This window comes from Heterodontus francisci, chromosome 35 (genome assembly GCF_036365525.1).
Source record: "Heterodontus francisci isolate sHetFra1 chromosome 35, sHetFra1.hap1, whole genome shotgun sequence".
Taxonomy (NCBI): Eukaryota; Metazoa; Chordata; class Chondrichthyes; order Heterodontiformes; family Heterodontidae; genus Heterodontus; species Heterodontus francisci.
Genome location: NC_090405.1, coordinates 32,665,433 through 32,725,752, shown reverse-complemented (window position 1 = coordinate 32,725,752; position 60,320 = coordinate 32,665,433). Strand labels below are relative to the sequence as shown.

The 60,320-nt window shown below is 45.3% G+C and overlaps 1 protein-coding gene across 1 annotated transcript; it reads right to left on the bottom strand.

Annotated features, from left to right (window-relative positions):
- Positions 1 to 8,058: 8,058 nt before the first annotated feature.
- si:dkeyp-73b11.8 (BPTI/Kunitz domain-containing protein) lies at positions 8,059 to 41,869 on the bottom strand. The gene is made up of 6 exons (XM_068015121.1): positions 41,673 to 41,869; positions 23,851 to 24,042; positions 18,537 to 18,710; positions 14,968 to 15,015; positions 10,364 to 10,451; positions 8,059 to 8,196 (listed from the first exon to the last, which is right to left on the bottom strand). Exons 1-6 carry the CDS (start codon positions 41,755 to 41,757, stop codon positions 8,133 to 8,135), a joined length of 651 nt encoding a protein of 216 aa, XP_067871222.1. The 5' UTR covers positions 41,758 to 41,869; the 3' UTR covers positions 8,059 to 8,132.
- Between the last annotated feature and the right edge of the window lie 18,451 nt (positions 41,870 to 60,320).

Genomic DNA, 60,320 nt, shown 5'->3' with positions numbered 1-60,320 from the left:
GGTTGAGAGTTTTGTGGATAGCACGTTTCTGGATGTGGTCATCCTGCAGTTTAAGGGTTTGCAGGCAGAGAGGGAATACATGACCCCTAGGCAGTCAAGGCGGATCAGGCAAGCAGTGCAGGAGTCCCATGAGTGCATCTCACTCTCCAATCAGTATTCAGTTCTGAATACCGGTGAGACTGATACTGGGGAGTGCAACTACAGCCAAGTGTACAAAAACATAGCTGGCTCAGCTGTACAGGAGCAGAGGCAGGAGGAAGATTGGGAAATCAATAATGACAGGGGATTCAATAGACAGGGAAACAGACAGATGCAGACTTGAATCTGGGATGGTGCCAGGGCAAAGGATGTCACTGAACGGCTGCAAAGCACTCTGAGGGGGGGGGGGGGGGGGGCGGGTGAGCAGCCAGCAGTCGTGGTCCATATCAGTACTAATGACATAGGTAGGAGGAGGGATGAGGTCCTGCAGGCAGAGCTCAGGAGCTAGGAAAGAAACTATCAAGCACATTCTCAAAGGTAGTAATCTCCATATTATTCCCAGTACCACACGCTAGTGAGTATAGAAATAGGAGGATAGAGCAGATGAATGCTTGGCTGGAGAGATTGTGCAGGAGGGAGGGCTTTAGATTCCTGGGACACTGGGACCAGGGCTGGGGTAGACAGGACTTGTACAGGCTGGACGGGTTGCAGAGCTGGGACCAATGTCCTCGCGAGGTGATTTGCTGGTGCTATTGGGGAGGGTTTAAACTAACATTTGGGCTGTGGGAACTAGGAGGTAACATTAGAGAGAAAAAACAAGCTGCATAGCAAATTGGGAGAGACAAATAGCACTAGAGTAGGAATTGGAAGACATTAGGTGTGGTGAGTGTAAGAGGGAACGAAATGAGGTCTAAATTAGGTATACTGTGCAAGAATGTGAATGCACGGAGTGTGGTAAATAAGGTTAATGAGCCACAGGCACAGATAGCAATGCAGGAATATGATGTCCTGGCGATAACAGAGACCTGGCTCAAATAAGGGCAGTACTCAACACAAAATATTTCTGGGTTCAAGGTGTTCAGGAAAGATAGGGAAGGAAAGAAAGGAGGAGGGGCAGCAGTACTGATTAAGGAAAATATTACAGTGCTGCAGAAAGAGGATGTCCTGGAGGGGTCAGGGACAGAATCTATTTGGTTAGAGCTAAGAAACAACATAGTTACCATTACACTACTGGGTGTATTCTACAGGCCAGCAACTAGTGGGAAGGATACAGATGAACAAATTTTCAAGGAAATTACAGAGAAGTGCAAGAACTATAGAATAGTTATAATGGGGGATTTTAATTATCCTAACATAAGCTGGGATAGTAATAGTGTAAAGGGCAGAGAGGGGGAAGAGTTTATGAAGTATGTTCAGGAGAATTTTCAACATCAGTATGTTTCCATTTCAATGAGGAAGGAGGCATTGCTGAATCTGGTTCAGGGGAATGAGGTGAGTCAAGTGGATCAAGTGTCAGTGCGGGAACATTTAGGGGACAGTGATCCTGGTATCATAATGTTTAGGTTGGCTATTGAAAAGGACAAGGAGCAATCCAGAGTAAAAATAATTAATTGGGGGACGGCCAACTTCAGTGGAGTGAGAATGGATCTGGCCCAGGAAAATTGGAATCAAAGATTGGCAAGTAAAACTGTAACAGAACAATGGGCTGCCTTTAAAAAGGAGGTAGTTCAGCTGTAGTCGAGGTTCATTCCCACGAAACAGGAAAGATAGGACAAACAAATCCAGAGCTCCCTGGATAATGACAGTGATAGAGAGTAAGATAAAGCAGAAAAAAAGTGCATCATGTAGATATCAGGTGGATAATACAATTGAGAACCAGGCTGAATATAGAAAGTTCAGAGGGAAAGTGAAAAAACAAATAAGAGAAGCAAAGAGACAGCATGAGAAGAGACTGGCAGCTAACAGAAAAGGGAATCCAAAAGTCTTCTATAAGCATATAAATAGTAAAAGGGTGGTAAAAGGAGGAGTGGGGCTGATTAGGGATTTACGTATGGAGGCAGAGGGCTTGGCTGAGGTATTAAATGAGTACTTTGCATCTATCTTTATTAAGGAAGAAGATGCTGCCCAAGTCATGGTGAAAGAGGAGGTAGTTGAAATACTGAATGGGTTAAGAATTGATAAAGAGGAGGTATTAGAAAGGATAGCTGTATTTAAAGTTGATAAGTCGCCGGGACAGGCTGAGATGCATCCGAGGATGCCAGGGGAAGTAAGGGAAGAAATTGCGAAGGTAGTGGCTTTTAATCTTCCAATCCTCCTTAGATACAGGGGTGGTGTCAGAGGACTGGAGAATTGCAAATGTTACACCCTTGTTCAAAAATGGGTGTAAAGATAAGCCCAGCAACTACAGACCAGTCAGTTTAACCTTGGTGGTGGGAAAGCTTTTAGAAACGATAATTCAAGACAAAATTAACAGTCACTTGGAGAAATGTGGATTAATTAAGGAAAGTCAGCACGGAATTGTTAAGGGCAAATCAATGTTTAACTAACTGGCTTGAGTTTTTTGATAAGGTAATAGAGAGGGTTGATGTGGTGTACTTGGACTTCAAAAAGGCATTTGATTAAGTACCACATAATAGGCTTGTCAGCAAAGTCAAAGCCCATGGAATAAAAGAGACAGTAGCAGCATGGATATGAAGTTGTCTGAGTGACAGGAAACTGAGAGTAGCGGTGAACGGTTATTTCTCGGACTGGAGGAAGATATATAGTGAGGTTCCTCAGGGGTCAGTGCTAGGACCCCTGCTTTTCTTGGTATATATTAATGACATAGACTTGGGTGTGCAGGGCACAATCTCAGAATCTGTGGATGACACAAAACTTGGAAGTGTTGTGTACTGTGAGGAGGATAGTGATAGACTTCAAGAAAACATAGACTGGTGGAATGGGCAGACAAGCGGCAGATGAAATTTAATGCAGAGAAGTGCGAAGTGATTAATTTTGCTTGGAAGAATGAGGAGAGGCAAGATGAAATAAAGGGTACAATTCTAAAGGGGGTGCAGGAGAGGAGGAACCTGGGTCTATATGTGTAAAAATTGTTGAAGGTGGCACGGTAGATTGAGAAAATGGTTAATAAAGCATCCTGGGCTTTATAAATAGGGGAATAGAGTACAAAAGCGAGGAAGTTATGATTAACCTTGATAAAACCCTGTTTCGGTCTCAGCTGGAGTATTGTGTCCAGTTCTGGGCACCACACTTGAGGAAGGATGTGAAGGCATTAGAGAGGGCGCAGAAAAGATTCACGAGAATGGTTTCAGGAATGAGGAACTTCAGTTATGTGGATAGATTGGAGAAACTGGGTCTGTTCTCCTTGGAGAAGATTAAGAGGAGATTTGATAGAGGTGTTCAAAATCATGAGGGGTCTGGACAGAGTAGATGGGGAGAAACTGTTCCTGTTGGCGGAAGGATCCAGAACCAGACGACACCGATTTAAGGCAATTGGCAAAAGAAGGAAAAGCGATATGAGGAAAAAAATGTTTACGCAGCGAGTGGTTAAGATCCGGATTACACTGCCTGAGTGTGTGGTGGAGGTTGATTCAATCAAGGCTTTCAAAAGAGAACTAGATAATTATCTGAAGCAAAAAATTTGCAGGGCTTAGGGGAAAAGGCGGGATAGTGGGACGAGATGAATTGTTTTTGCAGAGAGCCGACACAGACACAAGGGGCTGAATGGCCATCTTCTGTGCTGTAACCAGTCTACGATTCTATGATTCATCAAAACCTCACAATGTAAATTCTGAGGGGCTTTGATGAGGTAACAGTGGAAAAACTGTTTCAATTCATCAGTGAATTGGCAACTGGACATCATAACATTAAGGTTAACACCAAATGGGAAAGCAAGGGGCTGGGAGAATTTCTTTTACACAGGAGGTTGTTCAGACTTGGAATGCCTGACCAGAAACAGTGGGGGGGAATCAGAATCCTTAATCGCTCTGAAAGAGGAAGTGGAGAAATATTTGAAAAATAAACAACTTAAATGGAAAGGGGAAATCAAAATGATGGGCTGAATGGCCTCCTCCTGTGCTGTACAGTCTGTGATTCTGTTCTATAATCTGCAAAAGGTGCTGAGTGTTTTGGTAGAGTGGGATTTTCACCTTTGGTATAAATCCTCTAACGAGTGGGCCAAAGTCTAAGGAGTGAACATCTGCCCAGTTGTGCAACCCACAGGCTGCTGACCGCCTCCGCCAAACCTACAGCAGGGAGTCCGCCTCCGTGACACTGGTGGCCTCCCCATGCGGCAGGAGCCTGTCGAATCAACCCTATTTCCTGGCTCCCACCCCCCACCCCCCCACCCTCCCTCCACCTCCCAGCCCTCCCCCTTGGCCCTGGGAAAATCCTGCCCCAGGGCAGAGCAGGGGAGTTCTCCCCCTTAATCCTTAACCCCCAACCAACGTCACTAAACAGATTATCTGGTCATTATCCCATTGCTGCCTGTGGGAGTTTGCTGTGCGCAGATTAGCTGCCAGGGTTCCTACATTACAACAAGTTTCTACATTTCAAGCGTACTCCATTGGCTGTAAAACGACCCGGGATGGCCTGAGGTTTTGAAAGGCGCTATAGGAAATGCAAGTCTTTCTTTTATTGAGACTCCTTGAGATGTGGGGTGGGGGGAGCGGTGCAGGGGAATGTAATCGGTCTTGGGCTGCAGCATAAATGGGCTGCCTGATTTACACACCACCAGGTTTTCTGTTCCAGTGAAATGAAAAGTGGCATAAAATGGACTGTCTGTTGGCTATTGGCTGTTTCACGGCCGAAGACTGACCTCTCCCTCTGGGGTCTTTGAACTTGACCCCGAGCTGCGTCCCAGGATCATTCCTAGAGTACATGTGTCACAGTTCACTGTTCAGCCACTGGGTGACACTCTCTACCTTGGGCTGTGAGACTCCCAGTGAACAGAAGAGTGTGTGAAATAGTGAAAGGAAATGGATATAAAGCGCAGAATGAAGGAATCCCTTTTGTTTGTATCAGTTCCCCTCTGTTCTGAAGGTGTTGTCTTGATGGAGAGGGAGGCTCAGTTCCACGAGATTATGTGAATCGCGGCAGGAAGAGGCTATTCGGCCACATGGGGCATCATGGCAGTATCTGATCCCAGCCTTATCTGCGGCACGTTATTTGGTGCTGTGTAATTTCTCGGTATGTTGCTGATCTACATTGGCTCTCCGTCGAGCAATGCCTCAAATTTAAAATTCAGCAACTTATACCATAATAAAGCATCCCAAGGCGATTCACAGGAAAATTATAAAACAAAATATGACACTGAGCCACATTAGGAGATATTTGGTCAAGTGACCAAAAGCTTGGTCAAATAGGTATGTTTTAAGGACGTCTCTAAAAGGAGGAAAGTGAGGCGGAGAGATGTAAGGAGGGAATTCCAGAGCTTGGGACCGAGGCAACTGAAGGAATGGCCAACCATTGGTGGAGCGATTAAAATCAGGGATGCATAAGAGGAGTACAGATATCTTGGAAGGGTGTGGGGCTGGAGAATACAGAGATAGGGAGGGGTGAGACCATAGAGGGATTTGAAAACAAGGATGAGAATTTTAAAATCGATATTGCTTGACCGGGAGACAATGTAGGTCAGAGAGCACAGGGATGATAAGGGCACCAGACTTGGGCTGAGTTAAGACACGGGCAGCAGAGTTTTGGATGACCTCAAGTTTACAGAGAGTAGAATCTGGGAGACCAGCCAGGAGTGTGGTGGAATAGTCAAGTCTAGAGGTAACAAAGGATTAAATAAGGGTTTCAGCAGCAGATGAGCTAAGGCAGGGGTGAAGTCGGGCAATGTTACGGAGGTGGAAATAGGTGGTCTTAGTGATGGCACGAATATGAGGTCGGAAGCTCATCTCGCAGTCAAATGTGACACCAAAGTTGGGAACAGGCTGACAATCTCAGACTGTTGCCAGGGAGAGGGATGGCGTCGACAGCTAGAGAGTGGAGTTTGGAGCAGGAACCGAAAATAATGACTTCAGTCTTCCCAATATTTAATTGGATTTAGCAACTGTGGAGGATTTGAGAGAGGTGGTGGTGAGATAGAGCTGACTATCGTCAGCGTACATATGAAAATTAACACCGTGCTTTCTGATGATGTTGCTGAGGTGCAGCATGTAGATGAGAAATGGGAGAGGGGCCAAGGATAGATCCTTGGGGGACACCAGCGATATTAGTGCAGGAGTAGGAAGAGAAGCCATTGCAAGTGATTCTCTGGCTCCGATGAGATAGATAAGAATGGAACCAGGTGAGAGCAGTCCCACCCAGCTGGACGACAGTGGAGAGGTGTTGGAGGTGGATGGTGTGGTCAACCGTGTCAAAGGCTGCTGACAGGTCGAAAAGGACGAGGAGGGAAAGTTTACCTTTGTCACAGTCGCATAGGATGTCATTTGTGAATCTGATAAAGCCCATTTTGATACTGTGGCAGGGAAGGAAACCTGATCGCAGGGATTCAAACATGGAGTTGCGGGAAAGATGGACATTTGGAAGGTGACAACACGTTCTAGGACTTTGGAGAGGAAAGGGAGGTTGGAGATGGGGCAGTAGTTTACAAGGACGGTGGGGTCAAGAGTTTTTTTTTGAGGGGAGGTGATGACAGCAGATTTAAAGGAGAGAGGGACAGCACCTGAAGAACCATTAACATCGGCTAACATGGGGACCAGGATTTAGTAGGAATAGGGTCGAGGGTCGAGGGAATAGGAGGAGGGTCCTCATCCTCATTTTCACATCTCCGTGCTGCTCCAATTCTGGCCTCTTGAGCATCCCTGATTTTAAGCATTCCACCATTGGCGGCCATGCCTTAAGCTGCCTGAGTCCAAAGCTCTGGAATTCCCTCCCTAAACCTCTCTCCCTCTATCTCGCTTTCCTCCTTTAGGACATTTGTTAAAACCTACATCCTTAATCAAGTGTTTGGTCATCTGTCCTATTAACTCATATGACCTGGTGCCAAACATTGGATGATTACGCTCCTGTAAAGTGCCTTGGGACGTTTTACTATGTGTTAAAGGCGATAAATAAATGAACGTTTTTGTTGATGTTCAGTCATTTCAGACTCTCGGGAATGTCAATGACTGTGTGATTACCATTAGTTACAGCAGATAGATGGGAGAGCCTGAGCTGAAGGTGGTGAGTGACATTGGAACCAGTGCTCACTGGGCACTGCTTGTCCCAGTGATCCACCCGCTGAGCTGGTGCTGTGGCATGATGCCAGCTTATTAAACATTGGCGGTTCCCGCAGCGGCCATGTCACACAGTCAGGGGGCAGATTATCAAAGCTACTAACAGCTATCAAAGGGCTGCTGCTCCCCCTTGTAGTTATCACGCAACTGAGTCGGCGGGGTGGGGGGTGGGGAGGGGGGGGAGGGGAAATGAAGGAAAGACTTGCATTTCTATAGCACCGTTCGCAGCCTCCACCAATGGAGTCTTTACCACCAATGAAATGCCTCTGAAATGTAATCACTGTTGTAATGTTGGTGACACAATAAGATAAATGACCAGATCACCTTTTTTTTTAGGTGTTGACTGAGGGATAAATATTGTCCAGGACACCGTGGAGAGCTCCCCCGTTATGCCACAGCATCCCTTGCATCCACCTGAGGGCAGGCGGGGCCTCAGTTTGACATCTCATCTGAAAGCCAGCGCCTCTGACAGTGCAGCACTCCAGCACTGGAGTCTCTGCCTAGAGTAGGTGTCAAGTCTCTGGAGTGGGACTTGAACCCAGGACCCCTTCCCTCAGCGGGAGGTGACAGTGGCACCCACTGAGCCCCAAATGATAGACAAGGGCAGTAAGGAGGACACTGAGGGCTGCAGACATCTGCTCCCTGTGGCCAGGAGTTAAGAGTAACACAGGATTATTCTCTAATAACACAACTGAAAAAAGCCTGAGGACAGACTGAGTACTATCTGTACAATCTACAGGTACTCAGTGAAGGGAAAGAGACTACATACGAGAACCTCCATTTATAATTGTAACAATTATACACACAAAGTGTATGAATGGAGTGAAACGTTCAAAAAAAGCGACAACCATCCACGTAATTATATCAAAGTGTTCCAAGTAACAATCTTTATTAGTGAGCTCAGAGATAGTTTATTGATATATTTCTTCCATTTCATCTCATTTCGATCCCTTTAGTCAGTGGTTCCATATGAGACTTTGTTCCTGGTTTCTTGGCCCTGAATAAAACAGAGAGAGAAATGAAACTCAGTGAAAGCAATTCCAGGGGATTAAAATGCGAGGGCGTTCTACAAGCTCACGTTTGCATTGTGCAGCTTCCCTCAGGGGGGCAGTGGTAGAGCTCCCTGGTTAGTGGGAGCCTGTGGGCCTGAGACACGAAACAACACAGGAATCCCAGGGCTCAGCGCCGGACACAAACCCCCCCTCTCCACCCAGGACAAAACTGCATCGCCAACGTGAATCCTTAAAATATGCTTGATTGTATTTTTGTACATCACACAGAGACAGGCCATTCGGCCCAACTGGTCCGTGCCAGCATTTATGTTTCACATCAGCCCTCGTCCCACCCTACTTCATCTCACCCTATCAGCATAATCTTCTATTCCTTTCTCCCTCATGTGGTTATCTAGCTTCCCCTTAAATGCATCTCCACTGTTCTGCTCAACTCCTCAATGGGTAGCGAGTTCCACATTCTCACCACTCTCTGGGTGAAGAAGTTTCTCCTGAATTCCCTATTGGATTTATTAGTGACTGTCTTATATTTATGGCCACCAGTTCTGGTATCATCCTTGTAAATCTTCTCTGCACCCCTCTCCAGTGCTTCTATATCCTTTTAATAATATGGAGAACTGTTCACTGTGCTCCAAATGTGGTCCAATCCAAGGTTTGATAGAAATTTAACCTCTCTGCTTTCCAATTCTATCTCTCTAGAAATCAGCTCTGTTTGCTGTTTTTATGGCCTTATTAACCTGAATTGCTGATTTAGTGATTTATGTATCCACAGATCTCTCTGCTCCTCTAACCCATTTAGACACCTATTATCCCCAAGCAGTATGTGGCTCCTTATTCTTCCTACCAAAATGTACCACTTCACGATTATCTATTATCGAAATTCATTTGCCAATTAAACACCCATTTTGCAAGCTTATTAATTTTTCCCTGCATTTTGTCACAGCCCTCCTCTTTATTAACTACACTCCCCCTTTTAATGCCGGCCTCCCTTTTAGAAATTGTACTTCTGATTCCCGAGCCCAGATTGTTGACATAAGTTGTGAGGAACAGTTCTCCCAGTTCTATTCCTTGTGGAACATCACTTCCCACTATTTTATCAATCAAAATCTGAGACAGCACAATGGTATCTTCAAGCTTTAATTCCCTAAGACGATCGAGATCGATCACTAACACTTGGAAAACGATTAGCTTTCATGTCCAAGAAATTGGACCACAGCCATTTGAAGGACCACAGGGAGGGCCCGAGGCTTTTTGGATATTGAGCCTCATTGGAGTGTTGGTGCACTAAGAGCCTGGCAGTGAAGCAGTATCTAAAGTTGGTATCACTCAGGTAAGTGTTGTTCTCAATCAGAGCCTGTGGCATGGATCGGGATGGAGGCCTGGGTCAGGGATTGGTGCATGGGTTGGGAATTGAGGCCTGGGATTAGGGGTCAAAGAATCAGGCCTGGGTCAGGGGTCAGTGCCTGGGTCGGGGGTCAGTTCCTGGGTTGGGATCGGGAGAGGCGGCGATCTGCTCCTTTGATGTGAGATTTGGAGAAGTAGTCCCCTTCGTGCTGACTCCACACTCAGATATGTTACTTGCCTTCAACGTTGCAGGCGATCCCTAGGGCTGGTTTCTCCGAGTGCAGCCACGGTTGGTGCTGACGGCCTCAACACAAATCAATTTTACACGAGGACCTCAAACAGGAATTAGGCTCTTACTTGCATAGACCCACATTTCCAGTGTGGGTAAAGGATGCTTCTTGTTTGTCCTTACCTAATATGATGGGCGGTGAACTTCCTGCTGGAAATGTCTGCCCATTTCTGTCCACCATATTAGGGTCTTAGTAGGCCAAGTTGGTCCTGAAAAATGCGGATCAATTCTAGGCCATGATTCTCTAATAAGTTCGAAGTGATTGTCAGATCCTTCATTAATTACTTTAAAAACAAGTGTTAGATGCTGTAAACAGGGGCACAAATTGCCCCTTGTCCCTCCTTGACACATTGTGAGGGGGAACATTCCCACAGAGTGCCTACGAGCATGTTAGCTGCCCCCTAGATGTTAGTGTCATCCAACCAGGTTTCAGAAACGTGTCCCTGCTTCCTGTAACTTTCGTACAATCAAATAAAATCTTTAATCTTAATCCCGCATGAGGAGAAAAATAAAGTCCAAACCGTTTCTTCCTCTGTGTAAAAAACACAGTGAGTGCGACAGCGAGAGTGAGCAGCACGGCACATCCCATCCCCAGTCCCACCGCCAGGCCTGCAAGACAGAAACGCCAAGTTCTTGGTTATTTAATGAGCTACTAGCGCACCTCCCGTGCTGTTGCTCATAGTGAGACCCCCCCCCCTCCCCATCCTCCCAAAGCACCTCAACGTCTCAGCATGTGGGTGTGCTGGCAAGGGCAGCATTCGTTGCCCATCTCTATTCATGACTAAGCAGAGCAGCAACTCCCCCAATACCTGACCCTCCCCTGCCTCCCCAGCCCCCTTCCTCACTCCCACCCCTGCCATTACCCACTTGCTGAAACTCTTTCGTTTTGTCTCATGGAGATTGATTGTAAATTGAGTCAAGAATGGAGACCCTGTTTGTTTCTACATTTTCTTATCTCTCCACAGCTCTTGAAGAGAGGGAACCACACAGGTCCCCAGGGACCAGAGGCTCCCCCTGCATCCCAAGTGAGTGCCTGTTCTCTCCATGGACAGGGAGTGTTCGTGGGCTCTTTGACCATGGCGGTGGGAGGGGGGAACCTGCCTTCCTTCAGCTGTTCCCTGCATGGGTGTAATTCTACAGAGCTCCCTGGACCAGCAATCAGGAACCAATCTTTTCCCCTCTTTCAGTGTAGGCCTCTCCTGGTCAGTGTTGCTCAATGCCAGGCCCGTGGGGTCCATGAGCCATCGGGGGTGTGGGCAGCGCCTGATCCTGTCTCTGCCACACAGTTCTACTAATTGTATTCAACCTCCCGTCACTTACATCAGAACAGGAGGAGGCCATTCAGCCCCTCGTGCCTGTTCCACCACTCAGTGAGATCATGGCTGATCTGTATCTTAACTCCATCCACACATCTTGGCTCCATATCCCTTAATACCCTTGGCTGGCAAAACTCTATCAGGGTCAGATTTTAAATGATTAATTGAGCTATCATCTACTGCTTTTTGTGGGAGAAAGGCCCACACTTCTACCACCCTTTGTGTGAAGTATTGTTTCCTAACTTGCCTCCTGAATGGCCTGTTTAAGGAGTACCTTAAGGTTAGGTCCACTTGTCCTAGACTCACCCACCAGCATGATAAAGCTTTTCTCTCTCTCTTGACTTCTCTACACGATCAATTCCCTACAACCTTTCGGAACTGTTAGATGGGGAGGGGGCAGGTGGTCACCTCTGTAATATTACTTGCTCTTTTGATATGTGAACTCACAGGACTACAAGTAATATACAAAAAATGTATTATACTTTAACTAGAACATATATATATATATATATATATATATATATAGACAGTTACTGCACGAGCCACATCTACACACATCTCACTCTGTTGGGCCACACCCACAACTCCCTGGTCACGTGTATCGCGACATCACTTTTTCCAGTGATCTTCACTTACAGCACTTATGGTGATCCACTCTTAAGTTCGTCCTACAATATCCCTCTTTTCTCTAAAGATAAAAATATATGTACTATATACAATGATGTTGCAGTTCAGACTAACTATAAGTGATTAAAACAAATGTTATTTACAAGTAAGTAAATTTAACACTCTCTAAAACGTAGAGGAGGTTTGCTTATTTGTCTCGATCTTGTTATTGTAAACCTCTTCCCAGAGCTGAGCTTGTCTAGATGACTCCTCTGAGACTCTGGTGACTCGGAACTCTGGTTAGCATGTTCATCCTCTGTGCTCGTAGCCTCTGTACGTTCATCTTTAGACTTTATCTTTGAATGTATCCGCGATGCCACAGGGTGTCACATGTTGTACAGCTGTCTGAGTTGACTTTGGGTCTGTCTAAGAATCACACCATTGGGTGTCTGGACCTCTTACGATCTGGGCTAGTCGCATATCCCAGCAACCTCTGCAGGATACCAAGTTCCCGATGTACAGTTGAGGACTCTGACCTTCTGCCCTACTCTCAGTCAAGCTAATTCTGGTCCTGCTTGCCTGTCATATGATGCCTTCATCTTCCCTTGTATCGAAAGCTTAGAAAGATGGTGATTGGTGACATCACCAATCACCGACAATCCCTCTGTCCTCCGGGTACTTGCTGCAACAAACTGAAGCCCAATGAGACACTTTCTGTCATATCGTTGCATCATGTCATGACTCCCAGCCTTTGTGTCGTCCTTTACATTGACCAACCCAATACACTCAACTGGATATTTTCTACCATCTTCAGTGTGTTACTGACTTCCTGTATTGTGACAATTCAAAAACCTCGGCATACTGGAAGTCCTCCGACGGCTGGTCCAGTTGTGTCTACAATATAAAACATTTGGAACTCCCAGAGCTGCCCTGCAAGGTTATCGTTCCAATGCACTTGATTGGAGAACCATTGTAGGCAGTCAGCCTAGCCGTGGTGGGTCATACCGTAGATTCCCATTTCTTTAAGACCTTCAGTATATGTATGGGGTAGAATATTTGCACTTGCTCTGGTGTTGATTTTTACTCTGAACTTATGCTGGCCACTCTTCTGTGGACATACAATCCTGATCATGGCGAATGCCTCAGATTGCATAATAGAATTGGCATGATGATCCAAGTTAATTATGTGAATTGCTTGCTCCCTGTTCGTACGAGTGAATTCTTCATTCGTGTCCTCCTGACAATCTGTCTCTCTGCTGACCCGATGTACCTGCTTGGGCTTTTGTTGTGTGTCGGCATTACCTTTTGTTGCATTTGCCACCCTGTCTTGCGAGCATTCTCTCTGCATGTGATCTGCCACCGTTCCTGTGTGCAGTATCTGAGCTCGGTCTTCTGCACTGCCTTACCCAATGTCCTCGCATGCCACAAGCTTTGCACTGGTCCTGGGACGCCGGACATTGGTGAATTGGGTGAGCCAGGCCACACTTGCCATAAAGCTTAGCTGATATTTGAGCCTTGGTTGCCATACTAATTGTTGTAGCCACTCCCAATGCTTGTAACTGTTGGTGCCCAGCCATGACGGCTTCAAATTTCCTTCCATCATTAAGTAGTGCATTTATGGTGTGCTCTTTCTTCTTTTGTAGCAGTTCTTTTTGAAAGTCCTCTATTGGAGTCGGTGCAATTACTAGCTCTATAACACGTTCTGACAATTAAATATCTGTGAAGTCGCATTCCTGAGCTTTGTCTTGGCACCTTACAGCAAACTGGTCAATGGACTCATCCTGCCTTTGGTGGTAGGTCATACACTGAAGGCTGTGTACTTGGACATTTATCTTCACCTTGAGTTTCTGCTCCAGGAATGTCCATATCTTGCTGGGGTCCTTCTAATCCACAGTTGACAATCCTGACGTAATGATCCATTGCGGGCCTTCATTGCCCAGTGCGATCTTAATCTTAATAACTTGTTTCCCTGGTTTACTGACCTCTTGATCCACAGTTGTATTGACTGCTGAAACAGTTTGAATTCAGATGCTATGTCTGATGCCTTCCAATCTGTAACTGGATATCTGAAAGCTACTGTCTTAATGATCCTGCTTTTTTTAATACAAATAAAGGTCTTTTTACAGTACTCTTTTCACAGACACACTTCTTTTTTTCCTTGTTTAGACAGATTAGTTTTCTGCAGGCCTGCCCCTTTAAGAATGAGACTTTTTTTTTTATGACTGTGAGGCAGCTTTGTTTTCTGCAGCCACTGGCACATTGCAGTATTGGCAGCTGCCACAATCAGGCTTTCTCACTGTGCTGTGGACCTCCAGTGGCGCTGTTGGGTTGTTCCTACTCTTTTTGGCTTAGGCCCCACCTATGGAGCAAAAAAACCAAGAAAACTAAAACAGTAATGGTTTCAGCATCTGCTTTTCAAATTTTTTGACCCACTGCCAGAGTCCGAACTCCCGGCCAATTGCCTTCTGTACTCAGAATATCAACACCTCCCTGGGTCCTGTCTGTGGTCTGAGCTCACTGCACTGTTGTGGGGTCTCCTGCCAAGTGCTCTCTGCCTAAATCTTCGGCCACTCCAGGTAGGCAATCAGCTGTTCTTTGTTCTCTCAGTGTGTTCTTCAGAAAAAAAATCAAACCTTTCCACAATGTAATAGTTGGTGGTCTTCAGAAAAAATATATCCCAATTGTTGCCACCATGTAATATTACTTGTTCCTTTGATATGTGAAATATTGTAAAATTCACAGGACTGCAAGTAATATCCAAAGAAAACATTGTTTTTTATTATACTTTAACTAGAATATATATATATATATTATATATATACATACACAAAATTACTGCAGGAGCCACATTGAAACACATCTCACTCTGTCAAGCTACATCCATAACTCCCTGGTCATGTGTGATGCGACATCACTTCCTCCAGTGACCTTCACTTACAGCTTCTTAAGGTGGTCCCCTCTTAAGGTCGTCCCACAACAACCTCCCCAGAGTGAATCTAAAGCCAGGTCCTAGAGATGCAGCAGGAATAATCCACTCCTCACACTAATGTTTGCACCAACAGGACTGGTATCTCTACTTGAAAAACTCGGGGTGGGAATGTGAGTTAGTAAAATCTCCTGAATAAAAATTACAAAACAATCACCGTTTTTAAAATCGTGGACCAATACGCCCAAGAGAGGACGAGCGGTCATTCCCAACGTACCTTCATTCACTTCCGATTCTTCATCATCATCTTCACCAGGTGGTCCTCCTGACAAATGGGCATCAAAACAGCAAATTAGAGACACGCTCCACACAATCTTGGGGGGGGCGGAGGTGGGGGTCGCAATGATGCCAGACCTGCACATTCAGCAAATATTAGTTTGAAAGCTTGTTATTCAAACCCCTCTTACTCAAAAGGGGCCAACTGAAAAGTGGAAATCATTCCAGAATGGGTGAGAGGGGTCATTTTGGGAGTTTTGGACTGCCCCCCAACACTTCTGATCTGCGAAGCGTCTTGCCCAAGGGCCCACATTCTGGAATATTGCTCCCGAGATTTAACTGGAAACCGGGTGAGTCCTAGGTTCTACCCTCAGTCTGGAGTCCGCTCACTGATATCTTGACCCCCATTGTGTACACTCAATAGTGATTGACCATTGGCAGGACTCTACTCATAGAGCCGCTCCTCACTGAGGAGAAAAACTGCCAGAGCGAATTGGTGAAACCATGACAGCAGATCTCCTGATCGGAGTAGGTACAAGCAGCAGCAGTAGCAAATTGGTGAAAATCTTGAAGATTTGTTAAAGGGCATACTGTGTATGATTTACTAACCCACTGTGGCAGTTTGAAAATTAAATTGAATTTTAAAATAGAATCAGAATTTTAAAATCTGGGATCAGTAAAAGTGACCATGAAGCTACCAGATTGTCGTTAAAAACCCAACTGGTTCAGAAATGTCCTTTAGGGAAGGAAATCTGCCATCCTTACCTGGTCTGGCCTACTTGCAACTCCAGTCTTACATCAACCTGCTCAACTGGCCTTCTGAAGTAACCCAGCAAGTTGATGAAGATCCAGGGTAAAAAGCGATGGACAATGAATGTCAGCCTTGCCAGTGACGTCCCACATCCCGGGATTCTGCTAAAGAGCCAGTACTGGGAGGTCAATGGGAGGCTTGTCTCCTCATAGAGGGCCATCCTTCAGTCTCTAGCAGGGGACAAGATAAAATTCCTGACAGCCAGCAGCCCTTTACTGGCTGCTCGTTCCTGACGTTCCAGCCTCCAGTGCCCGTGGCACTCTGCGTTCCTCACTGGCCTATGTGCCAGTTAAATATTTCAATGGGCAGAGCCTTGCATTAGAGTCATAGAGTTATACAGCACAGAAACAGGCCCTTCGGCCCATTGTGTCCATGCCGGCCATCAAGCACTTATCTATTCTAATCCCATTTTCCAGCACCTTGACCTGTTGTCTTGTATGCTATGTCATTTCAAGTGCTCATCTAAATACTTCTTAAATGTTGTGAGGGTTCCTGCCTCTACCACCTCTTCAGGGAGTGTGTTCCAGATTCCAACCACCCTCTGGGTGAAAATGTTTTTCCTCAAATCCCCTGTAAACCTCCTGCCCCTTACCTTAAATCTATGCCCCCTGGCTATTGACCCCTCCGCTAAAGGAAAAGGTTTCTTCCTATCTACCCCATTCTGGGATGTGATTGGCTCCTTTGGGCACAGTCACAATGACGCACAGCCTGGGCCTTATAACCAGCCCAATTCCCTTTACCAACCGTGCCTGCGGTGGGGACTTCAGAATTATCTGCTGCATTGAGATATTATGTTAATATCCTTATTTCTTCCGCACTGTGAAAGGATGCCTCGCGACCTTTTGACCCCCTTCCATGGCTATCTATAGCTCTGCAATCTGTGCCATTGTTTGTTCTCTAAAACTGCTACATTTCCCCGCTGTCTTGGTGACAGTCAGAAAAATCGCAAGATTATCGTGACAAGGGAGGCTGCAGGGCCCCCCAACCCAGATACTGCTCCTGATTAAAATAACAGTCTCCTCATCACATCGTCGACCACCTTCCCCGGAGCTCATCCCAAGCGATGACCACTCTTCCAATAGGTTGCTTCTGATGCCAGCATGAACTCGATGGCCCGAATGGCCTCCTTCTGAGCTGCAACGACTCTATAGGCTGGATATGCATTCCATGGTTGGGAATCCGCTGCCCAGAGCATTTCAGGATCCCGACACCATGTTCCAGCAGCGTCGCTACTGCAATGCAATCTTGGAAGGCAAATGCCCTAGTTGGGTAGGAGGCGAACTCAGCGCCAATGAGATGCACCAAGCGCCTCCAGGAGGGGGAGCCAGTGGCACAGGCAGGTGGCAGCCATGTTGGGGGCTTTGCCGTGTTGTGCAAACAGTTCATGAAAAGGCCCAGGACAATAACAAGGACAGGAAGTGGCCACAGAGGTCAAATGAAGGTACAGTGCTCCAACTGGTGCTAGTTGGTCCCTCAAATTTATCTCCATCACACTTTGTAATGAAGTTTATTTGGCCGCACGGTGACCCTGACAGCTATGTATTAACATGCACCAGACTGGTCGGGATTGCCAAGATCAGGATTGAAAATTGCCATCCTGAACGCCCCTAAAGGAGCTCAACGGGCCCTTAATCAGAGGCAAGTGGCTTCCCTGTTCCCTGCCCCCTGCCCTGACATCCTGACATTCAAAATCGCGGACTGTCATGGAGACGTTGGGTCCAGAGGCGACCTCCAGGACCGCAATTTTCGAATAATGTCTGCTGTAGTTCCAACCCCATGGCCCTTGGAAGATCCGGCCCGATGTCTCTAAGATGTCTCTAAGATGTTTCTAAGATGACTTTAAGATGTCTCTAAGATGACTCGATGATAACTCTATGATGTCCCTATGACGTCCCTACGATGACGCTATGATGTTTCTCCTAAGCTTTCTCTGCTGATGGACAGCTAGACATGTCTTGTACCCCATTTTCACATGTCCGTTATGTTAACCTATTCCTAGTACACTGTGAATCAGTGCCTCAGATTAACCTTTTAGTATTGAGGGTCCTGTCTCAAGCTTCTTTTAAAATTAAAGATTGTCCCCAGTCTTTTCTCGTATCCCAGGAATAGCTTGCCTTGCTCCAATGTGCAGCAACTTGAACCTGTCTGCAATGTGCAGCACCTTGAACCTGCCGCTGACTTGGCCATTGTAAATGCTCCACTCCCAGGACAGTGTGTCAGAGAACGGCTGTATGTGAAGCAGTGAGAGGGGCAGGGGAGAGGCTGCACAGTGTGGGTGGGGGAGGGAAGAAGCTGCACGATGTGGGTGGGGGAGGGGAGGGGAGAGGCTGCACGGTGTGGGTGGCGGAGGGGAGGGGAGAGGCTGCACGGTGTGGGTGGCGGAGGGGAGAGGCTGCACGGTGTGGGTGGAGGAGGGGGGAGGCTGCACGGTGTGGGTGGGGGAGGGGAGAGGCTGCACGGTGTGGGTGGCGGAGGGGAGAGGCTGCACGGTGTGGGTGGGGGAGGGGAGAGGCTGTACGGTGTGGGTGGGGGAGGGGGGAGGCTGCACGGTGTGGGTGGGGGAGGGGAGAGGCTGCACGGTGTGGGTGGGGGAGGGGAGAGGCTGCACGGTGTGGGTGGGGGAAGCAAGAGGTTCCATGCTGTGGGTGGGGGAAGGGAAAGGGTTGCATGTCACAGGGGGAGGAAACAAGTGGAGAGTTAGCCCTGTTAGTTTGGCTCTAGCATCATGTAGTGTGCCCTCTGTTGAAAGCAGGCCTCACCCATTTTACTGGCACAGAATGAGTTGCACATGCTGGCTAGGAAGAATCTGTTTCCATTTCCTCCACATCCTCCATATAGGAAGGCCTTGCATTTCTTCTTTTTGTTGTCGAAGTAATACAGTAAGAGACGTCCTTTACAATCTCCTGGGTCCATTGTCAGCAGGCAAGCCCGGTCTATAGAACAAATACAGGAGATAGCCCATGAGTAAAACTCATCTCTATTATACTGGGGATGGTGCTGAGCAGTGTTTATCTTTGGACTGTAACTGGTCTATGAACATACGAACATATGAATTAGGAGAAGTAGGCCATTCGGCTCCTTGAGCCTGTTCCGCCGTTCAATAAGATCATGGCTGATCTGTTAATGTTTCGAATTGCACACTCCCATCAATCCCCAATTCCCTTGCCTAACAAAAATGTATCTACCTCCACCTTAAAATTATTCAATGACCCCGCCTCCACCTGAGGCAGAGAGTTCCAAAGTTGCACAACCCTCTGAGAGAAAACATTTCTCCTCATCTCTGTCCCAAAAGGGTGACCCCTAATTTTAAAACAGTGCCCGCTAGTTCTGGACTCACCCACAGGAGGAAACATCCTGTCCACATCCACCTTGTCAAGACTGTTCAGGATCTTATAAACTTCAATCGTCTCCCTTCACTCCTAAATTCCAGTGAAAACAAGCCCAGTCTGTCCAACCATTCCTCATAAGACAACACACACATTCCAGGTTATCAATCTAGTAAACCTCCTCTGAACTACCTCTGACGCATTTATATCCTTCCTTAAATAAGGAGACCAAAACTGCACACAGTATTCGAGATGTGTTCTCACCAATGCCCTGTATAACTGAAGCATAACATCCTTACTTTTATTTTCAATTCCTCTCGTAACAAATGATAGCATTCCATTAGCCTTCTTTATTACTTGCTGTACCTGCATACTAACTTTTTGTGACTCCTGCACTAGAACACCTAGATCCCTCTGCACCTCAGAATTCTGCAGTCGTTCTCCATTTAAGTAATACTCTGCTTTTTTATTCTTCCTGCCAAAGTGAACAACTTTACATTTTCCCACATTATATTTCATTTGCCAGATTTTTGCCCACTCACTCAACCTATCTATATCGGTCTGCAACGTCATGTCCTCTTCACAACATACTTTCCTACCTAGCTTTGTGTCATCTGCAAATTTAGCTACCATGCCATCACTCGCCTCATCTAAGTCATTGATATAAAAAGCTGAGGCCCCAGCACAGACCCCTGCGGGACTCCACTCGTCACATCCTGCCAATCAGAAAAGGACCAATTTATGCATGCTCTCTGTTTTCTGCCAGCCAGCCAATCTTCTATCCATGCTAATATGTTATCCCCTACACCAGGAGCTCCTATTTTGTGCAATAATCTTTTATGTGACACCTTGTCAAATGCCTTCTGGAAATCCAAGTACAATTCGTCAATGGGCTCCCCTTTATCCACGTGTGCTTGCAAAATTCAAAACACAGTGCCCAACATTAGATGTGATTCCGCGATTGGACAACATTTGCTAAATAACCCTCAGTGTGCTAAGAATTACGCTGACAGCCAATTTAAGATTGTCAGTAGGGCTCGCAGTGTGGCACATTTGCGCATACTGGAAGCTCCATATCTTTAATACACACGGCCCTGTGCTTTGCAGACAGAAAGAACATGTACACACATTGCGTCTGTTTCAGCTGAACAAAATAAGTGACAGCCATTCGCTGGTTCATTCCTCAGGGCAATGCCTTGACCAGAGTCAAGCTGCCTGGTTTAAATTTCAAACAAAGCTTGGCAGTGAACTGTCAGTCACTGTTAACTGGTGCATTCTCCATAGCAACACTTCTACTAATCAGAGTCACTTGCCAAGCAATCAGCACTCTCTTCTCATGCAGTATAAGTTGTTGTTTTCCTTTAAGTTGGTATTCTTGCGTATTGTCCTGATGAGTGCAAGACGAAAAGCTTCGACAACATGTCTCTATTTTTAGCAATTCTCATGTTCTATACTACCAAATGACTATTTGTACAACCAATATTTCTTCTTGTATACTTCGTCCTACTTTGTGATTACTGTTCGAGGGCCTGTAGACCACTCCCACTAATGACTTCTTTCCTCCACTATTCCTCATCTCCACCTAAACCGCTTCTATATTCTGAGCTCCTGAACCAAAGTCATCTCTAACTATTGCACCAATGCCATCCTTGTATAACAGTGCTACCCATCCACCTTTACCTAGCTTCCTATTCTTCTTGAATGTCACACACCCCTCAATATTCAGGTCCCAATCCTTGTCATTCTGCAGTCTGTAATGGCTATCAGATCATATTTATTTACTTCATTGTGCACCATCAGTTCATCTACTTTGTTATGAATGCTCCATGCATTCAGATACAGAGCCTTTAATTTTGTCTTTTTGTTATCTTTGTAACATCTAGTCTCGACTGTTGGTGTGTTCTTAGGTTTTTTCTCTCTGTCCCCTCCTGCCATTCTCTGACCTTTATTTCCCATATTACTATTCTGCTCTCCTGCCTTGACTCTACCCCTTGATTTGCTACATCTACTTAAGCTTAATTCTTCACACCCCCCCACCACCACTCACCCCCACCCCCCCAACCCCCTTGTTTAGTTTAAAGTTGTCTCTACCTCCCTAGTTACATGGTTTGCCAGAACACTGGTCCCAGCACAGTTCAGGTGCAGACTGTCCCAACGGTACAGCCCCCACTTTCCCCAGTACCTGTGCCAGTGCCCCACGAACCAAAACCCATTTCTCCTACACCAGTCTTTGAGCCACGTATTCATTTCACTAATCGTATGTGCCCTCTGCCAATTGGCACGTGGCTCAGGTAATAATCCAGAAATTATTATCTTTGAGGTTCTGCTCTTCAGTTTGGTGCCTAGCTCCTCATACTGGCTAAGCAGAGCCTCTTTCCTAGTCCTGCCTATATCGTTGGTACCTACATGGACCATGACAACTGGATCCTCTCCTTCCTACTCCAAGTTCCTGTCCAGTCCTGAGCAGATGTCCCAAAACCTGGTACCGGGTAGATAACACAGCCTTCTGGACTGACGCTCTCAACTGCACAGAACAGTGCAGCCTCCTCACTATACTCTACTGTACTACCACTACATTCATTTTTACTCTCCCCACTTGAATGGCTTCCTGTACCACAGTGCCATGGCGAGTCTGTTCATCCACCTTGCAGACCTCGCTTTTGTCTACACAGGTTGAGAGCATCTCAAACATGTTTGACAATTGCAAAGTCTGAGGTTCCTCCACTACTGTCTACCTTTACCTGCCTCGTTCACGGTCACAACCTCCTGTCCCTCACTGCAAACCAAAATAGATGACCCTGTCCTAAGAGGTGTGACCGTCTTCCGGAACAAAGTGTCCAGGTATTTCTCCCCCTCCCTTATGTTGTGCAGTGATTGCAGTTTGGCTTCTGGATCAATAATCCTGATCCGGAATTCCTCTAGCTGCTCACACTTTCTGCAGACGTGTTCGTCCTGGATTGCCTTGGCATCCAAAAGCTCCCACATACCACAGCTGCAACATAACACCTGTCCTGTCCTGTCATTGTTACTTATGCTATTAGTTAATTTACTTTAATTATTTTCTTAATTAACTTAGAATAATTCCTGTGTAGAATAGAACTTACTGTGCTTATTAAATGCTAGTACCTCCTACAACTAAAGTTATACTTTTCTTATCACCCATTGTGAACCCAAATAATCGCCACAGGAGTGAAATTCAGATTGGGCTTTAACTCAAAGTGGACAATAATGAATCTGCTTACAGTTTGACACCTTGCTGGATTTTGTTTTCCAATGCATTCAATGGACAAAGTATCAAAACCAGCTGCTGTTTTGTGACTTTTGAAATGAATTTCACCCATTACAACTACAGATTCCAGCTCAGACACCTCCTCACAGTGAGTCACTGAAATAATAAAGCACAGGGAAACACAATAAACACAAGCTATCTATAGTGTAGTGTTATACTTGCTCGATATGACGCAAACTCCTTATTTGGGCAGCAATGTTCCATGACACGTGCCACGCCTGCAGCTGCCCGCTTCCATCACTAGCTGGAGCGTCCTAAGCCCCAGCCACTGCCAATTCACCCGCACCGAAACCCACTGTGGCACTGAGGGTAGCTCACCCTGCCCCGACTTCACATGGGCAATGCCAGGGGACATCTTCCAGTGCAGACTGAAACAGATCAGCTCACCGCTTTGAACCAACCAGTCCACAACAGAAACTTGCATTTATATAGCACCTTCAAATTAGTAAAACATCCCAAGGCGCTTCACAGGAGCATTATCAAACTAAATTGACACCGAGCCACATAATGAGATATTAGGACAGGTGACCAAAAGCTTACTGAGAGGTGCTTATTTTTCTGTTCTTCCATGGGATGTGGGCATTGCTGTCAAGGCCAGCACTTATTGCCCATCCTTAATTGCCCTTGAGAAGCTGGTGGTGAGCTGCCTTCTTGAACGGCTGCAGTCCTTGGGGTGTAGGTACACCAACAGTGCTGTTAGGGAGGGAGTTCTAGGATTTTGACCCAGCAACAGTGAAGGAACGGCGATATAGTTCCAAGTCAGGATGGTGTGTGACTTGGAGGGGAACTTGCAAGTAGTGGTGTTCCCATGTATCTGCTGCCCTTGTCCTTCTAGGTGGTAGAGGCCGCGGGTTTGGAAGGTGCTGTCTAAGGAGCCTTGGTCAGTTGCTGCAGTGCATCTTGTAGATGGTACACACTGCTACCACTGTGTAACGGTGGTGGAGGGAGTGAATCTTAAAGGTGGTAGATGAGGTGCCGATCAAGCGGGCTGCTTTGTTCTTGGTCTAAGATGTAGCTTTTAAGCAGCAACTTAAAGGAAGAGAGAGGGAGGTAAAGAGGTTGAGGGAAGGAATTTTAGAGCTTCGTGCCTTGGTAGATGGAGGCATAAAAAAAAACAATCATGAGACTGGAACCTACAACCTTCTAACTCAGAGGTGAGAGAGCTACTCACTGAGTCACAGCTACATGCCCTTTTTTTTTTGTTTAAGTTATAATCATGTGCTCAATACCTTATTGCTTCTGAAGTAGAGGACTGTCTTGCAAGATAGGTGATCTAAGGTACATGATATAAGCAGGAAAGCAGACTACTGTGTCAAGATTCAGTTTGATCCCTGGCCTCAGTACATGTGCCTGGTGCAGACAGAAATACACCCTGGGTGACAGGGACTCGCCTGTGGATGAGCTCTGAGACACCAAACCTGTACTTGCAGTCACATATACCGAGGCTTATCAACATACCGTCATCTGGATAGATCTCATCTGCCAGGCTTGAACAGTTCCTCATGCAGTACTTATCAGTAAAAAAACGGTTTGCATTTCCTCCTGCTCCTCTAAACGCAAAAATCTTACAGCGGTCAGTGCTTGTATCGTAATAAAATTTAATGGAGGGGTTATCTCCACGTTCTCCTTCATCCAATGGCAAGTTGCAAGCTGTAAAATAGGTAAAAAAAACAGAAGTATTATATAGTGTTTACAGGACAGAAACCGGCCATTCAGCACAACTGGTGAATAAACACATACCAGTGTTTATGCTCCACATGAGGCTCCTCCTACCCCGCTTCATTTTACCCCATCAACATATCCTACTATTTCTTTCTCCCTGATGTGTTTAACCAGCTTCCCCTTAAATGCAACTACGCTCCGCGTTCTAACCACTCTCTGGTTAAAGAGGTTGCTCCTGAATTCCCTATTGAATTTATTAGTTATTATTTATCTTATATTTATGGCCATTGGTTATGGCCTCTTCCACAGGTGGAAACATCTTCTCTTGCTTCTACTCTGTCTTAACTCTTTCATAATCTTGAACACTTCTATGCGGTCACCCCTCAGCCTCTCTTTTCTAGAGGGAAGAGCCCCAGGCTGTTCAATCTTTCCTGATTGCTGTAACTTCTCAGTTCTGGTATCATTTCAGTATTAATCAATGTACTCCTTATGATAGAACAGATTGATACATGTTTTATAGCTTTCAGTTACTGTTATAAAGTAAACTAGTTTTGGATTATTATACTACAAAGTAAATCAGGGTTGTTGTAATACTAACTAGGTTAAAGTAATTATTATGAAATAAACCAGATCTGGTTGATACTACTAACTTGATTCTGGTTATTATAATTTAATCCAGGTCAAGTTTATTATTTCAGTTTATTAAAATATAAAATTATACAGAAGCTTGAATAAATCGGTAGATTAAAAAAGTCCCGAAATGTTATCATTACTTTCAAAATTCATGAGGCTAGAGAGCTGTCTTGATGGTATTGCAAAACTGACAGTACCTTAAGTTCTGATGAAAGGTTTTTGTGACCTGAAAGTTAACTCTGTTTCTCTCTCCACAGATGCTGCCAGACCTGCTGTGTATTTCCAATATTTTCTGTTTTCATTTGATATCTCAAGGGCCATCCATGATTACCAGCCTCTCAATACTCAGATCCAGAGAAGGTGATGGGATTGAATATTGTGCCATGTGCTCAAGAAGTGCGACGATGAAAAATTATGGACTAAAATTGGAGAGTTATAGAAATTGAAGTCTTTGAAGTCTTTTTAAAAAAATGGACTTTTCGTTTGAAAAGTGAACATTGTGCTCCAGAGGAGACTGAGCGAGACCGGCGGTGTTTAAAAAGAGCAGAGACAGCAGGAAAGAAGGAGACTGAGTGAGACTGGCGGTGTTTATAAAGAGCAAAGACAGTGGGAAAGAAGGAGACTGAGTGAGAACGGCAGTGTTTATAAAGAGCAGCGACAGCGCGACTGAGTTTTGAAAAAAAAGCCAACAGTGACATCACAGGAGAGCTGCAAGGTGATTGGTTGGTGAGTAGCAACTGTTAGAATATCTTAAAAAAATAAGGGGTAAGTTTTTTTTTGTTGAAAATAAAACCTCTGGTGATAAGGTGAGTACTACTAAAGTGTTTTTTTAAGGACTTTAGATTGGAGTGGGTAGAACAAGGCTCCTAGTATAATTAGTATTTTTAAATTAAGGGAGTAACTAATTAACCTAAGGGTAAGTCATGGCAGGAAAGCTCAGCCCCGTGATATGCTCTTCCTGCGCTATGTGGGAAATCAGGGACGCTTCCAGTGTCCCTGATGACCATGTGTGCAGGAAGTGTATCCAGCTGCAGCTACTGGCTACGCGCATTACGGAGCTGGAGCAGCGGGTGGATTCACTGTGGAGCATCCGCAATGCTGAGGAAATCGTGGATAGCACGTTTAGTGAGGTGGTCACACCGCAGGTAATGGCTGCACAGGCAGAAAAGAGATGGGTGACCACCAGATGGAGTACTAGGTGCAGGCAGGTAGTGCAGGAGTCCCTTGTGGCCATCCCCCTCTCAAACAGATATGCCGCTTTGGGTACTGTTGGGGGGATTGACTTCCCAGGGGAAAGCAGCAACAGCCAAGTTCGTGGCACCACAGAGGGCTCTGCTGCACAGCAGGGGAGGAAAAGGGTTGGAAGAGCTATAGTGATAGAGGATTCTATCGTAAGGGGTGCAGATAGGTGTTCCTGTGGCCACAAACGCGACTCCAGGATGGTATGTTGCCTCCCTGGTGCGAGGGTTAAGGATGTCTCGGAGCGGCTGCAGGACATTCTGAAAGGGGAGGGTGAGCAGCCAGAGGTCATGGTCCATATTGGTACAAACAACATAGGCAGGAAAAGAGATGAGGTCAAAGTGAATATAGGGGGTTAGGCAGAAGGTTAAAAAGCAGGACCTCTAGGGTTGTAATCTCAGGATTACTCCCTGTGCCACGTGCTAGTGAGGGTAGGAATAGGAGGATTAGGCAAATGAATGCATGGCTGAAGAGCTGGTGTAGGCAGGAGGGCCTCAGTTACTTCGATCACTGGGATCTCCTCTGGTGCAGAGGTGACCTGTACAAGAAGGACGGGTTGCATCTAAACTGGAGGGGGCCCAATATCCTTGCGGGGAGGTTTGCTAGTACTACTCGGGAGGGTTTAAACTAGTCTTGAAGGTGGGGGTGGGACCCAAAGTAGTAGTCTCTCCGATGAGATAGCTGAGGCAAATGTAGAGGTTAAAGCAAGCAAGTCCAGTAGGCAGGCCGGGCAGGGGCAGGACAGGGAGCGTGGAAGGTCTGGTAGGCTAAACTGCATTTACTTTAATGCAAGAAGCCTTACAGGTAAGGCAGATGAACTCAGAGCATGGATCGGTACATGAGATTGTGATATTATAGCTATTACGGAAACATGGTTGAGGGATGGGCAGGACTGGCAGCTCAATGTTCCGGGGTACCGATCTTTCTGGCGTGACAGAGGTGGAGGTAAGAGAGGAGGGGGAGTTGCACTATTGATTAGGGAGGACATCATGGCAGTACATAGAGAGGATATCCCGGGGGAAATGTCCAGCGAGGCCATATGGGTAGAATTTAGAAATAAGAAAGGGGTGATCACTTTGATGGGATTATACTATAGGCCCCCCAATATTCAGAGGGAAGTGGAGGAGCATATATGTAGGGAAATCACAGATCGGTGTAGGAATTATAGGGTTGTAATAGTAGGTGATTTTAACTTCCCTAATATTGACTGGGACTGCCTTAGTGCTAAGGGATCAGATGGGGAAGAATTTGTTAAGTGTGTCCAGGATAGTTTTCTGAAGCAGTATGTGGATGGCCCTACTACAGAAGGGGCTACACTCGACCTCCTCTTAGGAAATGATGGGCAGGTGGTTGATGTGTCAGTGGGGGAGCACTTTGGGATGTGACCATAACTCTATTAGCTTCAAGATAGTTGTGGAAAAGGAGAGGACTGGTCCTCAGGTTGAAATCCTAAATTGGGGGAAGGCTAATTTTGATGGCACCAGACAGGAGCTCTCAAAAGTTGAATGGGAGAGGCTGTTTACTGGTAAAGGGATGTCTGGCAAGTGGGAGGCTTTTAAAAGTGTGATAAGAGGAGTTCAGGGCCGGCATGTTCCTGTTAGATGGAAGGGCAAGGCTGGCAAGTTTAGGGAGCCTTGGTTGACGAGGGATATTGAGGGTCTGGTCAGGACAAAGAAGGAGGCATATGTCAGGTAATGGCAGCTGGGATCGAGCGAGTCCCTCGAGGAGTATAGGGGATGTACACTTAAGAAGGAAATTAGGAGGGCAAAAAGGGGTCATGAGATTTCCCTGGCAGATAAGATAAAGGAGAATCTTAACAGATTCTCTAAGTATATTAAGAGTAAAAGGGTAGCTAGGGAGAGAGTAGGTCCCCTTAAGGATCAGTGTGGCAATGTGTGGAGCCACAGGAAATGGGCGAGGTCTAAAATGAATATTTCTCGTCCGTATTTACCGTGGAGAAGGTCATGGAAGCTAGTGAGTTCAAGGGAGGGAACACCGATATCCTGGAGCATATCAACATTACAAAGGAGGAGGTGTTGGAGGTTTTGAAGCACATTAAGGTGGATAAATCCCCAGGGCCTGAGCAGGTGTATCCTAGGATGTTCTGGGAAGCAAGGGAGGAGATTGCTGGGGCCCTGGCAGAGATTTTTGTATCATCGTTAGCCACCGGTGAGGTACCGGAAGACTGGAGGAAAGCTAATGTTGTGCCTTTATTTAAGAAGGGCAGCAGGGATAAGCCAGGGAACTACAGGCCGGTGAGCCTTACATCAGTGGTGGGAAAGTTATTGGAAGGGATTCTGAGAGACAGGATTTATATGCATCTGGAAAGGCATGGTCTGATTAGGGATAGTCAGCATGGCTTTGTGCGTGGGAAATCATGTCTCACGAATTTGATTGAGTTTCTCGAGGAGGTGACCAAGAGGATTGACGAGGGCAGGGCAATGGACGTTATCTACATGGACTTTAGCAAGGCCTTTGACAAGGTCCCGCATGGTCGGCTGGTCTAGAAGGTTCGAACACATGGGATCCAGGGTGAGCTAGCAAATTGGATACAAAATTGGTTTGGTGATAGGAGCCAGAGGGTGGTAGTGGAGGGTTGTTTATCAGATTGGAGGCCGGTGACCAGTAGTGTGCCGCAGGGATCGGTGCTGGGCCCTCTGTTGTTTGTCATATATATTAACGACTTGGATGTGAATGTAAGGGGCATGATTAGTAAGTTTGCAGATGACACCAAAATTGGTGGTATAGTGGACAGTGAAGAAGGTTGTCTAAGATTACAACAGGATATAGAGCAACTGGGAAAGTGGGCAAGGGAGTGGGCAAATGGAATTTAATGCAGACAAGTGTGAAGTGATGCATTTTGGGAAGTTAAACCAGGGCAGGACATATACAGTGAATGGCAGGACCCTGGGAAATGTTGTTGAGCAGAGAGACCTTGGGGTGCAAGTACATAGTTCCATGAAAGTGGCAACACAGGTAGACAGGGTGGTGAAGAAGGCGTATGGCATGCTTGCCTTCATTGGCCGAGACATTGAGTACAAGAATTGGGGCATCATGTTACAGTTGTACATAATGTTGGTTAGGCCACATATGGAGTACTGTGTGCAGTTCTGGTGTCCGCACTACAGGAAAGATGTGATTAAGCTAGAGAGGGTGCAGAAAAGATTCACAAGGATGTTGCCCAGTTTGGAGGGTTTGAGTTATAAAGAGAGATTGGATAGGCTGGGTCTGTTTTCCCTGGAGTGAAGGAGGCTGAGAGGGGACATGATAGAGGTATATAAAATTATGAGAGGCATAGATAAGGTAGATAGCCAGAGTCTGTTTCCCATGGTAGGGGTGACGAAAACTAGAGGGCATAGATTAAGGTGAGAGGGAGGAGGTTTAAAGGGGATCAAAGGGGTACATTTTTCACACAAAGAATAGTGAGTAACTGGAATGAGCTGCCAGAGGAGGTGTTGGAGGCAGGAACAGTAGCAACATTTAAGAGGCATCTGGACAGGTACTTGAATGAGAAAGGCATAGAGGAATATGGAATTAATACAGGCAGGTGGGATTAGTATAGATAGGCATTATGGTCGGCATGGACGCGGTGGGCTGAAGGACCTGTTTCTATGCTGTCCGACTCTATGACTCCAAAATGTTCACCAAAGGTAAAGGACTTGGCCTTTGTATATTCAAACTGTCTGACAAGGACAAAGGAAAATCTTCAAAGCTAAGAGGTGTCAATTGGACCCATACTACACTCATCCTGAAATATTCCCGAATTGAATGGGTTCGTCCGAAACAAGGAAGGTGTGAAGTGGAAACATCATAACCAGATTATTCTCATCCTCGGCCATTGTGTGATCACCATGGGGAGAGACCAAAGCGTCCACTGTCTTCAACTGAACTTTCAAACGAAAGAGAAACCTGCAAACATCTGAGGTCTGCAACCAGTGTGAACTTGACTTCTGAGAGAATTCAACAGATTTACTGTGACCCCCGGAAACCCACCTCCCACTTACCATCGCTTACCCCTTTTCTTCTCTATCTGTCTCCTCTTATGCGTGTGTGTGTTTGTGTGAGCAGTGGATGCGGTTGCGACAATTTTGGGTTAAGGCGTATTGATCAATAATTGGTTTTCTATTCTAAACCTGTCACTGGGAGTTGAACAGTAGGAACCACCCAAACCCCTCACCACATGGCTGTAACAATCGGGTGGGGTGTATAATGAGAGGCTGTTGCAATATCACCACTTCACGCTGATGTTTGTGATGAATTTCTACTCCCTGGATCTCACTACACAAATTGAGCCGAAGAACTAGGTCACAGTGACAACCTCAAGGGTCCCAGGCTCAAGGTGTCTGACAAAACATTCCGGACCTGACGGGTTTTACATATAAAACCGTAGGTTAATGTCAAACCCAGGCAGGTTTTATTCGTTCCTTTAGAGTGACACTAAAATTCTTTCATGAATTATTACAATATGAACGGCAGTTAAATATTCCAATAAAAATAAATAATCTAAACAATTTTTAGGATCAGGATGAAACCTGTGTTAAAGCCTCGCTCGGGTATAAAATTAAAACCTGACCCAGGCCCGACCCGACAATAGTCAACCCAAACCCGACCCAAGCCCGAGTCCTTGAATTTTTTTAAACACCTGACCCGACCCGACCCCGACACGTATTCAGGTTTGGTCGGGTAGCCTGGCTTTAGACCTGTGGTCGAGTACAGGTGCCAGTTGTTGATGTACCCGTGTTCAATTAACATCATAAAGTTTAAAAATAACAACAAACACTGATTTCATTCAGGCGAAGGTGCCGCAACCCTGAGCACTCATGGGAAAAAAGTATCCACTTCAGGAAATCATGCAATGTAACAAACAAGCTTCTGAACTGTATCAAGTTCCGATGTCATTAACAAAAATAATCTCCGCAGAGAACTCAGGTTGGGAAGTTTAATCACCCTGTTTCCAGATAATTTTAAATCCTTGGGCCAAGTATAGATTAAAGCAAGAGCTCAGTTGATGTTTCTGTACTTATTGCAGTTACTGGTATCTTCACCGGGCTTGTCAGTTTCTCCCGGACTTGATAGATTTCAGACTGTAAGGGGTTGGGTTAATTTCAATCGGGTGCTTTATGTCGGAATTTGTAGCTGTTTCTTCCCCCCACTCTTCTCATCTCTGATTTCTGTTTGTCCTGATCTCTGTCCACATCCGTCCTGACCTGACCCGAGCCCGAATTTTGGACCCGGAAGAGAGACCCAACCCGACCCGATCCCGACACATGTCGTCGGGTTTCGTCGGGCTCCGTCGGGTTCGGGTCGGGTAGCCACGCTCTACCCTGTGACCTGTCCAATAATCTCCCTACTGTTGCAGCTGCTTCTCTCGGAGTTTGTCACTGTGTCCACTTGCACGAGCAACTCTGAATGAAGTGTGTATTTATTTCTGGAAACTGAAAAATCAGGTAGTGGTTTAGAACAAAATCTTTTCTAAATAATTTCAACATCGCCCATGTTAACATCAGTCCTATCCAATGGATAACAGATGCATTTTATTCCCAGTGGCCTCCCATATGGTTTCATCTGGACAACTAAGTTGACTGGACTTTTTAAAAAATCACTCCCAGGATGTGGGCGTTGCTGGCTAGGCCAGCATTTGTTGCCCAGCCCTAATTGCCCTTGAGAAGGTGGCGGTGAGCTGCCTTCTTGAACCGCTGCAGTCCACGTGGTATAGGTACACCCACAGTGCTGTTAGGAAGGAGCTCCAGGATTTTAACCCAGTGATGATGGTGGAACATATTACCTACAATCATATAGTCCTTCGTCTCCTAGTCATTACTGACTCATAATGTGACTCAACAACCACACATCCCAGAAATATTCCAGTAAATCTACCCTCCCAGAAGGTACAGACTGTCTCCCATCACACCTCAGTACCTCAGTGTTCAGAATTGACCTCGAGTCCAACTCTGTACCCTTTGAATCCTTCAGCATCCTTAGAACCTACCTCTTTGACCAAGTGTTTGGTCAAATACAAAATTCGTACAGGGCTCGACAGGGTAGATGCAGGAAGGGTGTTTCCCCTGGCTGGTAAATCTAGAACCAGGGGACACAGTCTCAAAATAAAAGGCAGGCCATTCGGGACTGAGATGAGGAGGAATTTCTTCATTCAGAGGGTGGTGAATCTTTGGCATTCTCTATCCCAGAGGGCTGTGGAGGCTCAGTCGTTGAGTATGTTCAAGATAGAAATCATTAGATTTCCACATGTTAAAAACATCAAGGGATACAGGAATAGTGCAGAAAAATGGTGTTGAAGTAGAAGGTCAGTCACGTAAAAGTCAGTGGCTAACCCACTTACGCCCAGCCCAGGGATCCGTCCCACATTTTACGGATCTCCAGGTTTTAACTGTTCTGAGGCAGGACTTCCACCCACTTTAGGTGCGGTGGCCACTGCTGGGACTGCAGCCCAGACGAGGACATGGAGCCAGGACTGCAGGTGAGTTAGGGTTGCCTCACAGGGGTAATCGGTCACGCCCCAGCAAGTCAAGGATGGTCATTTGTGGGGAAAGGGGGGGTGTCTTGGGTCCTGGGTGTGTTTGGGGAAGCGGGGGCGGCCCTCAATTGGGCACCCTGTGCCCGTTTGTTTGGGCATCCCCCCCACCCCCCGGGGTGCTGAGAGGCCACCCAGTTTCACTGAGTGGCCTTTCACGTCTCCCAGATGCCTGTTTACCACAGGTAAAATCCCCGTGGAGGCGGGCGAAGGCCCGTAAGTGGCCGCTTACGGGCCTTGATTGGCCTGTGGCGGGCAGCCCGTTTCTCAGCCCCCTGCCCACATAAAGTGGGGCGGAGGCGGAAGCGGGTTGGGAAGACCTCCTGGAGCCTCCCGCTCAATTTTATGCCACCCTCCCCCCCCACCACCATCCGGCTCGCTGGGGTGGCATAAAATTCTAGCCATGAATGGCGAAATGGGTTTGAAGGGCCGAATGGCCTACTCCTGCTCCTATTTCTTCTGTTCTTATGTGCCCTAATACCTCCTTGGGATCGGTGTAAAATTTTGTTTGATTATGTTTCTGTGAAGTGCCTTGGGACACTTATTGTTGTTGCTGTGGAGTCATCTCAGATGGACTCCTGTACTGTGAGGCTGCCTGCACTATTCTGACAGGTGGATTCAGGGGAGGATTGTGAAGGCCACACTGACACTGGGGATGGGGCAGTGAGTTGTATTTCATTCGCTCTCTCTGTCTGCCTGTCTCTGTCTCTATTTCTCACTCTTTCTTTCTTTGTCTCACTTTGTCTCTGTCTCCTTTTATCTCTCTCTCTCTTTATTTCTCTCGCTGTCTCCTTCCCTCTGTCTGTCACAATTTATCTTTGTCTCTACTTTTCTCTCACTGTCTGTCACCATTTAGCTCTGTCCCTGTCTCTCACAGTCATTACTTTTATCTCGGCCCTTCTCTCACTTTCTCTCCGTCTCTCACTCTCTTCCTCTCCCCCTCTCTTTCTCTCTCTGTCTAATTTTATCTCTGTCCCTGTCTAGCACTTTCCTTCTCTCGCTAGTTCTGTTTGATGGTAAAAGATTGCCACATTTTCACATTGGTGGAGATAATTCTCCTAACTGTTCCCTGTTGCTTTGCGATAGCCTCAGTTTCTCAGTTGAATTATGGCTGTACTAAGGGTTCATTCAGGCTCTAACAGTGACCTCTCACCTCACAGTACTGTTGCAAATCATCGGGTGACACAGAGTACACGAGGCGCAATGTTTGTCCAAACAGAATACAGCAGCCAAAGACACATTCCTTTCTCCCAGTTCCCTTTGTTTGAATTCAATTGTTCCAAAATAAGCTTCCATTCTCTAATCCATCTAATTCTGTGTTATGATTTTCGGAGACATTCCCAGACACTGGAAATGAACACTAAATATCCACAAGTTTCTCACCAGGCGAAAATATCAATGTGGTAACCTGATCCCAGAGCTTGAAGTAATTTTTAATTTTTGAACCATTTTACCCAGCTCAGCTCTTAATGACTGAAGCTGTATTTACCGGGTGGGCTATGAGGCGATAATCCGACAGCTACCAGTCAGGGCACTGCCCTGTGTTCTTCTGTCTTATGGAATCTTAGAATTGTAGAATAATACAGCAGAGAAGGAAGACATTCGGCCCATCGAGTCTGTACTAGATCTTTCAAAGAGCAACCCGTTTAGTTCCACTCCCTTGCTCTTTCCCCATATTCCTGCAATTTTTTCCTCCTTTAAGTATTTATCCAATTCCCTTTTGAAGGTTATTATTGAATCTGTACTCACTGGCCTAACAGGCAGTGCATTCCAAATCCCAACCGCTTATGTTTTCCTTCCTGCTGCCTCTGGTTCTTTTGCCGATCATCTTAAATCTGTGTCCTCTGGTTATTGACCCGTCAGCCACTGGAAACAGTTCCTCTTTATCTACTCTTCATGATCTTAAACACCGCTACCAAATCTCCTCTCAGCCTTCTCTTCTCTGTAAATAATAGAATACGACAATCATCACTGGCCGTCTGTTCTTAGCTTCCCCATGATCACTGGGTGATCCTTTCAATAATGAAATGGCGTCAACACAACCCTCTCTGTTGGGGGGATCTCTCGGAATATAATTGGATATGGCACACTAAGAATTATAACACTTTGGAGCTGATATATCGGCATGTGGTATATGTTATATATGGGAATATTATATAATAATATTGTTATGAAAACCACACATGCCAAATGGGAAATATTAATTTCATCGATTGGAACTTTGCCTAAGACTTTTACTGGAAATTCGTACAAATAACTTCTTTCAAACAGTAACCTGGCAGCCAAGATGGCCACGGCAATTTGCATACGAAACAGCAACAGAGTAGACCAGAGACAACATGACTGAGGCAACCTAGCCTGAACAATGCTCTCTGATTAAATTATCGGAGATGGCTTTCTCAACACGGTCATCGACAGTCATCGGCACTCATTGACCTTGAAGGAGCCAACCCCCTCCAAGTGTGATTGAACAGCTTAAGGTGTGGCACCTTGAATCTCAGAAAATTCCAGAATGGCCTCATTAACCCAACAAAGAGGTTTTGCGAATATCATGTGACTGCTGTGCAGCTTTGCAGAGGCTAAGCTTTGTCAGTCAGACAGCAGTACAGTAACTGTAAGCCATCAAGGGAGCAGCACTCGCTCTCTCTCTCTCTGCCTCTCTCCAGTACAGATCCAGAGAAGGCCCGGCTACAGCTAGTAAGCCAAGACTACAAACCACCACAACCAACAACTAGGATGCAAGGGTCAAAACCCCCTCTTTTGCCTTCAGGGGCTTGAGAATCAAGCCTACAACCATGCACATGGCCCAGCGAGGACTTCATGACTACAATATCAACTAAGGGCTATGGAACAGCTGAATTGCATTTAAATTGCATTGATTTCAGACTCTACACCAACCACCCAACTCTTTTTTTCCCTCTGTAATCTGTTTGTGTGTGTGTGTGTGACTCTCGTATGAATGTGAGCGTGGATGCATAATGTATTTTAGTAATATTAACCGGTTTACAGTGGCGCAGTGGTTAGCACTGCAGCCTCACAGCTCCAGCGACCCGGGTTCAATTCTGGGTACTGCCTGTGTGGAGTTTGCAAGTTCTCCCTGTGTCTGCGTGGGTTTCCTCCGGGTGCTCCGGTTTCCTCCCACATGCCAAAGACTTGCAGGTTGATAGGTAAATTGGCTTTTATAAATTGCCCCTAGTATAGGTAGGTGGTAGGGAAAATATAGGGACAGGTAGGAATATGGAATTAGTGCAGGATTAGTATAAATGGGTGGTTGATGGTCGGCACAGACTCGGTGGGCCGAAGGGCCTGTTTCAGTGCTGTATCTCTAAAAAAAAACTTACATCTTTCTTGTTTAAACTCAAGAAAACCTGTCTGATTGGTTCATTTGCAATTATATTAGAGGATCAGGAGCTCACTGAGGTGGTAAGTTCAATCACTGTGTTGAAAAAGGATAAACACTGTTGCGGTCAAACCAGAGAAGAGGGAAAGGGGAGCCTGAGACCCCCTCCTCGCCTAATCGTAACAATATGTGATATATAGTTAGGTGATATATGGAAATGTTACATATGATTATGTTATACATGAAAATGTGATACGTGGGGATATGATATTTTTCTTATTTCTATTCTCACTCAGCTGTAGCACAGGAAAGAAATGTTTCTGTTGCTAACACTTTTTGATGTGTAAAATGTGAGTAAAACGTGGTATAAAATCTAATGATCTCCTTTTAATGAGCGCATAGCTTCAACTCGTGGTCCGGAGTGACTCTATCTTATTACAAACTTACTTGTATCATATTGAACAGAATAACAATCGTAAAATCTTTGTATGTAGAAAGCGTTTCACTGGGCGTTTCTGCACTAACGTTTGAGAGTTTAATCTAATCTTTGTTTCATAATCGTAAACTCGCCACAGCAAAACAATTTTAACGTTCTATAGATGGCCTCGCCCCTCCTATCTCTGCAATCTCCTCCAGCCCCAAAACCCTCAGACATCTCTCCAATTCTGGCCTCTTCAGCATCCCCGGTTTTAATTGCTCCACCATTGGTGGCCGTGCCTTCAGCTGCCTAGGCTCCAAGCTCTGGAACACCTAAACCTCTCTACCTCTCTTTCCTCCTTTGACGCTCCTTAAAACCTACAACTTTGACCAAGTTTTTGGTCATCTGACCTAATACCTCCTTATGTGGCTCGGTATCCCATTTCGTTTGATAACGCTCCTGTGAAGCACTCTTCCATGTTAATGCAGCTTCATACTAATAGGGTGGAGGTGGCGGGACATTGAGGCAGGTCAGGGCAGAACTGGACCCGGCAACTCGATCCTATTGGAAACCCCCGGCATTTACATAAAATGAGCAGTACTTTGGCCAGAATCAGTGCAAGTGTGCCATCAACCTCAGGAAACTAGAGTGGGGGCCTGGCAAGACAATAGTGGGGTGTCACGGCAATAGTGAGAGGTCACGGAAATAGTGAGAGGTCATGGAAATAGTGAGAGGTCACAGAAATAGTGGGACAGTCACATAGGAACAGTAAGCAGACTATTCAGCCCCTCAGGTTCATAACCCTTAATGCCCTTGTCTAACAACAATCTATAAATCTCAGTTTTGAAATTTTCAGTTGATCCCCAGCCTGGACAACTTTCTGGGAATAAATTTCCAGAGTTCCACTCTCCTGTGTGTGTAAAAGGTCTTCCTGACATCACCCCTTAACAGCCTAGCTCTAATTGTAAGGTTCTACCCCCTTGTTCTGGACTCCCTGACCAGAGGAGATAGTTTCTCTCTATCTAATAACTTGGAAAGGTGCAGTGTTATGCATGTGGGCAGGGAGAATATTCAACATACAAACACCCTTCAGGGAAAAGCATTAAAGGGGTTGGAGAAAGAAAGATCTGGAGGTTCTAATGCACGAGCAATGCCATGACTAGGTAGAGAGAATAGAGTGTTGGGGTGCATCCATCGGACAATTGCTAATAAGACAAAGCATTCTACTCAGATGATTGGCAAAAGAAGCAATGGCAACATGAGAAAAACTTTTTTACACAGCGAGTGGTTAGCATCTGGAATGCACTGCCATGGACACGATGGGCCGAATGGCCTCCTTCTGTACGGTAACCATTCTATGACTCTATATTACTTTGCCCTCATACAACCTTGGTCAGGCCTCAGTTAGAATACTGTGTCCAGTTTGGTCTCCTCAAATGGTGGGTGATATAATGGCTTTCGAACTGCTGCAGAGGAGGGTTACTAGATTAATTCCCAGGGTAAAGCATGTTAGTTATCAAGATCGGCTAAAAGTGTTGGGACTCTACACCTCAGAGAAGTATAGATTTAGGGTGATCTGCTTGAGGCTTGCAGGATGATGAAGGGAATAGATTGTGTTCCAATTGACAATTTTTCCAATTGAATAGGCTAGGGAGGATCAGGATCAGAATTTTTAGTCGTATCAGGCTAGATCTAGGTTAGATGTCAGGAGGAGCTTCTTATCTCAGTAAACCTCTGGAAGAGACTGCCAGCTGGTCTAGTGAATGCCAATTTGTACACTGTCAACTCTTCGAATCATCTGAAACACTTCAATTAGATCACCCTTTAATCCTTTATACTCAAGAGAACACAAGTCCAGTCTATGCAATCTGCACCCCCTCCAAGGCCAATATATCCTTCCCAAGGTGCAGTGCCCAGAACTGAACACAGTTACTCCATATTGAGCATGGCCAGAGTTTATATAACTGTAACATAACTTCCACTCCTTTGCATCCAGACAAAGGCCAATATTCCATTAGCCTTTTTAATTATTTTCTATACCTGTTCCACCAGCTTTTAGTGATTTCTATACTTGGACCTACGTTATCTCTCTGCTCCTCCACAGCTCAGAGTTTCTCACCATTTAGAAAATCCTCTGAGTGATTTTCCTTAGGTCCAAGCTGGCTGACCTCACACTTTCCAACAATGAACTCCATCGGCCACTGTTTTGTCCACTCACTTAATCGATCAACGTCCTTTGCAACTTTCTGCTCCCATCTACACTGTTTAGTATGCCACCTAACTTGGTGTCGTCAGAAAACTTAGACACATGGCTCACTATTCCTTCATCGAAAGCATGGCCATAGTGGGCCAGGCCTCAAGGAATTGACCTGAAGATCCCTTGCTTGGTTACAATAGGCCACTTTCCCCGTCGGAGTTGGTCCTTCAACAGTCCCGCAGCCTCAATCACCGTTAACAGCACCAAGGGCATGAATGAGTGAATTGCTTTGCATCAACCTCATTCCCACAGCCACACACAAAGATGAACCAAAGACTCCGACAGGTGGAGAAAGGAACTTTATTCCCAACGAAACTGGCCCACTGGCCTTTGCCCGCAGTCGACATCTGTGTACCAGGCATAAAAAACTGGGTGTACTATGTAAACAAAGTTGTTACAGGAAGCAACAGCAATAAAACAACAAAGTCACTCCCAGAGACACAGGGACTGAATAATTCTCACTAACACTGCGGGGTAGGCAATGCTGAAACTATGACTGTTAAGGAAATCGCATGGCTGTTGGAATTCAGACATGTTCTCACCGCCCCCACCCCCCTCACAATCTTTTAGAAAACGCTCTCACATAATGAAACCATTTGATTTATGGTCATGATGATCTCTAGTCTGAATTATTAAACGGAAGTTAAGTGGTTAAGTGTATTTAAAGACCTAACCTGTACTCACTGGCTCTTGTTTTAGCGGCAGTAACTGGAGGGCTTGACTTGAATAAGTAATTACTTTAATGTTTATTCCCCAACTTCCCACCTGGATTTTCCCTCCAAGTTCCCCAATGTGGTTCTTCGAAACCTTAACTCCGACCCTCCTGCCATTCATTACTGTAGTCAGTGTGTGATCTCCTTTAGGATATCTGCTATGTGGCCCAGGGCCTTTCATCTCCAGTCCTTGTCCTACATTACAACACTAACTGCTCTTCAAAACTATTTCATTGGATGTAAAGTGCTTTGGGATGTCCTGAAGTGTAGAAATGCAAGTTGCCTTTCTTATTGTCCTCACTGATTTCAGAATAGTCTTTGTAGCACATTAATTGGACAGTGAACCCATCATTTTGTCCCTGGTGAACACATCCAGAAAACAGCCTTCAATTCGATTATCACCCTTTCATAGAAACATAGAACAGGACAGCACAGAAGGAGGCCATTTAGCCCATCGAGTCTACACCAGTTCTTACACCAGTTAGTCCTACCCCCCCCCTCCCCCCCCCCCCCGCTCTCCTCATATCCTGCAATTGATTATTGAATCTGGATCCATCACTCCATCAGGGATGGAATTCCAAATCCTAACCACCCACACTTTTAATGATTAATGGATCTTTTAATGATTTAAAATCCACCCTAACCAGAGCTTGAATCTCTATTTCTCTCTAGCATTTTTTTGTGCCCCAATATTTCTAATGTTTTCTTATATTCCTTTCAAAGATCTCCCTCCCTTGCCCTGTAGCTTTGATATAGACTATTTCTCCTTGCCATCTTTGTCCATGTTGCAGACCAGAGTCACATGACTCTGCTATGTTGCGATAAGGTTGGTGGAGCGGAGATTCTCTGGCCCGATGCCCGCTGGAATTCACGTGCACCCACACCAGCATTCAGGCACTGGGAGCATCTGCTGGGATTGGCTGGGTGAGGGGCAGTGTAAATGCCAGCATTGCGCAGCTGCCGGTGAAGAGTGGGAGCTGATCTGGCCAAGGAGAGAAGCGAAGTGGTCCACTTCTCCCACACAGGACCTCTCCTCTTGTACTTGCCGATCCTTTTGCCGACAGGCTAACGTAAGGAACCTGGTCCTTGCCACTTTGGTGGGCCCCACTTCCTCCAGCACAAGTATGGGGTGCAGGGTCTTGGGGTGGGACTGGTGGGCCTGCTTACCTGCAACTATGTGCTTTCCGAAGTGTAAAGTCCTAACTCTTCCAGCCTATCTTGATAACCAAGATGTCTTAAACTGTCAATTAATCTAGCAGCCCTTCTCTGCACCCTTTCCAAAGCCTCAATGTCACCCACCATGTCAGGAGACCAAAACAAGACACAGTATTCCAACTACGGCATGGCCAAGCTCTTGTACAAGGGCAAAATAGTATACTTTGTCTTACAGTCAATTGTCTAGCACCATATTCACTCAAGCTATTGCTCATGTACCATGAGAGATGTACAAACCAACAACCTCATTCCACCATCCCTGTCTCCATTTTCCTACATTACAACAGTGTCTACACTTCAAAAGTACTTCATGCCAACATACAGTAACACGCCCATTCACCCCGACAGCCTCACCAGTAGATCAGGAGCCTCCAGGAAATTCTGGGCTGGAATTTGGCTCTCAGTTATTTCTCTTCAGAATATGACTGTACTGTATAATTTTTTCCATTTTCCAATGGCTAATCGCTGCATGCCCCATTTAACTTCTTCGAGCCTCCGCCTCATCCCAGTGAACTTGCTATCCTGAAGCTGTAGACTCCTGCTTCATGTCCTCGATCCTGCCAACAGGCAAGTGAATATAAACTTGATTGTCATTGGGATGTAGGCCCCAAGGTTCCAATCCTTCAGTCACAAGGTACTTGTAATGCATTAATTAAGTCATCAATGAGAGCAATACAATACAAATATCACTATAACAGCCAGCTGTGGCTCAATGGGTAATACCTTACCTCTGAATCAAAAGGTCATAAACTCCCCATACCAGAGTTTTGTGCACTTACTCTAGACTGACACTCCAGTACAGCACTAAGGGAGTGCTACATTGTCAGAGATGCTGAGTATTGGATGAAACATTAAATTGAGGCCCACATGGGTGGATGTTAAAAAGTCCCTCCATGGTATTATAGAAAACAGCAGAGGCGTTTTCCCCAGTGTCCTGCCCAATATTTAGCCCACAATCAACATCACTGATAAAACAGATTATCTGGTCATTATCACATTGCTGTTTGTGAGAGCTTGCTGTCTGCAAATTGGCTGCCCTGTTTCCTACGTTATAATAGTGACTACACTTCAAAAGTACATCAACGGCTGTAAAGAGCTTTAGAACACCCTGAGGTCTCGCAAGGTGCTAAAGAAATGCAAGTTCTTTCAAATCTTAGTCAATCACGAATGTTTTATGATGTTGATACTTTATGCATCTCTATTCCCTCATGAGGTTTACCATCAATAACCTCGGTCAGATTTTTCCTTTTCTCGCTACCCATGGAACTTACCCAAAGGCTTTTGACCCACGGTGTAGACAATGAAATGAATGGCAAGCAGCCCTACGCTTCCCACTGAGGTGTACAGGTTCCACATGGTACTAGAAACAGACTTTCTGTCTTCCGCCCGCTGCTTAAATTCTTTAAAAGAAGCTGAGAGCACTGCGCCTGAAACAAAACATCCGAGTGACAGAAACTGTCTGAGTGAAACCTTTCTATGAAGTTGTGACCTTTGTTCCCTGTCTGATAAGGAGACAGGAGCTTATTGGTAAATAAGGATATGTGATAATCAACTGTTTAATATTTTACCAGAGCATCAGTCATGGCAACAATTCAAAAATCAGAACTTGCACCAAACGTATTAACTCATCTCTGGGTCAAAAGGTAATGGATTCAATTCCCGCTCGAGACTGACACTACAGTAGTGCTGAGGGAGTGCTGCACTGCCGGAGGTGCCGTCTTTCAGATCAGACGTCAAACCAAGGCCCTGTCTGCTCTCTCAGGTGGATATAAAAGATTCCATGGCATTTTTTTGACAAAGAGCAAGGGGGGGGGGGGTTCTTCCTGGACAATATTTAGCCCTCAACCAACATCACAAGAACAGATTATCTGGGCATTATTACATTACTAGCTGTGTGCACCATTGGCTGTGGTGTTTCCTACATTATAACAGTGACTACACTTCACAAGTACTTCACTGGTTGTAAAGTGCTTTGCTACATCGTGAGGTTGTGAAAGGCGCAATATAAATGCAAGACCTTTCTTTGAGATGGTGCTGCTGGAGGGAGAATGCTACCCTGGGAATTGCGAGAACTGCTTGCTCTTTTTCAGACAGCATCATGGGGGCCTCAGTTTTAACATCTCTTCTGAAGGATGGCACTGCTGACAGTGCCGCACTCCCTCAGTACTGCACTGGTTAAGCTCTCAGGTCTCTGGAGTGGGGCTTGAAGCCACAACTTTCTAACTCAGAGGTGGGAATGTTGAAGAGCTGTGGAGCTATAAAGCACTTACTCTGAGTGGCCACACCACTAAGTATTTTGCCACAGAGCCATAAGGCTGGATTTTACAGGCCCTCCCAAGGCAGGATTGGAGGCGGGGTGTGTGGGGAACAGAGAATCGCAATGGGTGGCGAGGGAGGGGGGGCAGCAGGGCGAAAGGCCCGTCGCCCAGCAATTTTCCTGGGGGTGGGATAGGCCGACGACGGCCTTCTACCCCCAGAGGCAAACTGAGGCCCTTAAGTGGCCTATTAAAGGCCTCTTCCCGCGGGGGTGAGGGGGGGGGCCTCCTCTGCACGGGGCAGACATCTTGTAAAATGAGGCACCCTCCCTGTGGGCTTGTGGGGGTGGGGGGGGTCCCTCCTTTGTGGGCAATGTGTGGCCCATAGAGGACCCCCACCAAGAACAACTTTACCCCCACCCCCCAGGACCTCCTCCCCCTGGACTGCATGACCACCCCCCAACTCCCTGCGCCTTCTGGACTGGCCCCGGCAACCCCACCTCACTTACCTCTGTTCAGGGGTTCCACCACTGGGCCAGGGTCCGAGGCCTCTGCAGTACCGGCAGTGGCCACCGCTTCCAGTGGCACTGCTGATACCGCTGAGCTCCCGGCCGCTCTTGGGAGGTGGCATCCCTGTCCTTTTAAAGACCTTTTCAGCCCGGTGCCAGGAGTCCCGTCTCTGGCACAAAATCCAGCCCATAGCATCATTCCTTTCTGCTTAGGTGAATGAAAGGGGAGAAACCACGTGCTACGCTTCTCACATTTCACTAGTTCCTCCCTGCCTCCCCTGTCCTGTTGAGTGACTAGTATATACTAGCAGATCTCCTGTGGCATTGCTCACTGTAAGCCAGGTGACACAATGGGGTGGATTTTCAATTTGGCGCTCGTGGAAATTGACAGAAATTGAAACCTGGCGGTGTGCGTAATGGAGGGCCGAACCGCGAGGTCAGTTTCTCACCCAGGCAGCAAGTGGAAAATCTAGTCCATTATTTTATAAGGACAGCAGTTTGTGGCCGTGTATTATTCTGCTGCTCGGGTGGGATTGTGCCCCTAGAAGCCATGTCGACTGATTAACATAGATTCTGATCAGTCAGAGTTTCATTTCTTTCTCAGGAGAAATGAGATGGAATGCTGATGCGATTGGGGCATTTTTTAGTATCATTGAACCGAACAGCACAGGAGGTGGCCATTCAACCCATCGTGCCTGTGCTGGCTCTTTAAAAGAGCTATCCAATTAGTCCCACTCCCCTGCTCTTTCCACACATCCCTGCAAATGTTTCGCCTTCAAGTATTTAACTGACTCCCTTTTAGGCAGCGTCTTCCAGATCGCCGCATCGAAGAAATTCTCCTCATCTCGCCCTCAGGTCCTTTAGTCAATTATCTTAAATTTGAGCCCTCCGGTTACCGACCAATGGCAACGCCTCTTCTTATTTACCCTATCAAAACCCCTCATGATTTTGAACACCTCTATTAAATCTCCCCACGACCTTCTCTGCTCACAATCCCAGCTTCTCCAGTCTCTCCAGAGAATCGAATTTCCTCATCCCTGGGACCATTCCAGTAAATCTCCTCCGTACTCTCCCAAGACTTTCCGAAAGTTTTCCATCTGTTAGTATGGCTCACACCCTTCCCAGTTGCAGGAATTTTGGGACAGTGGATTGCATGAACAATTGTACACCACAACAGTGACTACACTGTACAGCAGCAATGGGGCAGTTTCTGTATGAATAACAGATTGCATTATAAAATATAAAGATTCCCCAGATAAATGAGGCATCAGTTAAAATCCTGGCACATTCTGTGACTCCCCAGTACTGTCAATGATAAAAACTTCTTGGGTAAGTATTAATACAAACAGGACAGACTCAGGCCTGGACTTCCAGCAACAATAACGTGCATTTATATAGTGCCTTTAATGTAGGAAAATGCCCCACAGTGTCTCTCAGGACAATTGACACGGAGCCACATAAAGAACTATACAGGCTGGTGTCCAAAAGTTTGGGCAAAGAGGTAGATTTTAAGGATTGTCTAAAAGGAAAGGTGGAGAGGCGCAGCGGTTTAGAGAGGGAATTCCAGAGCTTAGGGCCCAGGCAGCTGAAGGCACAGCTGCCAATAGTGGGTGAAGGAAGTTGGAGGCCAGAATTTGAGGAGCACTGAGTTCTCGAAGGGTTGTAGGGCTGAAGGCGATACGGAGATATGGAGGGGCAAAATCATGGGGCAATATGGACAAGAGGAGCAGGAGCCCATGGAGATCAGCGAGCACAGGGATGAACTGGATTGGGTGCAGAGTAAAAACCAAACCAGAGAGAACATAAATTAACATGGAAGAAATCATCCTCTGAAACAAAGTAAGTATTGCCTTAGTAAGCAAAGAAACATTTGAATATCGCTATTTAACAAACTTACCCAAGCAAAGTCCAAAATTCATGATTAATTTTGCTTTGCGGCTTTCATAAAGAAATAAATTTGGTTATTTCACAGGCTTTCATCTTTTTCCATTGGATTGGAAAAGACAGAGCTTTGAGGCAGTACGTCCAAGTGCACACCAAGGACAAACACTGGAGTCAGACAGGAATCATCCTAAACCTGTATTTCTGCAGCCCTAATCTTAATGCAACCTTGGCCTCGGTGTATTGTCCAAGTGCCTGTGGCTCATGAGTGAGTTCCTGTTGGCTATTTGCCCACAGGGGCATCACTTCTGCACCAATGATGTCCTTTCCCAACACCAGCTAGGGTTAATGGAGGTGACTGTCAGTTTGAGTAAATGCGAGAAGGAAATCGAAGACAGATTAGTGGGAATAGGCAAGAAACTGACTCTGCGTGATACCATTACTGTGCATATGTCCAGTGCTAGACCCAGGGAGTTAACAATTAACTCAATACCCGGTGGATGAGAAACAAAACAAAGTTCAACAACAACTGGGCGTACTCCTGGGATAAAGGGTGTTTGTGCAGGAATAATGGGTGGGACTTTGCTATCTCATTACCCCTGTCGGTAAAGCCAGATAAGGAAGTCAAGGGGACAAAGATCAAAACTAGAGGGCAATAAATGAATGCCAGAGTATTGAAAATGAAGTGGTGGAATTTGACACTGTGCTGACGAACCACATGAGAAATACTGAAGGAGGTCTATTCCGAATCCAGAGACAGATATCCAATCTTCACATACACCAAAGAGACACCCATAAACACTGGCAAACACCAGCCAACACACAAAGTGGGCTGAACTGGCGGTGAGGGAAAAGACTGGCAGCCGGCACGCATAGCCAGTGCAACGCAGTCATCCTGATTCCAGCCGACCACACAATCACATGGCGGGGGCAGGATTAGCAAAGACGAGAGTGGCATCAACTGGAGCAGTGCAGGTGTTGCCGGACCTGCAAAGTTAACACCCTCACCCCCAAACTACACAAATACAGAGTTCACTCTCTCCCCCAAACTACATAAACCAGAGTTCACCCTCACCCCCAAACTACACAAATACAGAGTTCACTCTCACCCCCAAACTACATAAACACAGAGTTCACCCTCACCCTCACCCACAAACTACATAAATACAGAGTTCACTCTCTCCCCCAAACTACACAAATACAGAGTTCACCCTCACCCCCAAACTACACAAATACAGAGTTCACTCTCACCCCCAAACTACACAAATACAGAGTACACTCTCACCCCCAAACTACATAAACACAGAGTTCACCCTCACCCTCACCCACAAACTACATAAATACAGAGTTCACTCTCTCCCCCAAACTACACAAATACAGAGTTCACTCTCACCCCCAAACTACATAAATACAGAGTTCACTCTCACTCTCACCCCCAAACTACATAAACACAGAGTTCACTCTCACTCTCACCCCCAAACTACACAAATACAGAGTTCACTCTCACTCTCACCCCCAAACTACATAAACACAGAGTTCACCCTCACCCTCACTCACAAACTACATAAATACAGAGTTCACTCTCTCCCCCAAACTACACAAATACAGAGTTCACTCTCACTCTCACCCCCAAACTACACAAATACAGAGTTCACTCTCACCCCCAAACTACACAAATACAGAGTTCACTCTCACTCTCACCCCCAAACTACATAAATACAGAGTTCACTCTCACTCTCACCCCCAAACTACACAAATACAGAGTTCACTCTCACTCTCACCCCCAAACTACACAAATACAGAGTTCACTCTCACTCTCACCCCCAAACTACACAAATACAGAGTTCACTCTCACTCTCACCCCCAAACTACACAAATACAGAGTTCACTCTCACCCCCAAACTACATAAATACAGAGTTCACTCTCACCCCCAAACTACACAAATACAGAGTTCACTCTCACTCTCACCCCCAAACTACACAAATACAGAGTTCACTCTCACTCTCACCCCCAAACTACACAAATACAGAGTTCACTCTCACTCTCACCCCCAAACTACATAAATACAGAGTTCACTCTCTCCCCCAAACTACACAAATACAGAGTTCACTCTCACTCTCACCCCCAAACTACACAAATACAGAGTTCACTCTCACTCTCACCCCCAAACTACATAAATACAGAGTTCACTCTCTCCCCCAAACTACACAAATACAGAGTTCACTCTCACTCTCACCCCCAAACTACACAAATACAGAGTTCACTCTCACTCTCACCCCCAAACTACACAAATACAGAGTTCACTCTCACTCTCACCCCCAAACTACACAAATACAGAGTTCACTCTCACTCTCACCCCCAAACTACACAAATACAGAGTTCACTCTCACTCTCACCCCCAAACTACACAAATACAGAGTTCACTCTCACTCTCACCCCCAAACTACATAAATACAGAGTTCACTCTCTCCCCCAAACTACACAAATACAGAGTTCACTCTCACTCTCACCCCCAAACTACACAAATACAGAGTTCACTCTCACTCTCACCCCCAAACTACACAAATACAGAGTTCACTCTCACTCTCACCCCCAAACTACACAAATACAGAGTTCACTCTCACCCCCAAACTACATAAATACAGAGTTCACTCTCACTCTCACCCCCAAACTACATAAACACAGAGTTCACTCTCACTCTCACCCCCAAACTACACAAATACAGAGTTCACTCTCACTCTCACCCCCAAACTACATAAACACAGAGTTCACCCTCACCCTCACTCACAAACTACATAAATACAGAGTTCACTCTCTCCCCCAAACTACACAAATACAGAGTTCACTCTCACTCTCACCCCCAAACTACACAAATACAGAGTTCACTCTCACCCCCAAACTACACAAATACAGAGTTCACTCTCACTCTCACCCCCAAACTACATAAATACAGAGTTCACTCTCACTCTCACCCCCAAACTACACAAATACAGAGTTCACTCTCACTCTCACCCCCAAACTACACAAATACAGAGTTCACTCTCACTCTCACCCCCAAACTACACAAATACAGAGTTCACTCTCACTCTCACCCCCAAACTACACAAATACAGAGTTCACTCTCACCCCCAAACTACATAAATACAGAGTTCACTCTCACCCCCAAACTACACAAATACAGAGTTCACTCTCACTCTCACCCCCAAACTACACAAATACAGAGTTCACTCTCACTCTCACCCCCAAACTACACAAATACAGAGTTCACTCTCACTCTCACCCCCAAACTACATAAATACAGAGTTCACTCTCTCCCCCAAACTACACAAATACAGAGTTCACTCTCACTCTCACCCCCAAACTACACAAATACAGAGTTCACTCTCACTCTCACCCCCAAACTACATAAATACAGAGTTCACTCTCTCCCCCAAACTACACAAATACAGAGTTCACTCTCACTCTCACCCCCAAACTACACAAATACAGAGTTCACTCTCACTCTCACCCCCAAACTACACAAATACAGAGTTCACTCTCACTCTCACCCCCAAACTACACAAATACAGAGTTCACTCTCACTCTCACCCCCAAACTACACAAATACAGAGTTCACTCTCACTCTCACCCCCAAACTACACAAATACAGAGTTCACTCTCACTCTCACCCCCAAACTACATAAATACAGAGTTCACTCTCTCCCCCAAACTACACAAATACAGAGTTCACTCTCACTCTCACCCCCAAACTACACAAATACAGAGTTCACTCTCACTCTCACCCCCAAACTACACAAATACAGAGTTCACTCTCACTCTCACCCCCAAACTACACAAATACAGAGTTCACTCTCACTCTCACCCCCAAACTACACAAATACAGAGTTCACTCTCACTCTCACCCCCAAACTACACAAATACAGAGTTCACTCTCACTCTCACCCCCAAACTACACAAATACAGAGTTCACTCTCACTCTCTCCCCCAAACTACACAAATACAGAGTTCACTCTCACTCTCACCCCCAAACTACACAAATACAGAGTTCACTCTCACCCCCAAACTACATAAACCAGAGTTCACTCTCACTCTCACCCCCAAACTACACAAATACAGAGTTCACTCTCACCCCCAAACTACACAAATACAGAGTTCACTCTCACTCTCACCCCCAAACTACACAAATACAGAGTTCACTCTCACCCCCAAACTACACAAATACAGAGTTCACTCTCACTCTCACCCCCAAACTACACAAATACAGAGTTCACTCTCACCCCCAAACTACACAAATACAGAGTTCACTCTCACTCTCACCCCCAAACTACATAAATACAGAGTTCACTCTCACCCCCAAACTACACAAATACAGAGTTCACTCTCACCCCCAAACTACATAAACACAGAGTTCACCCTCACCCCCAAACTACACAAATACAGAGTTCACTCTCACTCTCACCCCCAAACTACATAAATACAGAGTTCACTCTCACCCCCAAACTACATAAATACAGAGTTCACTCTCTCCCCCAAACTACACAAATACAGAGTTCACCCTCACCCCCAAACTACACAAATACAGAGTTCACTCTCACCCCCAAACTACATAAACACAGAGTTCACCCTCACCCCCAAACTACACAAATACAGAGTTCACTCTCACCCCCAAACTACACAAATACAGAGTTCACTCTCACCCCCAAACTACACAAATACAGAGTTCACTCTCACCCCCAAACTACACAAATACAGAGTTCACTCTCACCCCCAAACTACATAAATACAGAGTTCACTCTCTCCCCCAAACTACATAAACCAGAGTTCACTCTCACTCTCACCCCCAAACTACACAAATACAGAGTTCACTCTCACTCTCACTCACAAACTACATAAATACAGAGTTCACTCTCTCCCCCAAACTACACAAATACAGAGTTCACTCTCACCCCCAAACTACATAAATACAGAGTTCACTCTCTCCCCCAAACTACATAAACCAGAGTTCACTCTCACTCTCACCCCCAAACTACACAAATACAGAGTTCACTCTCACTCTCACTCACAAACTACATAAATACAGAGTTCACTCTCTCCCCCAAACTACACAAATACAGAGTTCACTCTCACCCCCAAACTACATAAACACAGAGTTCACCCTCACCCCCAAACTACACAAATACAGAGTTCACTCTCACCCCCAAACTACACAAATACAGAGTTCACTCTCACCCCCAAACTACACAAATACAGAGTTCACTCTCACCCCCAAACTACACAAATACAGAGTTCACTCTCACCCCCAAACTACATAAATACAGAGTTCACTCTCTCCCCCAAACTACATAAACCAGAGTTCACTCTCACTCTCACCCCCAAACTACACAAATACAGAGTTCACTCTCACTCTCACTCACAAACTACATAAATACAGAGTTCACTCTCTCCCCCAAACTACACAAATACAGAGTTCACTCTCACCCCCAAACTACATAAATACAGAGTTCACTCTCTCCCCCAAACTACATAAACCAGAGTTCACTCTCACTCTCACCCCCAAACTACACAAATACAGAGTTCACTCTCACCCCCAAACTACATAAACCAGAGTTCACTCTCACTCTCACCCCCAAACTACACAAATACAGAGTTCACTCTCACCCCCAAACTACATAAACCAGAGTTCACTCTCACTCTCACCCCCAAACTACACAAATACAGAGTTCACTCTCACCCCCAAACTACATAAACCAGAGTTCACTCTCACTCTCACCCCCAAACTACACAAATACAGAGTTCACTCTCACCCCCAAACTACACAAATACAGAGTTCACTCTCACCCCCAAACTACATAAATACAGAGTTCACTCTCACCCCCAAACTACACAAATACAGAGTTCACTCTCACCCCCAAACTACACAAATACAGAGTTCACTCTCACCCCCAAACTACACAAATACAGAGTTCACTCTCACCCCCAAACTACACAAATACAGAGTTCACTCTCACTCTCACCCCCAAACTACACAAATACAGAGTTCACTCTCACTCTCACCCCCAAACTACACAAATACAGAGTTCACTCTCACCCCCAAACTACATAAATACAGAGTTCACTCTCACTCTCACCCCCAAACTACACAAATACAGAGTTCACTCTCACCCCCAAACTACACAAATACAGAGTTCACTCTCACCCCCAAACTACATAAATACAGAGTTCACTCTCACTCTCACCCCCAAACTACACAAACACAGAGTTCACTCTCACCCCCAAACTACACAAATACAGAGTTCACTCTCACCCCCAAACTACATAAATACAGAGTTCACTCTCACTCTCACCCCCAAACTACATAAATACAGAGTTCACTCTCACTCTCACCCCCAAACTACACAAACACAGAGTTCACTCTCACCCCCAAACTACACAAATACAGAGTTCACTCTCACCCCCAAACTACATAAATACAGAGTTCACTCTCACTCTCACCCCCAAACTACACAAATACAGAGTTCACTCTCACTCTCACCCCCAAACTACATAAATACAGAGTTCACTCTCACTCTCACCCCCAAACTACACAAATACAGAGTTCACTCTCACCCCCAAACTACACAAATACAGAGTTCACTCTCACTCTCACCCCCAAACTACATAAATACAGAGTTCACTCTCACTCTCACCCCCAAACTGCACAAATACAGAGTTCACTCTCACCCCCAAACTACACAAATACAGAGTTCACTCTCACTCTCACCCCCAAACTACACAAATACAGAGTTCACTCTCACTCCCAAACTACATAAATACAGAGTTCACTCTCACTCTCACCCCCAAACTACACAAATACAGAGTTCACTCTCACCCCCAAACTACACAAATACAGAGTTCACTCTCACTCTCACCCCCAAACTACACAAATACAGAGTTCACTCTCACTCCCAAACTACATAAATACAGAGTTCACTCTCACTCTCACCCCCAAACTACATAAATACAGAGTTCACTCTCACCCCCAAACTACACAAATACAGAGTTCACTCTCACTCCCAAACTACATAAATACAGAGTTCACTCTCACTCTCACCCCCAAACTACATAAATACAGAGTTCACTCTCACTCTCACCCCCAAACTACACAAATACAGAGTTCACTCTCACCCCCAAACTACACAAATACAGAGTTCACTCTCACTCCCAAACTACATAAATACAGAGTTCACTCTCACCCCCAAACTACACAAATACAGAGTTCACTCTCACCCCCAAACTACACAAATACAGAGTTCACTCTCACTCCCAAACTACATAAATACAGAGTTCACTCTCACCCCCAAACTACACAAATACAGAGTTCACTCTCACTCCCAAACTATACAAATACAGAGTTCACTCTCACTCTCACCCCCAAACTACATAAATACAGAGTTCACTCTCACCCCCAAACTACACAAATACAGAGTTCACTCTCACCCCCAAACTACATAAATACAGAGTTCACTCTCACTCTCACCCCCAAACTACACAAATACAGAGTTCACTCTCACTCTCACCCCCAAACTACACAAACACAGAGTTCACTCTCACCCCCAAACTACACAAATACAGAGTTCACTCTCACCCCCAAACTACATAAATACAGAGTTCACTCTCACTCTCACCCCCAAACTACACAAATACAGAGTTCACTCTCACTCTCACCCCCAAACTACATAAATACAGAGTTCACTCTCACTCTCACCCCCAAACTACATAAATACAGAGTTCACTCTCACTCTCACCCCCAAACTACACAAATACAGAGTTCACTCTCACTCTCACCCCCAAACTACATAAATACAGAGTTCACTCTCACTCTCACCCCCAAACTACACAAATACAGAGTTCACTCTCACCCCCAAACTACATAAATACAGAGTTCACTCTCACTCTCACCCCCAAACTACATAAATACAGAGTTCACTCTCACCCCCAAACTACACAAATACAGAGTTCACTCTCACTCCCAAACTACATAAATACAGAGTTCACTCTCACCCCCAAACTACATAAATACAGAGTTCACTCTCACTCTCACCCCCAAACTACATAAATACAGAGTTCACTCTCACCCCCAAACTACATAAATACAGAGTTCACTCTCACTCTCACCCCCAAACTACATAAATACAGAGTTCACTCTCACCCCCAAACTACACAAATACAGAGTTCACTCTCACTCCCAAACTACATAAATACAGAGTTCACTCTCACCCCCAAACTACATAAATACAGAGTTCACTCTCACTCTCACCCCCAAACTACATAAATACAGAGTTCACTCTCACCCCCAAACTACACAAATACAGAGTTCACTCTCACTCCCAAACTACATAAATACAGAGTTCACTCTCACCCCCAAACTACATAAATACAGAGTTCACTCTCACTCTCACCCCCAAACTACATAAATACAGAGTTCACTCTCACCCCCAAACTACATAAATACAGAGTTCACTCTCACCCCCAAACTACATAAATACAGAGTTCACTCTCACTCTCACCCCCAAACTACATAAATACAGAGTTCACTCTCACCCCCAAACTACACAAATACAGAGTTCACTCTCACTCCCAAACTACATAAATACAGAGTTCACTCTCACCCCCAAACTACATAAATACAGAGTTCACTCTCACTCTCACCCCCAAACTACATAAATACAGAGTTCACTCTCACCCCCAAACTACACAAATACAGAGTTCACTCTCACTCTCACCCCCAAACTACATAAATACAGAGTTCACTCTCACCCCCAAACTACACAAATACAGAGTTCACTCTCACTCCCAAACTACATAAATACAGAGTTCACTCTCACCCCCAAACTACATAAATACAGAGTTCACTCTCACTCTCACCCCCAAACTACATAAATACAGAGTTCACTCTCACCCCCAAACTACATAAATACAGAGTTCACTCTCACTCTCACCCCCAAACTACATAAATACAGAGTTCACTCTCACTCTCACCCCCAAACTACATAAATACAGAGTTCACTCTCACTCTCACCCCCAAACTACATAAATACAGAGTTCACTCTCACTCTCACCCCAAACTACATAAATACAGAGTTCACTCTCACTCTCACCCCCAAACTACATAAATACAGAGTTCACTCTCACTCTCACCCCCAAACTACATAAATACAGAGTTCACTCTCACCCCCAAACTACATAAATACAGAGTTCACTCTCACCCCCAAACTACATAAATACAGAGTTCACTCTCACTCTCACCCCCAAACTACATAAATACAGAGTTCACTCTCACTCTCACCCCCAAACTACATAAATACAGAGTTCACTCTCACTCTCACCCCCAAACTACATAAATACAGAGTTCACTCTCACCCCCAAACTACACAAATACAGAGTTCACTCTCACCCCCAAACTACACAAATACAGAGTTCACTCTCACCCCCAAACTACATAAATACAGAGTTCACTCTCACCCCCAAACTACACAAATACAGAGTTCACTCTCACCCCCAAACTACATAAATACAGAGTTCACTCTCACTCTCACCCCCAAACTACATAAATACAGAGTTCACTCTCACTCTCACCCCCAAACTACACAAATACAGAGTTCACTCTCACTTTCACCCCCAAACTACACAAATACAGAGTTCACTCTCACTTTCACCCCCAAACTACATAAATACAGAGTTCACTCTCACCCCCAAACTACATAAATACAGAGTTCACTCTCACTTTCACCCCCAAACTACATAAATACAGAGTTCACCCTCACCCCCAAACTACACAAATACAGAGTTCACTCTCACTCCCAAACTACATAAATACAGAGTTCACTCTCACCCCCAAACTACATAAATACAGAGTTCACTCTCACCCCCAAACTACACAAATACAGAGTTCACTCTCACTCCCAAACTACATAAATACAGAGTTCACTCTCACCCCCAAACTACATAAATACAGAGTTCACTCTCACTCTCACCCCCAAACTACATAAATACAGAGTTCACTCTCACTCTCACCCCCAAACTACATAAATACAGAGTTCACTCTCACCCCCAAACTACACAAATACAGAGTTCACTCTCACTCTCACCCCCAAACTACATAAATACAGAGTTCACTCTCACTCTCACCCCCAAACTACATAAATACAGAGTTCACTCTCACTCTCACCCCCAAACTACACAAATACAGAGTTCACTCTCACTCTCACCCCCAAACTACATAAATACAGAGTTCACTCTCACTCCCAAACTACATAAATACAGAGTTCACTCTCACCCCCAAACTACATAAATACAGAGTTCACTCTCACTCTCACCCCCAAACTACATAAATACAGAGTTCACTCTCACTCTCACCCCCAAACTACATAAATACAGAGTTCACTCTCACCCCCAAACTACACAAATACAGAGTTCACTCTCACTCTCACCCCCAAACTACATAAATACAGAGTTCACTCTCACTCCCAAACTACATAAATACAGAGTTCACTCTCACCCCCAAACTACATAAATACAGAGTTCACTCTCACTCTCACCCCCAAACTACATAAATACAGAGTTCACTCTCACTCTCACCCCCAAACTACATAAATACAGAGTTCACTCTCACCCCCAAACTACACAAATACAGAGTTCACTCTCACTCTCACCCCCAAACTACATAAATACAGAGTTCACTCTCACTCTCACCCCCAAACTACATAAATACAGAGTTCACTCTCACCCCCAAACTACACAAATACAGAGTTCACTCTCACTCTCACTCCCAAACTACATAAATACAGAGTTCACTCTCACCCCCAAACTACACAAATACAGAGTTCACTCTCACTCCCAAACTACATAAATACAGAGTTCACTCTCACCCCCAAACTACATAAATACAGAGTTCACTCTCACTCTCACTCCCAAACTACACAAATACAGAGTTCACTCTCACCCCCAAACTACATAAATACAGAGTTCACTCTCACTCTCACCCCCAAACTACATAAATACAGAGTTCACTCTCACTCTCACTCCCAAACTACACAAATACAGAGTTCACTCTCACCCCCAAACTACATAAATACAGAGTTCACTCTCACTCTCACCCCCAAACTACATAAATACAGAGTTCACTCTCACCCCCAAACTACACAAATACAGAGTTCACTCTCACTCCCAAACTACATAAATACAGAGTTCACTCTCACCCCCAAACTACATAAATACAGAGTTCACTCTCACTCTCACCCCCAAACTACATAAATACAGAGTTCACTCTCACCCCCAAACTACATAAATACAGAGTTCACTCTCACTCTCACCCCCAAACTACATAAATACAGAGTTCACTCTCACCCCCAAACTACACAAATACAGAGTTCACTCTCACTCCCAAACTACATAAATACAGAGTTCACTCTCACTCTCACCCCCAAACTACACAAACACAGAGTTCACTCTCACCCCCAAACTACACAAATACAGAGTTCACTCTCACCCCCAAACTACATAAATACAGAGTTCACTCTCACTCTCACCCCCAAACTACACAAATACAGAGTTCACTCTCACTCTCACCCCCAAACTACACAAATACAGAGTTCACTCTCACTCTCACCCCCAAACTACATAAATACAGAGTTCACTCTCACTCTCACCCCCAAACTACATAAATACAGAGTTCACTCTCACTCTCACCCCCAAACTACACAAATACAGAGTTCACTCTCACCCCCAAACTACATAAATACAGAGTTCACTCTCACCCCCAAACTACACAAATACAGAGTTCACTCTCACTCTCACCCCCAAACTACATAAATACAGAGTTCACTCTCACCCCCAAACTACATAAATACAGAGTTCACTCTCACTCTCACCCCCAAACTACACAAACACAGAGTTCACTCTCACCCCCAAACTACACAAATACAGAGTTCACTCTCACCCCCAAACTACATAAATACAGAGTTCACTCTCACCCCCAAACTACACAAATACAGAGTTCACTCTCACTCTCACCCCCAAACTACACAAATACAGAGTTCACTCTCACTCTCACCCCCAAACTACACAAATACAGAGTTCACTCTCACCCCCAAACTACATAAATACAGAGTTCACTCTCACCCCCAAACTACATAAATACAGAGTTCACTCTCACTCTCACCCCAAACTACACAAATACAGAGTTCACTCTCACCCCCAAACTACATAAATACAGAGTTCACTCTCACCCCCAAACTACACAAATACAGAGTTCACTCTCACCCCCAAACTACATAAATACAGAGTTCACTCTCACTCTCACCCCCAAACTACACAAATACAGAGTTCACTCTCACTCTCACCCCCAAACTACATAAATACAGAGTTCACTCTCACTCTCACCCCAAACTACATAAATACAGAGTTCACTCTCACTCTCACCCCCAAACTACATAAATACAGAGTTCACTCTCACCCCCAAACTACACAAATACAGAGTTCACTCTCACCCCCAAACTACATAAATACAGAGTTCACTCTCACTCTCACCCCCAAACTACACAAATACAGAGTTCACTCTCACTCTCACCCCCAAACTACATAAATACAGAGTTCACTCTCACCCCCAAACTACACAAATACAGAGTTCACTCTCACTCCCCCAAACTACATAAATACAGAGTTCACTCTCACCCCCAAACTACACAAATACAGAGTTCACTCTCACCCCCAAACTACATAAATACAGAGTTCACTCTCACTCTCACCCCCAAACTACACAAATACAGAGTTCACTCTCACCCCCAAACTACACAAATACAGAGTTCACTCTCACCCCCAAACTACACAAATACAGAGTTCACTCTCACCCCCAAACTACATAAATACAGAGTTCACTCTCACCCCCCAAACTACACAAATACAGGAGTTCACTCTCACTCTCACCCCCAAACGTACATAAATACAGAGTTCACTCTCACTCTCACCCCCAAACTACATAAATACAGAGTTCACTCTCACTCTCACCCCCAAACTACATAAATACAGAGTTCACTCTCACCCCCAAACTACACAAATACAGAGTTCACTCTCACCCCCAAACTACATAAATACAGAGTTCACTCTCACTCTCACCCCAAACTACATAAATACAGAGTTCACTCTCACCCCCAAACTACACAAATACAGAGTTCACTCACTCTCACCCCCAAACTACATAAATACAGAGTTCACTCTCACTCTCACCCCCAAACTACATAAATACAGAGTTCACTCTCACTCTCACCCCCAAACTACACAAATACAGAGTTCACTCTCACCCCCAAACTACACAAATACAGAGTTCACTCTCACTCTCACCCCAAACTACATAAATACAGAGTTCACTCTCACTCTCACCCCCAAACTACATAAATACAGAGTTCACTCTCACCCCAAACTACACAAATACAGAGTTCACTCTCACCCCCAAACTACACAAATACAGAGTTCACTCTCACTCTCACCCCCAAACTACATAAATACAGAGTTCACTCTCACCCCCAAACTACACAAATACAGAGTTCACTCTCACCCCCAAACTACACAAATACAGAGTTCACTCTCACTCTCACCCCCAAACTACATAAATACAGAGTTCACTCTCACCCCCAAACTACACAAATACAGAGTTCACTCTCACCCCCAAACTACATAAATACAGAGTTCACTCTCACCCCCAAACTACACAAATACAGAGTTCACTCTCACCCCCAAACTACATAAATACAGAGTTCACTCTCACTCTCACCCCCAAACTACACAAATACAGAGTTCACTCTCACCCCCAAACTACACAAATACAGAGTTCACTCTCACCCCCAAACTACACAAATACAGAGTTCACTCTCACCCCAAACTACATAAATACAGAGTTCACTCTCACCCCAAACTACACAAATACAGAGTTCACTCTCACTCTCACCCCCAAACTACATAAATACAGAGTTCACTCTCACTCTCACCCCCAAACTACACAAATACAGAGTTCACTCTCACTCTCACCCCCAAACTACATAAATACAGAGTTCACTCTCACTCTCACCCCCAAACTACATAAATACAGAGTTCACTCTCACCCCAAACTACACAAATACAGAGTTCACTCTCACCCCCAAACTACATAAATACAGAGTTCACTCTCACCCCCAAACTACACAAATACAGAGTTCACTCTCACCCCCAAACTACATAAATACAGAGTTCACTCTCACTCTCACCCCCAAACTACATAAATACAGAGTTCACTCTCACTCTCACCCCAAACTACACAAATACAGAGTTCACTCTCACTCTCACCCCCAAACTACATAAATACAGAGTTCACTCTCACTCTCACCCCCAAACTACACAAATACAGAGTTCACTCTCACCCCCAAACTACACAAATACAGAGTTCACTCTCACTCTCACCCCAAACTACATAAATACAGAGTTCACTCTCACCCCCAAACTACACAAATACAGAGTTCACTCTCACCCCCAAACTACATAAATACAGAGTTCACTCTCACCCCCAAACTACATAAATACAGAGTTCACTCTCACCCCCAAACTACACAAATACAGAGTTCACCTCTCACCCCAAACTACATAAATACAGAGTTCACTCTCACCCCAAACTACATAAATACAGAGTTCACTCTCACCCCCAAACTACATAAATACAGAGTTCACTCTCACCCCCAAACTACATAAATACAGAGTTCACTCTCACCCCCAAACTACATAAATACAGAGTTCACTCTCACCCCCAAACTACACAAATACAGAGTTCACTCTCACCCCCAAACTACACAAATACAGAGTTCACTCTCACCCCCAAACTACACAAATACAGAGTTCACTCTCACCCCCAAACTACATAAATACAGAGTTCACTCTCACCCCCAAACTACACAAATACAGAGTTCACTCTCACCCCCAAACTACATAAATACAGAGTTCACTCTCACTCTCACCCCCAAACTACATAAATACAGAGTTCACTCTCACTCTCACCCCCAAACTACACTAAATACAGAGTTCACTCTCACTCTCACCCCAAACTACATAAATACAGAGTTCACTCTCACTCTCACCCCCAAACTACACAAATACAGAGTTCACTCTCACCCCCAAACTACATAATACAGAGTTCACTCTCACTCTCACCCCCAAACTACATAAATACAGAGTTCACTCTCACCCCCAAACTACACAAATACAGAGTTCACA

What these genes read in the sequence shown, in the direction of transcription:
- si:dkeyp-73b11.8 (XM_068015121.1), bottom strand. Translation starts at nt 41,757, where the DNA reads ATGTGGAACCTGTACACCTCAGTGGGAAGCGTAGGGCTGCTTGCCATT. An exon ending in CGTGGGTCAAAAGCCTTTGG is followed by an intron (nt 24,043 to 41,672) that starts GTAAGTTCCATG and finishes CCTATTTTACAG; the next exon opens with CTTGCAACTTGCCATTGGAT. An exon ending in AGAATCGGAAGTGAATGAAG is followed by an intron (nt 10,452 to 14,967) that starts GTACGTTGGGAA and finishes TCTGTCTTGCAG; the next exon opens with GCCTGGCGGTGGGACTGGGG.